This window comes from Pantherophis guttatus, chromosome 14 (assembly GCF_059756535.1).
Source record: "Pantherophis guttatus breed Tessera chromosome 14, ASM5975653v1, whole genome shotgun sequence".
Classification (NCBI taxonomy): domain Eukaryota; kingdom Metazoa; phylum Chordata; class Lepidosauria; order Squamata; family Colubridae; genus Pantherophis; species Pantherophis guttatus.
The window spans coordinates 1,721,148-1,782,095 of NC_142076.1; the positions used below are offsets into that span (position 1 = coordinate 1,721,148).

The 60,948-nt window shown below is 51.1% G+C and overlaps 2 protein-coding genes across 2 annotated transcripts; one reads left to right on the forward strand and one right to left on the reverse strand.

Moving 5' to 3' along the window:
* Positions 1–7,200: 7,200 nt before the first annotated feature.
* On the reverse strand, positions 7,201–41,821 carry USP31 (ubiquitin specific peptidase 31). The gene is made up of 16 exons (XM_087878791.1): positions 41,168–41,821; positions 22,098–22,238; positions 21,695–21,783; positions 21,065–21,157; positions 20,749–20,884; positions 19,856–20,000; positions 19,437–19,617; positions 17,505–17,616; positions 16,361–16,455; positions 16,018–16,095; positions 15,410–15,539; positions 14,896–15,015; positions 14,556–14,781; positions 14,100–14,258; positions 13,097–13,249; positions 7,201–12,896 (listed from the first exon to the last, which is right to left on the reverse strand). Exons 1-16 carry the CDS (start codon positions 41,804–41,806, stop codon positions 11,401–11,403), a joined length of 3,993 nt encoding a protein of 1,330 aa, XP_087734917.1. The 5' UTR covers positions 41,807–41,821; the 3' UTR covers positions 7,201–11,400.
* A 7,133-nt stretch (positions 41,822–48,954) lies between these two features.
* On the forward strand, positions 48,955–59,199 carry SCNN1G (sodium channel epithelial 1 subunit gamma). Its single transcript, XM_034420633.3, has 13 exons — positions 48,955–49,121; positions 49,559–49,899; positions 50,008–50,311; positions 50,570–50,763; positions 51,235–51,338; positions 55,295–55,458; positions 55,717–55,815; positions 56,193–56,310; positions 56,724–56,802; positions 57,081–57,138; positions 57,534–57,595; positions 57,738–57,813; positions 58,144–59,199. Exons 2-13 carry the CDS (start codon positions 49,583–49,585, stop codon positions 58,525–58,527), a joined length of 1,959 nt encoding a protein of 652 aa, XP_034276524.2. The 5' UTR covers positions 48,955–49,121; positions 49,559–49,582; the 3' UTR covers positions 58,528–59,199.
* The last annotated feature ends 1,749 nt before the right edge of the window (positions 59,200–60,948 follow it).

Genomic DNA, 60,948 nt, shown 5'->3' on the forward strand with positions numbered 1-60,948 from the left:
TTTAAAAACAGATTAAAATTTACATATTTAAAAAGGGAAGAGATTAGGCCAAGCCCGCCTGATGGAATAAAAAGGTCTTCACAGCGCGGCGGAAGGTGCGCAGATCCGGGATCCTCCGTATCTCTGGGGGGAGCCCATTCCAGATGGTAGGTGCCCCCACAGAGAAGGCTCCCCCCCTAGGGGCCGCCAGTCGACACTGTTTGGCTGACGGCACCCGGAGGAGTCCCTCTCTATGAGAGCGTACTGGCCGGTGGGAGGCTATTGGTGGTAGTAGGCAGTCCCGTAGATAACCAGGTCCTAAGCCATGGAGCGCTTTAAAGGTGGTAACCAAAACCTTGAAGCGCACCCGGAAGACCACCGGGAGCCAGTGCAGCTCGCGCAGGAGAGGTGTCACATGGGAGCGCCATGACGCTCCCATTACCAGCCGCGCGGCCGCACTCTGCGCCAGTTGGAGCCTCCGGGTGCTCCTCAAGGGGAGCCCCATGTAGAGAGCATTACAATAGTCCAGGCGGGAGGTGACGAGGGCATGAGTGACCGTGCGTAACGAGTCCCGATCCAGAAAGGGACGCAACTGGCGAATCAGGCGAACCTGATGAAAAATCCTCCCGGTCACGGCCGTCAAGTGCTCTTCTAAAGACAGCCGTGAATAGACCAATTCCAAATGCTTATGGCGGAACAAGTTGCAACAAGTTTACAATACGCGAAGCATAATACATTTTGCAATGCTAATAAACCGGGCAGATGGTTGGCTTACACATTGAGGAAAAAACAAAGTATACGGACTATTGATAGTATTGATATTGGAGGGAAAGAAATCTTTCAACAAAAACTAATTAAAGAAGCTTTTGTGGATTATTATACTAAACTATATGCTAAAGATGAGGTGCAGAATGGACTTATAGAAAAATATTTAAAGGATAAGAGAGTTACAAAAATTACTGATCAACAAAAGGAAAGAATGAATTATCCTATAACAGAGGAGGAGATAACAGCAGCAATTAAACAGCTAAAAACAGCCAAAGCTCCTGGCACGGATGGTTTGACTGCAGTGTATTACAAAACTTTACAAGCTGAAATGGTGGGACAACTTAGAGATTTATTTTGTAATATTCAACAAGGGGGTAAAATACCCCCATCCTGGACAACTGCTTATATATCTTTGATACCAAAAGAACAAGTTGGTCCTAAAAAACCAGAGAACTATAGACCAATATCTCTTTTGAACACAGACTATAAAATTTACGCGAAGGTATTAGCCAACAGGTTGATGCCAGTAATTCAAAAGGTGATTCATGAGGACCAAGCGGGATTTATTGAGGGTAGATACATGAAGGACAATGTAAGGCAAGTAATAGACTTATTGGAATATCTTGATAAGAATAAACAGATTTCTGCAGTGCTGGTCTTTTTGGATGCGGAGAAGGCCTTTGATAGAGTGGATTGGAATTTTCTACTAAAGACTTTAAAAAAGATGGGCTTTGGGGACCAGTTTACACAGGCAATTTCAGCAATTTATCAAGAGCAAAAAGCACAGATTATTATTAATGGAAGTTTGACGACAGAGTTTAAAATTGAAAAAGGAACAAGACAGGGATGTCCGTTGTCCCCACTTTTATTTATTTTAACATTGGAAGTCTTGCTAAATACAATACGGGACTCAAAAATTTTGAAAGGCATAATGATAAGGCAAGAGGATTATAGAGTAAAGGCATTTGCAGATGATCTGGTGGTTACCCTATCACAACCAATGGAATCAATAATCTTGATGAACGACATTATACAAGACTATGGTAGAGTTTCAGGTTTCAGAGTGAACTCAAAAAAGACTAAAATGATAGTCAAAAATATGACACAAGATCGTAAACATGAGTTTGAAAGGAGGGCAGGTTTTGAAATTGTACCTAAGGTAAAATATCTTGGAGTTCAGGTTGCAGAATCAAACATGAAATTGTTTCAAAATAACTATGAGGTGTTGTGGCGAGAGGTTCAGAAAGACATGGGGACTTGGAAAAAGCTGCAACTGTCTTTACTTGGAAGAATAGCAGCAGTTAAGATGAACATTTTGCCAAGATTTCTGTTTTTGTTTCAAATGATTCCGGTGCTTAAAAGTGATAAACAACTGAAAGTTTGGCAAACTGGACTTAATAAGTTTGTCTGGAACGAGAAAAAGCCGAGAGTGAAATTGAAAATTATGCAAGATGTTCCAGAAAGAGGAGGCCTTAAACTTCCAAACCTACAGTTATACTATGATGCAGCAGCTTTAACTTTAACAAGTGATTGGTTTGGAAGTAAAAAGGCTGGAATATTGAATGCAGAAAGTTTTGATCTTGAATTTGGATGGCATGCTTACCTACTTTATGATGACAAAGTTGATAAAGTATTTAAAAGTCATATACTTAGAGACTCTTTGATGAGAGTTTGGAAGAAGCACCGACTCAAATGGGATTATAAAATACCGCTATGGCTGGATCTTGGTCATACCTTGTGGAATACAAATATAATGTCACTCGGGGGGTTTTTATACAAAGAGGTTCTTTTTACAGATGCGGGCAGATGGCAGTTGAAGACATTGCAGACACTGTTGGACGAAGGGATTAATTTAACCTGGTTACAATATAATCAATTACAATTGAGATGGAAAGAGGACCAAAAAACTGGTATTATGTTGCATGAGGAAGAATTGGTTAGACATATAAGAGAGAAAGGTCCAATGCATATTAAAAGGCTTTACAATGTTTTGCTAGAAAGGGATTCAGAAACGGAATTAGTTAAAGATTGTATGATTAAGTGGGCACAAAATTTTGAAGAACCAGTGATGTTGGAAACATGGGAAAAAATTTGGGTTCAGAATGTTAAATTTACACAGTCGCAGAATTTGAGGGAAAATTTTTATAAAATGTTTTATAGATGGCATCTAGATCCTAAAAAGCTGTCATGTATGTACCCTAATGTTCAGCCAAAATGTTGGAGATGTGAATGTTTGGATGCTACGTATTATCATGTTTGGTGGACCTGTAGGAAAGTTAAGGCTTTTTGGATAAAAATATGGTGGGTCATGCAGAATGTTTTGAAGAAAAAAATTCAATTTTCTCCACAATTGTTTTTATTGGGCATAGTTAAGGGTTTTACACGGGATGAAACAAAATTAATATTGTATATGATAACAGCAGCAAGATTGTTGATAGGTAAATATTGGAAGAATGAAGCTTTGCCTACTATCGAGGAATGGACTTCGAAGATGGCTAGTTTTGCAGAGATGGCGAAGATTTCAGCATATTTAAAAGATTGTTCACAAGAGATTTATGAATGGGAATGGAAAAGGTGGATAGAATATGTTCAGAACAAATACCAAATTAGAAAGTATCAAATAGCTTTTATTTGAAAACAATGTATTAGAAATATTTTAATATAAAGAGACAAAGAGGGAAAATTATGTAGGGGGAGGGATGGGTTCAGGTATATATATCAGTGTTATTAGTTATGAGTACATAATAGGGAAGTCTGGGGGGGGAGGGTTAGGGAGGGTTAGGGAGGACGGGAAGTTTGGGGAGGGAGGTGGGGGGGTGAAAAAAAGGGGTGAAAATGTAATTGTAAAACTTTTGCAATAAAAAAAAAAAAAATAAATAAAGACAGCCGTGAATCCAGGAGGACGCCCAAGTTGCGAGCCCTCTCCGTGGGGGCCAATGATTCGCCCCCAATAGTCAGTGATGGCATCAACTGACTATATCGGGACGTCGGAAACCACAGCCACTCGGTCTTGGATGGGTTGAGCCTGAGCCTGTTCCTCCCCATCCAGATCCGTACGGCCTCCAGGCACCGGGACATCACTTCAAGGGCATCGTTGGGGTGATCCGGGGTGGAGATGTACAGCTGGGTGTCGTCAGCGTACTGATGGTACTCCACCCCGAAACCACGGATGAACTCGCCCAGCGGCTTCACATAAATGTTGAACAGGAGAGGCGAGAGGACCGACCCTTGCGGCACCCCACATATGAGGGGCCTCGGGTTTGACCTCTGTCCCCCTGTCAACACAGACTGCGACCGGTCAGAGAGAAAGGAGGAGAACCACCGCAACACAGTGCCTCCCACCCCTAACTCTTCCAACCGGTGCAGCACGATACCATGGTCGATGGTATCAAAAGCCGCTAAGAGATCTAACAGGACCAGGACAGAGGAGCACCCCCTGTCCCGAGCCCTCCAGAGATCATCAACCAACGTGACCAATGCCGTTTCCGTGCTGTACCCGGGCCTGAAGCCCGACTGGAACGGATCCAGATATGTCGTTTCATCTAGGTGCTGGGGGAGCTGTTGCGCAACCACACTCTCAACAACCTTTGCCACAAAACGAAGGTTGGAGACCGGACGATAATTTACCAACATTGCCGGGTCCAGGGAAGGCTTCTTGAGGAGAGGCCTCACCACCGCCTCTTTCAAGGCGGCAGGAAAGACACCCTCACCCAACGAAGCATTTATAATCCCCTGGAACCAGCCTCGTGTCACCTCCCGAGAAGCCAGCACTAACCAGGAGGGACACGGGTCCAATAAACAAGTGGTCGCGTTCAGTCTACCCAGAATCCTGTCCACGTCCTGAGGGGTCACAGGATCAAACTCATCCCAGATAACATTCTCAAGACCTGCCCCCGTCCCTCCCCCTGAGACTACCCAGTCGGAGTCCAGATCTTCCCGAATCTGAGTGATTTTGTCATACAGATACTGAACAAACCAGTTAAAACCAATTAGAAATTAAAACCGAAAGGATGGGATCAAGCCAGCCCGGCTAGATGAAATAGATGTGTTTTCAGGGCCCGACGAAAAATCCGGAGGTCTGGTATCGTGCGTATCTCTGGGAGTAGGTCGTTTCAGAGGGCAGGTGCCGCCACAGAGAAGGCTCTCCCCTTGGGGGTCTCCAGCTGACATTGTCTGGCCAACGGCACCCTGAGGAGGCCCTCTCTGTTCGAGCGAAGTAGCCGGTGGGAGGCTATTGGCGGCAGAAGGCGGTCTCATAGATACCCCGGCCCTAACCCATGGAGCGCTTTAAAAGTGGTCACCAACACCTTGAAGCGCACCCGGAAAACCACCGGAAGCCAGTGCAGCTCGCGCAGGAGAGGTGTCACATGGGAGCGCCCCATCGCTCCCATAATCCCCCGCGCGGCTGCATTCTGGACCAACTGGAGTCTCCGGGTGCACCCCAAGGGGAGCCCCATGTAGAGAGCATTGCAGTAGTCCAGGCGGGAAGTGACGAGTGCCTGAGTGACTGTACGTAGGGAGTCCCGATCCAGAAAGGGACGCAACTGGCGTATCAGGCGAACCTGAGAAAAGCCCCCCCGGCCACGGCCGTCATATGCTCTTCTAAAGACAGCCGTGCATCCAGGAGGACGCCCAAGTTGCGAGCCCTTTCTGTGGGGGCCAATAATTCACCCCCAATAACCAGCGATGGCACCAACTGGCTGTATCGGGACGCCAGATACTATGGTCGATGGTATCAAAAGCCGCTGAGAGCCGTTGTGTTTGACCTCTTAGGGCCGTGAGTGTGTGGCTGGGTGGGCATAGCCAGGGTGGGCGTGGCCATCCTGGAGGCCGAAAACAGGCTGCAGAGCGGTGCATGCAAACCCCCCGTGTCCTGTTTTGGCTAGCAGAGGCCCCGTGGGCCGGTCCTTTGATATTTCCAGGCCGTGGGCCAGATTTAAGCACTCTGTGTGTCCCATGGACCTTAAGTTTGACACCCCTGCTCTAGATAGTGTTAGCTTTATCTGTATAATATTCAATACATTATTAAAATGGTAAGCAAACCCTGGTACTTCCCCATGGAAGGAAGGAAGGCATTCTACTGAGAGATGGACAATAAAATGTGGAAGAAAACTCACTCCTAGAAGCAAGAAACCACCCTTAGAAATTCCAAGAAAAAAAACTCTTGTATTCCATACACACTTGTTGCAATATAAAAGAAAGGAAAATCCTGTGCACTACGTTAGTCTATTTTAATACCAAGAGGTTAAAAAAAAAAAAAAGCATGTGTGTGTGCGTGTGGTTTTACAATCATGGAAATTGTCACAGGAAATTAGTGCTTCTACAGGCACAATCTTGGCTCGGAGCTTGAAGGCAGGATCTTCCCCGGAATTCTGGAACCTGCTTATGCAGCAGAAACTTAAAAAGAGCCGACGACCGCAAAGAGCATTGGAGAAACTCCACCAGAGGCGGAAGCTCCTGCGTGCCCAGAGCGGTTGCTGTGCCCAAACCAAAGTATCCATGCTCCCCCTGCAGAAACCAGCAGGCTTTGAAAGGTGGGAGGAATATTGAGTTGAGTGGGAAGCTGGAGATGGCAGGGAAGGGGGGAAAGTGCTGAGAAGATGGGGGACAGGCCCGCAGAGGAAGAGGAGAAAAGGCAACCAATTCTTGCCCAACCTGCTTCTGAAATCCTGCCTGAATCTCTCCAGATTTTGTTTTGGCTGAAAGGCACTCTGGGCTTTGCTTCTTCAAGTGACTCAGCAGAACTTGGTGATTGGACAGCCACTTGTCTGAAATGGTAGGGTCTCGTGCTTGAGCAGGGGGCTGGACTAGAAGACCTCCAAGGTCCCTTCCCGCTCTATTATTCTGTTAAGTTCTGTTAACTGCGCTGGTTGCAGGTTCTCTGCCCTGAGCAATCTCCTGAGAGCAAAGGCAGGAGGACACAGCAGAGAGAGAGAGCACTTCTCATCTTTTTAGACATGGCAGAATATTTTAGGAAAGACTCCACAATCCATTTCTCCAGGGGAATTCTGGGAAATCTGACATTCTGCTCATTATCATCAGCTACCTTGCTTGAAAAGAAGCGCTACAGTGGAGAGAAATCATCACCCTTTACCCTGAGGGTCTCAGGGACTTGGGGGCAACCCAGGAGAAACCAGGTTTGATCCTGGAGGGAATCAAGCCTCAGGCACGGATGTCCCAGGGCTGCACTGGGTGGGGAGATGGATTGAACTGGGCCCCCGTCGCTCCCAGCCAGATGTTCTGCAGTTTGGCGATTTTGAACTAGGGAGTTGAAAAACTGCATCCGAAGGAAACAGTGGTAAATCATTTTCATATTATTGCTAAAAACAAGACCCAGATGTATCTGTGCCATGACCAAATTCTAGCTCCACTTGAGGGAGATTTTGCCATTATCTTTTAATGGGGTGGGAGAGAGGTTTGAAGTTTGAAGAAAAACGCTTTCCCTCATGCAAGTCCTTGTACACTGTAAATTTATTGAACTATTATTACACTTTTCACTGTTAATCATCCAATCCCTTGTATCCAAACTCTTCTTCAGGAAAGGAAATTATTTTCAAAACATAAAAATATAAATTCTGCATATTAAAAGTGCATACAAATAAATAAAAGGCATTGACACACTCTCATGCACTTGCTCTGAAATAAGTTAAAACCCCTTCTGGGAAGGAGACACAGCCTCCCCCCCAGCGGATTGTAGAGATTTAAAAAAAAGATGGAAACTCTGATCACGTATCAAAGTTGGCAGCGGGGAAGGGGAGGAAAGCATGCAGCTCCTCACACGCAACTCGGGTTGCCACAGTTGACTCGTCGGGTTGAGCATCTAGTTTTAGCCAAAGGTGAGCAGGGGCTCCGCGGCACTGGATTCCCTGGCTGCCCCTTCCGGAGACGGCGGAATCCAAGGCGAGCAGGCCGGCTGAGCTCAGAAACGCTTCCAGGCCCTCAGGAATTTCCACAACTTCCACGTGTGGCAAACTCCGTTCTCCTCTTTAAGTCTCTCAGGTTTGGCTCTCGGGTCAGCGTGTTTTTTCCCCCCAGTGAAGAAAAACCTTCACGTCAACTCACCAAAGATTAAAACTAAATCTTAGTTGCTTGTGTGGCTATGTTGGACCCATCAGCAGATTAATTGGGAAATGAGCAAAAAAAGATTTTCCCACAAATGTAATTCCAGCTGGAATTTCCAAGCGCAAATGCCTTCTGACCCCCTGAGGGGGTTTCCGGAATGGCTAAGCAGAAGGCACTGAACAAGTCAGACCAGGCCTGTCCTGGGCAGCGGGGCCCAATGGGCCTGCCTTGGGCCATTTCTGGGGCCCTTCCTAAGCGACTCTGCAGGCCGTAGCCCAACAGCCAGCTCCCCCTGGCCAGGAGGAAGCTCTGCCTTCCTGGGCCGTGGGGAGGTGGCTGGCATTCCCAGTCCAGGACCTGCCAGGAGCTGACAATGTTCATGAAGCCACGTGACGAAAAGTGGGTCAGGAGGGCTCTGGGGTAAAAGCTGCATAGGTTCTCTTGCTTAGAAAGACAAACATAGCTGACAATAAGAAAAACTGCCTGCCTTCTTTGAAGTACTTCACAGCTAAGTTTTATGTCCACAGAAGTCAACCAAGGATCACAGACAGGAAGCTTTGGGGGTCTACCAAAGTAAGGAGCAAAGGCCGTGGGCTCCTCAGACACATCCAGTGCAGCTCGGACAAAGACCCCCATCCTGAATTCTTGCAACACAGCCCAGGATGCCTGAGCTGCAGCCTCCAGACGGCACTCCACCATCCTGAGGTGAGATGGCCCACAGCGAGGGATGCTGGGAGCTGCAACTTAGAAACATCAGAAGGGAAATGGGGAGCCTATCCTTGCCATAGTGTGTTCTACTGTAGCTTGCGAGAGCTGTTTGCATACTTAATATGGGCATGCATAGGGAACAGCTGAGCAGTACCATGCAAATTGAGCTTCAATAGTAAGGGAAAAGTAACTGGCCGTGCTCAGCATTCCAGATGTGATTGACAAGCACAAAACTGTCTGCAGAATCAAGTCACTCCTGGAGTGTGGAGGTTCTCTGTCCTTTTCTGAGCTGAGCCTCATCTGTGTGTAAAGACACTGACTTAAAGCAAGGGCTGCAAAGTTAGTTGCAAAGGCTTCGTGTGACGTACAAGTAATGTGACGTGTTCAAGATGTAACCTCTTCTGAACAGAACAAGGTACAAATTAACACCAACCTAATCAGAAAAAAGAAAAGAAAGAAAAAAGAAGAAGGAGGAGAAGGAGGAGGAGGAGGAGGAGGAGGAGGAGGAGGAGGAGGAGGAGGAGGAGGAGGAGAAGAAGAAGAAGAAGAAGAAGAAGAAGAAGAAGAAGAAGAAGAAGAAGAAGAAGAAGAAGAAGAAGAAGAAGAAGAAGAAGAAGAAGAAGAAGAAGAAGAAGAAGAAGAAGAAGAAGAAGAAGAAGAAGAAGAAGGCCTTCTGGGATGAGGAATCGGACTCTTCTGTACTGGAAGGATGATCACACAAGGAAGGAATACGCCCGTGGAGGATGAAGGCAGTTCTCATCCTCTTTGAAGGATGCCAGAATTAGTTACTACCACTCCCCACCCCCACCCTACCCAACCCCAAGAACTCAAGAAGCTTTCTAGATAGGATATTCCGGCGTCACACAATCAACACAAGACCTTGATCTTAGGCCAACTTGTTCAGATGCCCCATGATGACAACATTGGCAATGGAGGACCTCAGGGACAAATGGGCCTGTCTCTCACTGAAAGGAGGTCCATGGGACAAGGGAGAACCAAGAGGGAGCCCCCACCATAAAAGACTCCCCCACAGAGAGCTTTAGAAGGCTGCTCCAAGCAAGCTGGTCGTACTCCACAAAAAAGGAAGTCTGAATACGCTTCAAGGGTCAGGTGGACTCCTACACCCACCGGCTCTCCTCCTCCTTGCTGCATGAACTGCTGCTACAGCAAATACACACACGCATGCACGCACGCACACACACACCTGTTGTGCCTCACGTAGACAAGAGACCAGCCTGCAACTTTTTGCCCCCACCCAGGAGCCAGCTGCTCTTCTCCAAACTGAAGCATTGAACTTCATCCTCATTTCAACAGAAGCACATTTCTCCAACCGGTGCTTCCCGAATATGACAGGACCGTGACTTCCAAAAGGCCACAGCATGGGGGCTAGGAATTCTGGGAATTTGATCCCAATGTTTTTGGATGGAGCTAGTTGAAAAAGATTGTTCCAAAGAGTAGAAGCTTCCTGGAGGTTCCTTTAAACATGTGAAGGGAGCTCCCTCTTGCTTTCCAAGGGGGAGCAGCAACTGACTGGCTCCTTAACACTCTTGCTCACAGAGACGGAGCCCAAGGCTGAGGAGGGAACAAAAGCCTCCTCCAAGAGCTGCCAGGGCAAAGGCTGAGCCCCCTGCAGAGCAGCCAAAGAGGAGCTTAGAGAGTCAACCACAGAGGGAGGGGCTCAGTTCATCTGGGGGAACCTGCAAAGCAGAAGCAGCAAGAAAACCGCAGCTCCTGCTGCTACTCTGCACGGGGGGGGGGGGGGGGGAGGATCCTGCCATCCAGAATATGAGAGGATCTAAGGCATCCTTCCTTTCTGCACGTCCGTACCCAGCCAGCAGACACGGAGGATGGTTGGGAATAGCTGAGCAAGAAAGAACACGGCGGGTGTCAGAAGTCCAGAGCACCCAGGACTGCCAGGGAAACATGACGGAAAACGTGGGGAGGAAGACACAGTCCTGGTTCCAGGGAGAGCTGGGGCAAGACGGGGGTCCTGGGCTGAAAGCCACCCCCAGGAGAAGAAGCAAGAACAGAAGCAGCCTGGTCCAGTTGGGCCCCCCAAAGCAGAGCGCCCCTCCCGCCAGAAGCCCTGAAGGGGCTGGAGTTGGGCCACACTTCCAGGGGCAGCAGAAAGCTGCCTTCCCGGCCACCTTCACAGCCCCCTCCTCTTGGACTGTCCTCCTCCTGCCCACCCACAGCTCCCCTTCCCTCCCTCCTTCCCTCCCTTGCTCAGAAGGGCAGGAAGGGACAAAGGAGGCGCTGGGCAGGACAGGCCATAAAAACAGCAACATACACCCCAACAGAAACCTTTCAGAATGAAGAGAATGTGAAAAGAGAGAGAGAGAGAGAGAGAGACAGAGAGAGAGAGAGAGAGAGACAGAGAGAGAGAGAGAGAGAGAGAGAGAGAGAGAGACAGAGACAGAGAGAGAGAGAGAGAGAGAGAGAGAAGGCACCTTTCTCAGAGTCTTCGGTTCCTCCTAGTTCTGGCTGAGCATTTACCTGAGAAATAATGTAAGCGCTGAGATATTGCCCTTGGGGAAGCTTGCAACATGGGGAGACAAGGAGGGAGAAGCAGGACCAGGGGGCTGCTTGTGCCCCGGGCTCCCTCCGACGGCCTTCTCAGCTCACAGAGCTGGGCCACCACCTGCCCTGGCCGGCCTCTGGAGAGCACGCCTGGCAAGACCTCCCGGCTGGCAGTCGTGCACTCCAGGAGGGCTCCAGGCTGGTGGGGGGTCCCTGGGCAACCCTGCAAGGAAGTGCCCACGGCAACTTGGCACGAGGACAGAACCGGGAGGGGCCTGAGCAGCGAGGTTCCCCCATCCATGGAAAACGAGGAGGGGGCCCCCCTCCAGGGCAGCTGAGGAGCAGCAGTCGAATAGCAGCGGATCACGGGGACACGGATGTGCGGGCGGAGGAGGAAACCCCCGGGGGCAGCCTGGGAAGAGCCTTGTTGATGGCCGGCCTGCCCCCTCCGGGGGACTTGGGGCTGCCCTCCGGCTGGGAAGACTGCGATTTGCAAGCGGTCAACAGGGAGCGTTTGCCGGGCATGAGGGGGTCTTTGGCAGCCATGCTGGCATTGGGGAGCGTTGCCTTCTCCGGAGGCTTCTCCTCCGAGAGGGTCTTCCCCGCAGCCTTGCAGGAGCCGCCCCCCACCTTTTTGGCCAGCAGGCTGGTCTTGCCCAGATCGGCTGACCGGCGGGTCTCCTTCTGGCGGAGGGCGGACTTGAAGAAGGACAAGCCTTTCTCCTCTGACTTGCTGTCCCTCTTCAGGCTGGACCGGGGCCCAGGGCCAGGCGAGCGCAGGCTGGCCAGGGAGGTGCTGCGCACGTGCTTGCTCTCAGGGGTCCTGCCCTCCCCACGTGCCTGGCCTAGCCGGGGAGAGTTTGTGCGCGGGCTAGCAGCCCCACTCGTCTTCTCCGAGCCCATGCTCAGCTTGGAGCCCTCCCTGCTGAGGCCGCGCTCTGAAGTCCTGCTCTTGCCCGATGAGGGGTGTCCCCGCGCAGAGCCCCCGGAGGAGCTCCTTCTGGCCGCCGCGGAGGAAGATGGCGAGGAAACCGGCCGGTGCTTCGGCTGGGTGGAGGTGGCAGAGGTGGCCTCAGGGCCCTTCACGCCAGCCTCTTTCTTGCCCGGCCTGGTTGCAGGAGAACCGGGGCGCCCACTGGCCCTGCTTGAGTCCAGCTTGCTCCGGGAACGGGACGCCTTCGGCAAGGCTTTGGAGGGAGGGGGGGATGCGACCGACCGGTGAGATGTCAGGGAATCCTGGCTGGACAAGACTGCCCGCTCTGAGTTCAAGCTGCTGCCAGGCCCAAGGCTGTCTTGGGAGGGAGGGGCTTGGAGGGGGCTGCCACCATCCGGCTTGGCCGGCCATCCAAAGTTCTGACCATCCTTGACCGGAGAGCTTTCCACAGAGTCGCTCTGGTCAACAAAGGCGATCTGGTTGTTGTTGTCAAAGGGGCCCAGAGGGGAGCTGTTTCTGTCCACCTGCAGCCCTGTCTTGCCAGAGGCTTTCCACGCTGGGGCATCTTCTCTGAAGACCCCTTCCATGACTGCCAGGGGGGCCCTGCCGAGTGTCCGAGAGTCCTGCTGGCCACGGTGGCTGCCTCCCGCTGCCCTGGTCTCCAGGGGGCTGCCGGAGAGACTCCGCCGGCTGCCAAAGCAGGAGGTGGCCACGCGGTCATCGGCCGACTCTCCAATTCTCTCCAGAGTGCCAGAGGAGCCGTGGACAGGAGAAGCCGAGTTGGAGCGCATCTGCAGCTTGGCGGAGAGGGACCACGATGGGCGGATCCCGTTTTCATTGGTGGCCAAAGGACTGGTCACTGAGGATCTGGAAGACAAGTTCTGGCGCTGGACGCTCCTCACGAAGGGCCGGGTCGAAAACCCTCCTGCGAGGCACAAAGACAGAGTCACCACATCGCCTTGGCCTCCCCCACGCAGGAGCCAGGTGCCTCCTCGTCCTCCTGGACCCCTCCGGCCAGCATGGTTCCCTCGCTGAGGGCTGAGCAGCAGGGGCAAAAGCCTCGCATCCCAGTGCTGGGAAGGAAGCCAGTCCCCAAGACCCCCCTCCACCCTCCCGTGTACGCACCGTCATCCTCACTCCGCTCCCCCATCAGCTCCACCGACTCCGAGAGGGAAGCTAAGGAGGTGCGCCTGGAGGAGGCCGCTGAGGTCACGCTGGGCGGTTTGCTGCCCGGCAACCGACTCACCCAGTGCTCACACAAGGAGGAGCTGGTGGAACCTGCCAGAAGGAAAGGCCAGCCAGTTAGGCAGGGGACAACTCGAGGGCCACCTTGCTTTGGGGTCAGTGCAGGGTCCTAACCAGGGGTAGGTTCTAAAAATTTTTACTACCAGTTCTGTGGACGTGGCATATTTTGTGGGTGTGGCTTGGTGGGGGGTGAAATGTGACTGGGTGGGCATGGCCAACTTTTTTTTTTTTACTTTTAAAAGCATTTTTTTTTACAACCTTAAGAGGTTGTAGAAAAAAATGCTTTTAGAAGCGTCTGATGATCAGGCAACTCAGCTGGGATCGCCAGAGGCTTTTAAAGGCATTTTTTTCCCTACAACCTCTTCGGCCGAAGAGGTTGCAGAAAAAAAATGCTTTTAAAAGCCTCTGACGATCCCAGCTGAGCCACGCAATCATCAGAGGCTTTTTTTTCTTTACTTTTAAAAGCATTTTTTTGGTCGAAGAGGTTGTAGAAAAAATGCTTTTAAAAGTAAAAAAGAAAAAAAGCCTCTGAAGAGGTGGGTGGGGTAAGCGAGTGGCAACCAGGCAAGGGACCAGTTCGGGGGTGTGGCCAGCCAATGTTATTACCGGTTCTCCAAACTACTACAAATTTTTACTACCGGTTCTTGTGAACTGGTGCAAACCAGGAGCAACCCACCTAACGGGTCCTAACGGGGCCGCTGACTCAAGCAGCCGATGACCAGCTCTTCTTGCAGGGCCCCCTCTGAGCCACTTGGCTGGCTGGGAAGGGAGGGTCAGGCAGCAGAGCAAAGGGCCGAGGCCTTGCTGAGAACCAGAAGGAAGGCTTCTGACCATCTGACCCGCAACGGAGGCCAGGACGAGCGGCGGCAGCTCCTGCTCTTACCTGCCACGGAACTGTTGGCTGACCAGGCGGGAATGGCCGTCCGCCTCTGGTAGAAGAGGATGTAGGCAGTGGGCTTGCACACCTCGTTCTCGGCCAGCTGCTGGACCTCACTGTCATCAAAGCAGTACCAGAGGCCATCTACGGAGTTCTTGCAGTAAGCTGCAGGAGAGGGCTGCATCAGGGACAGCCAGGCTCCAAAAGGCAACGTGGCCTGCCACAGACCCCCAAACCAGGGGGGAGTAAAGGAGCCGAGGAGCACCCAGCTTTGGAAACGTCCCCGTCCCACCCCCCACCCCCCCACCCCCCCGTGGGAGGGCCCTTGAAAGGCTCTGCTGGGAATCAAAGGGATCGGAGCACTGATCTAGCTGGTGGGGTGTGTGTGTGGTTGGGGAGGGGGGAGAGGCCCTCCCAGGGGAAGACACCCATGAGGCCAAAGGGCTGCAGCAGCTCAGTCACCTGTGTAATGCCCCCCCTGCATGGTGCCATGGTGGTTGCACACCGCATACAGGTCGTAGATGAAGTCCTCTGGGTCTCTGCCCAAGCCGTAGGGGCGCCTCCAGGGGGACCAGTGGGAGGGCAGGCTCCAGCTGCTCTGGCTTCGTTTGACCACGTGAGGGGTCATGTCAAGGCCAGTCAGGGGAAACCGGACCATGTTCTGGAGCTTCATGCGCCGATCTCCTTCCTGGTGAAAAGGGAGAAGGGGAGGCATCACCAGCCAGCCCTGCACGAGGCAGACCTGGGGGAAGCCCCCCGATTGGCCCTGGTTATAGAGGAGGCCCGAGGAAGCCCCCCTCACCTGTCGGAAGCGCTTCAAGTGAATGATCAGCACATCAGGCAGCGTCCAGAGGCTCAGGCTGATGCTTCCTTGCTGCAGCTGCTTGCAGTGGGGGCAGCGCCAGGCATCGTCGGGAGCCAGCTAGAAGCGTGGGGGGAGGCGGTCAGAGGCGCAGCAGGAGCCCTTCCCTGGCCCTTCCTCCAAGCAAGGCAGAGTGAGCGAAGCACAGCCGTGGCCAGTTAGGAGGCAGAGAGCGGCCCCAGCCCCTTCCTGCAACCCTGCCGTGTTTCTCCCAGCCCTTCGGAGGAGAGGGGGGGGGCTTTGGAGTAAGAAGCAGGCCGTCCTCCTCCCAGCCAGCCCCTCCTACTTTATCCAGGCTGCAAAGCGCAGATTATTTCCCGTAGCAATTCAGATAAAGCTGAGAAGGGGGTAGGACTACATAAGAAAGCTTTGGGGGGCAGGCACCGTGCTCGGAGAGAGCTGCGTCCTTCCCTTCAGCGAGGGAGGGGGGCAAATAACCCGCGAGGCCACTGACCTGCTCCTCTTTGGTGTAGAGCTGGAAACACTGGGCTAAGGTGCAGGACTGCGGCTGCTGGTGCAGCGCCCTCTGCTGGCGGACACTCTCGGCGTCAGGGATGTACTCCTCCTCAGTGTTGATGAACAAGCTGCAACACGCAGGAGGAAAGGGGGGGATTTTGTCTCCCGTTTGTTTCGATGGCCGCCCAGCTGCAAAGAGCAACACTCCGGGCAGCAGAGAGAAAGGAGATCAGCCCATGCCAGCCAGGCAGCCCGAAAGAATTCAATGGCAATCAGAGCGGGAACGGACAATTCTCTCCAATGGGCGGCTCGGCCCGAGGATTGGGGCCAATGGTGTATTGGGTAGATTGGTCCAAAGGGCAGGGGCCACCACCAAAAAGGCCCACCTCTTGGGCTCAGGGACTCCTCTGAGCCTCATCTGGAAGGCTGGCTGATGGAAGGCATCATCTGGAAGGCTGGCTCCCAGACATGCCACCCGCCTCACTGTCCCTCCCAGCAGCCGCTTTGGGGAGCAGGGGAAGCCCTGCAGAGCAGTACTGATCTGGGCCCCTTGATCAGAGTCTGCATTAACACACACACCCCAAAAAAAGCCCTGCCCTTCCTTACTAGTCCTTTGTCTCCTTGTCCCATTCGACCACCAACTTCACGTGGGGGGTTCCACCTGTCCCACAAGACTTCAAGGTTCTGCAAAGGGAACAGAATCTAAGGGAGGAGCCCCCCACACCCGCCAGGATCAGCCCCTTCCATGGGTGCCACCCTCACGGAACCAGAGGGAGGAGGGCAGGGGCCCTTTGGAGAAGCAGCTGGGCTCTATGCTGTTGCCGCTCCTCCAAAGACGGGGGATGGGGAAGCCCTCGGCAGCCCCCCTTTTGCAGCCACGAGAGCCACGTTCTGCATGGCTCCCTGTGGAGAAGGAGCAGCTCCTTGGCAAGAGCTCCGTCCTGCTCACCGTTCCACCATCAGGTGGCAGAGAGGCCGCTCCTCCTGAGGTAAGAGGTACGTGATGCCCACAGCACTGACCACTCGCAAGCTGAATGGACACACCTGCGTGGAAGGGGAGGAGAGGGCGGGCTTCTCAGAGGACAAGCAGAGACAGAGTGGTCAACCCTGGGCACACGCCCCAAAGTTAAATGGCCAGAATATTGAATCTAGAGGCCCTCCAAAAAAATGCAGGTAGTTCTCAACTTACCACCAGTTAAAGGTAGCACAGAACCTCCCAAAACAACTCACAACCCAGTTTCAAACTTCCAATGACTTTTCAGTGTTTTCAATGAGGGGACACACATCCCGCAGTCACATGACCGCATTTTGGGCACTTGCAACCGGCCCAAATTTATGGCCGTCTGCAACATTCTGCAGTCATATGACACGCTTTACAAGGTTTTTGCCAGAAAGCGGCATTTACTTCGAGGTCCCAGCAAAAATTGCCAGGCTCAATTGCAGTGGCAAGTGGAGGATCACCTGCACACACCTTCCAATCTTTTGCAATTTCACTGTGTAATAAAAGCTTCTTTTCTTTAGGGGCCTCAACATGACTTGTAAGCATTGAGCAAGAAGGACAGAAATCTTAAGCCTCCCCACCGTTGTGCCTTCAAACAATGTCTTACATAATCTCCACCCAACATTTTGTGGATTTTTCCTTCTTTTGCATTTTGATTGGAACAATTTATCATGATTGTTGCTGAGGGAGGGAGGGAGGGAGGGAGGGAGGGAGGGAGGAAGGAAGGAAGGAAGGAAGGGAGGGAGGGAGGGAGGGAGGGAGGGAGGGAGGGAGGGAGGAAGGAAGGAAGGAAGGAAGGAAGGAAGGAAGGAAGGAAGGAAGGAGATTGGAATGAGAAGGGAGGGAGGGAGGGAGGGAGGGAGGGAGGGAGGAAGGAAGGAAGGAAGGAAGGAAGGAAGGAAGGAAGGAAGGAAGGAAGGAAGGAGATTGGAATGAGAAGGGAGGGAGGGAGGGAGGGAGGGAGGGAGGGAGGGAGGGAGGAAGGTGTTTTAGTAATGCCAACTAAAACTGTAAACAATCATGTTGCATTTAGTCAGTGACCACGAGACCAGCTTGCTCAAGGCCCAAGGGCCAAAGGGAGGTTGCCCCATACCTGAATGCACGCTGAGGGGCGCAGAAAATACTGCATCTTCTCCAAGATCTCCTTCTGCAGAAGGTCCCAAGGGATGGTCTTCTCCAAATGCAGCACAAAGGGCTGGCCAAACCTGAGAAAGGAGCAGAACAAAGACCTGGTTGTAGAGTCCCAAGGCGCAATCCGGGGATCTTCCTGGACTCCTGGTTCCTGCCAGAAGAGGAGGGGCAGCCATGGCCTGGAGGGCCTTCGCACACTTTCAGGTTGTGCGCCAATTGTACCTAATTCCTGGACCGGAGGCTCTGCTCACGGTCACCCATGCCCTTGGGACCTTCTGACTGGATTGCTGCAACCCGTCGGGCACTTGAATTTTGATCACGTGACCATGGAGATGCGGCAATGGTTGTTAAGTGTGAAAAATGGTCAGAAGTCATTTTCACTGCCATAGTAAATTCAAATTGTCAGTAAACGAAGGGTTGTAAGTCGAGGACTACTGTGTAATATTTCTTGGTTGCCATTTTTATTTTTATTTTTTTGCGTTGTTTTAACTGTTTAATTGTTTTTATGATTGTTCACAACCCAGAGTCACTGATTGAGATGAAAGGCTATTCCAACTGAATGAATGAATGAATGAATTTTTACAAAGCATGTTTAACAGTGGAAAGTTGTGGCCCCACCCCAGAAGCAAAGCCTAAGGCCCTGGCCACAGACCTCCAGCCGCCCCCCCCCCCAGATGAAATGGGCCTGCCCCCTCCCACCCCAGTCCGTGCCAGAACAACTGGTTGGCACCAAAAGGCACAGAAGCTGCTTGGCTTTAAATCATGAGAGTCATAAAGTGGGTCATCACATGACCACCCCCACCCCACCCCACCCCTAATTTTATGACCTTTTTGCAGGGGTTGTTAAACAAACCTGTTGATCTCTATGGGGCATTTTTTGTCAGAAACCAGAAGTAAATGCCAATTTCTGGAAAAAGTATTGTAAATCACAATCACATGGCTTGATGGACGGCACAAAGAGCCATAAATTTGGGCCAGTTGCCAAAATGCAGTCATGTGACCGCAGAGGGGACCCAGACATCAGAACTCTGAAACCAGGTCAGGTCCATCGTAACTATGAATGGTTGCTAAGCAACCATGGTTAGTCAAGGACTACCTGTCCATCCCGGCTCAACTCTTCTGAGTCTGGGCTGGTGTGGCAATGCACCTTTTAAAACCTGACATACAACTCCCTGACATACAAAGAACCTAACATACAACTCCCTCCGTGGCCCAGCTTCTATTAACGCAACACACCACCCATCAACTTTCTGACGGCTTCGTCCACTGCGGCTGAACCCTCTCAGCCCCATCTGGGCACAAAGGCCTTTCTGTCCTCCTCCAGGGAATCCGATCTGCCCCACATGCCAAAATCAGGACTCTGCCCCTCGTGATGAGGACTGGCCCCACCAATGAGCATTTTCAGCACAATTATAACAAGATATTCACTGTTAATGCCATCACCATCTCCCAAAGATTCTGGAGAGTTTATAAATAGCTAAAAACATTTCAAAAAGAAAGAAACCACAAAGCAAAAACGAATAAAGATGCTAGGAATGATAAAGTCAGATGAGAAAAAACAAAAAGGAGAAAAGAGGGGGGGGAGTCGCCAAAGGCCTTCAGGCCCCTTTGAAACACCAGCAGAGTGTGCGTGTGAGAGGGGGGGGGAGGGTATCAATCAAATCTCATGGGTGGGACTTCATTCCAGAGGACAGGTGCTGCAAAAGAGAAGCCGCACTTCCGGAGTCCCAGCAGGTGGCACTTCTTTAATCGAAGGGACCCGGCATGTGCCAATCCTGCCGGAGAGGACTGGCTGGGCAGAGACTGTCAGCGACCAGGCCCTGTTCCACCTTCAACAGGTTCAGGCCAAGGTAAAGAAGAGAGTGCCAGGTGAGAGCCAGGCCCCCAGGCTTACCTCTTTCCCTGCTGTCCACTGCAGGCTCTGTTACACACCAAGATGACCAGCTTATCACTCAGGGCAGCCGCCGCCATTGTCCGGGCACTGCCGCTCTCCAGCCTTGCCTGGGCATAAATGGGCGACTTGGCATGGTCAAGGCTGTATTTCAAGTGGTTCAGATTGCTGTTGGCGTGGATTCCTGGAAGACAGCAAGGAGAGTTTCAGCAGAGATGCCCAGAGTGGAAGGCCCAGCTCTATTTCCCAAATCTGGACTGGGCAGAAAAAGCTTAAGTGATAGGATGGAAGGCCAAGACAAACAGAAGTCCAGAGAGCCAAGGCCCAACCACAGGCCAAAGCAGGGCCTCCACCCAGCCCTCCCAACCATCGAAGGGCTTGCCCAGAGGGCCCAGTCCCACACATCCCACAAGTCAACATACCTCTCTGGCTCAGGATCCCTTCTGGCCAGAAGATCTCCGGGGTCTCAAAGGCAAAGATACAGTCGCTCTCTTGCACCGTGTCCAGGTCATCCACGTCAGAGAAAGAGCGATGGAAGCCATCGTAATACATCTCCGTGAGCACAATCTGCAGAAGCCCAGAGGACAGCCATGTCTCTCTTGCAACGTGGCCCAGACGAGCAGCCCAGGGCAAAGGAGTGCAGCAGGGCCTCAGGCTCGCCTCCTCCAGCACCTCCCTTCTTCTAACTAGAGGCACCAAGACTCAGCACTTCGGTTAGATCGGCCTGACCAAATGCCGAGTTAGTCCAGCCTCTCACAGAAGACCAAAAGCCACACGGCCTTGTGCACTACTGCGCCCCCCGTTTTGGAGATGGCTGTGGGGCCTCTTCTAAGAATCTATCTGGTGGCACAGTAGTTAAAATGCAGCATTGCAAGCTGACTCTGCCCACAGCCAGCAGTTCGATCCTGACCGGTTCAAGGTTGATTCAGCCTTCCATCCTTCGAGGCTGGTAAAATGAGCCAAATTGTCATTTGGATCAAATAATGCTTCTTCATTGTAAACTGCCCAGGGTGGTATACAAGTGTATTGTTATTGCTATTGTCTCAAACCATAATTAAGCCAACATTGTTGGTGGTCATGGACTATCTTGGATGGAAGGCATCATGAACAGGGCCACCTAATTTCCATTCCTTTCTAGGGAGACCCAGCAGCATCTCCTGGAAAGCGCTCAGAGCTGGCTTCCCCCTCCTGAGCAGATGGAAAGGGAACAGAGGCAGCCCTGAGCATCTGCTCGCCCATGGGAAGCTCAACAGACAGGGGAGAGCAATCCAGTTGGGAGGGAGAACCATCCAAATAGCCCCCCCCCCCCGCTTACCTGTTTGGCAGGTATTTTGGTTTCTCTGGCCACCGCTTCCCTCAGCTGGGCCACTGTTCCGGACAAAGGCACGGCCACTCCAATGCGCATGCAGTGGGAGCACTTCCCTCGATAGACCACGGTAACATAGAGCGGGCTGCAAAGAGCCAAAGAGGCTGCTGAGAGGGCCTCTCCGGCACCAGAAGGGGTCCATCCCTCAGACCACCCAGAGCGGGGAGGGAAAGACCAGCTTTCTCCCCTCAGTCCCCCAGAGCTTCTCATGCCCGGCTTCGGCATTGTTTTACTAACCGCCGGTTGAGGTGAACTAATCTCCTACCGTGTATGAGGCAGCGGGATCGGCAAAGAAATGCAGAGGAAAGGATCGAAAGTGTTGCTCTGCTTCTGGCAATGAGGACATGTCAAGGATGACCTGGAACAGAGAAGCCCCCTTTCTGACCCCATGCAGTAAAGCCAGAGAGGGGATTGGGGGAGCCCCGCTGGCGAGAATCCCTCCCACCCTCCCATCATTACCCGTGGCCAACAGTTCAATTAACCTCTGACAGTGGAAGGGAAGTAAATACCAAACCAAAAGAATAAGGAGATCAAATCATTAAAAAGCGCAAAGAAGACGGTCCAAGCCGGCATTTGTACTGGTATTTCCACACGGAAGCCTCCTTTTCTACACAGGAGAATCCCATCCTGCTAAATGCCTGAGAGGCAGAGCCAGGACAGCCGCCCTTCAGCTTCCGGTGGTGGGAATTGAGAGGATGCTCAGGAAACCAAGCCCCCACCCCCCACCCTGTCTCAGAGCTCGAGTGGCCTTCCAGCTTGCAAGTCCCAGGGCAGGCAGGCTGAACCAAGGACAGGCCAGACCAGGAACGGCCCTACTGGCTGGCTCTGAGGAACTCCACCAATGGTCTTTCTTCAGGGTGAAACCAGGTGAGCAGAAAGCAGGAGGGCACCTTACCTGTACTGAGCTTGAAAGAGTTCCTGAACAAAAGTGCTGTTGACTGGCAAGAGGCTTCCCTCAATCAGGGAATCTTCTTCTAACGGTGGCTGAAACAAAAGGGATTCAGGAAGGCCGGTCAGCCTGGGATTCAGTAGCGTGAGCCCCAAGGACAACCTGAAAGCCAAGACTCTGAAAGTCCACAAGAGTCACACTGGGGAACCGAAAACACTGGGAAGGTCTGCCTCCCAGTATACTTTTGCATGCAGGCCTCTTGTGATCCCAGCAGGAAACCCAGCAAGGAACGGAAACCACACAACTACCCAAGACAACCCAGTAAGTTCAGCCCAATGGAGCAATTCATCTTCTGGCCTCCCTTCGTTCTCCCCACGGGGCTCCTTTGTGCCAAAGCAGAGGGTGTCACCTTCACAGCTGCTCTCCCATCACTGTTCTTCACTAAATTGTGGAGATCTTCATGGACTCGGTCCAGAAGCCAGAGCAGGAACTCCTGTGCGTCGTGTTGTGAGCTCCCTCGGAACTGCAAGGCGTTCTTGGAAACGATGCTCTGTGGCGAAAGAGCACAGAAGTTGAGGGAGCCCCACCCTGGGGACACAGCCCCCCCACCCCACTTTCAGGATGCTTCCCATCGGATAGGCGAAACCAGACCCCCTCCAGACCACCAGGAACCATCAGGTGGTATTCCTGGCAAAGGTATCATTCCAACACCCTGTGCCCCCTCCTTCAGGCCAACCCACCAGCCCTGAGTTGAAACACTGGGGGCCGCCATGAGACTGGGATGGGGGAGAGCAGGTGTGGATTTTGGGGAGGGCTCTGATCCATCTATATGGATCCCTAAACCTTCAAATGACCCCCCCACACCCTCTGATGACTTTCAGGGTTGATGAAACAGCTCCCAATATCTAGGACACTGTTAGACTTGGAAACACCAGGAGAGACTGATGGTTGCCTAACTGTTCAATCTGTTTCCATCGATTTGTTTTATGGATTATTGTAAGTGACCAGAAGTCCTTGTGAAGTCAGGGTCAAGGCAACAAACACCCCTTTCCTCCTGCAATTAGTACAAGCCAAAGCAGCAGCCCTCCTGCAGAACCTGCCCCACTGGCCCCCGAATGCCTTTCCGGGAAGCCCCTTGGTCCTTCCTACCACCAAGGACAGCAACAGGCAGATGTGCTCCAGGGTGGAAGAGTGACCGTAACCCTAACGCAAACCAGGGCTGAGTCCAGACTCTTCCGAGGGCTAGAGGAAGCAGGACAAATCACAGTTTCCCCTTGCAGACTTTAGAGCTGCTGCCCACCTGCCCCGCCAGCACCGAGTGGCCAAGGCTGCTGGACAGCAACCCCAGCCAGCCAAGGAAGCCAGACTGGGGGATCTTCATCAAAACAACAGCAATGGTCTCCTATAGAGGAGGCCTCTTTTAGTAGAAAGCTCTGGCACAACTGAACCGTTATGGAAATGGAGGGGCTCCCACCTGCAGTGCCCCCCAGGAAGGGGCAGGGAACAGGAAATAAACAGTTCAAAGTCTGGGGGGGGGGGGTGAAGCCAAAGGAGCTTGGGGTGATTGGCTGCTAAAATCCCACTTAAGGCAGGGAGACCCACAGCTGCAAAAGCAGGGCCCCTCCAGGCACCCGCAGAGCAGGGAAAGAGCAGAGGATGCAGAGGATGCAGGCAAGGGGGAAGCCCCCCCTCATCTCTGCCCTGACCCTGATCCCCATCAGGTTGCTACCAATCTATCCCCCAAAACATACCAGTAGAGGGACTGTCCGGAAGTCCCTATTCTTGTACTGGGCTGCCTGCATAGGGCCGTGGTGGTGCAGTGGTCAGAATGCAGCATTGCAGGCAGACCCTTCCCACAGCCAACAGCTCAATTCTGACTGACTCAAGGTTAACTCAGCCTTCCACCCTTCCAAGGTCGATAAAATAAGGACCCAGACTCCTTGGGGAGAATGTGCTGACATTTGTAAACCACCCAGAGATCACTATAAAGCTCGATGGAGCTCACCAAGCTGAGCGTCTTCCCAGGTTTAGCAAAGAGCAGCTCCTGGAGGAGAAGAAAGGACAGAGCCTGGGGGCGGAGTCAAAAGTGGATTCAGCCTAGAGCCATGATGGCGAACCTATGGCACACGTGCCACAGGTGGCACACGGAGCCATATCGGTGGGCACGCTAGCCATTGCCCTAGTTCAGCTCCGGCACGCATGTGCACGCCAGCCAGCTGATTTTCGGGCCTTCCGTGCTCACCAGAAATTGGGAAACAGGCTGTTTCCAGCCTCTGGAGGGCCTCCAGGGGAGGGGAGGCCCATTTTTCGCTCTCCCTAGGCTCCAGAGGCTTTCTAGGTCCAACCGGAAGTCAGCAATCAGTCTGTTTCCGGCCTCCTGAGGGCCTCCAGGGGGGGGGAGGCCGTTTTCGCCCTCCCTAGGCTCCAATAAAGCCTCTGGAGCCTGGGGAGGGCAAAAAATGGGCCTACCGGGCCCACTGGGCCATCACGTGCCAAAAGCAGGGGGAGCTCAGTGGGGTCGCATGGGCATGCACAGGGGGGCGGGACGCATTGAATTATGGGTGTGGGAACACACACGTGTGACACCCCCACACTCCCCCCACTTTTGGCACGTGACAGCAAAAAGGTTAGCCATCACTGGCTGGAGCAGCCCCTTCTGAATTCTCTTGCACCAAGAGAGCGCTAACCATTAGCTGAGTAGTTTCTTGTACGTAGGCATGTTGAGTAATAAATCAGTTTAATTGGAACTTTATGTTTGGTCCTGATCTTTCGAGCCTGGCAGCTCACCTGTGCCAATGGACAAAAGAGGAGGAAATGCGCAAACACACTGAACCATTGAGAGGTGGGGCAGGGCAGGGCAGGGCAGGGCAGGGATGGGCTTTGAAACCAGCTTGATGCCAATGCCAACTAAGCCCCTCCCTTCTCTCACCACCAACATGCAGCCCCAGGGATCTGCATCCAGGGCAGAAATGCTCCCCGCCCCCCATTGTCTGTTTCATTACTATTATAACTTATTTATAATGCATTTGCACTCAGAGAGAATGGCATATTCATTAATTATGAATCTGTGGCGTGAATCCTTTCTAGCGCTATGAAGCATTTGCAGCATTCCAGTAAGATGGGTGCATTTTAAAGGAAAAAACTGGGAGTGTTTCCTCTCTGCTCCTGCCTGGCGAGGAAAGGGTCCCTGCTCCACTGGGAGGGCCAACATTTCCGGCCATTTTCAAGAATGGGGCAGATCCGAGAGGAAGAAAATGATTAAATACATGCTCAGCAACAGGAAAGGGCAGCGAAACAGAGGCGAGAGAAACTGAAACAGAGGAAAATTTCTATTCCTAAATTATTAAATTTATTAAATTGAAGTATGGGTAGTCCTCAACATAAGGCAGTAATGGAATCTGCCCATTTTGACAATGGTCATAAAACAGGAAGTCATATGATTCTAGGATATTTTGGGTGCAATCATTAAGTGAACCAGTGGTTTATTATGGACATAGTTTTGCTGAAAACCGCAAAACCATTGTAAAATGTTGTCATGTGATTGCCGGATGCTGAAAACTGACAAAAATGCGGTTGTGTTGCCAAGCACCTGAAGTTCAGTCTGCCGACTGTCGGAATTTCAAATCCAAGTCATACATTCCCTTTTTCAGGTCAGTCGTAACTTCAAACTAAGTGACCAGTCGTAAGTTAAGGACTACCTGTAAAATCTTATGAGGCTGCTTCCCTTACTCTTTTCCCAAATGCAAACTGATGCTGGGGTGCCTGACTGCGCAGGGCCCAGAGTTGATCCTGGCTTGCTCAATGGCTGGAGGGCCTCTGACTGATTGCCTTCACCCAGGCCCAAAATCACCCACTGCCACCCACTCCTTCTCCAAGCCTGCCAGCCCATCAGGCGAGGGTGCTCAGCTGAGTGTGTGTGTGTCATCCAAGCACCATAATCAGTGGCAAGAGACGATGGATGTCAGGGCACTGAACTCCAGTGTCAGCTCAGCTATGGGAAGAGAGGTGGGGGCCAGCTGCCTCCTCCCACGGACCACCATGGAGGGTCCCTTGACTGGTCACTCCTCTTCCTCTGCTCTTGACCCACATCTGTGCTGTGAAAACTTAGGTCACAGAGCAGAAACACACAAAACTCCCCAGGAAGCAAAGCTCAAATTGCAATTTAGGATGAAGTTTTCATCAGACAAAACAGCAAACAAAGCCAAGATGGGGGAGGGGCAGGGTGGGGGGAGGAGTCTGCAAACAGGTGGCTGATGATGAAGGCGGAAGATCTGCATGCAGCCCAGGAAGATCTGCACAACGCATAAACTGCCCCTCCCGGTACAAGCAGGCAAAGGGAATAAGCTACAGGCATCTGGGGAGGCCCCCTGCTTTGCACCCTGCACAGCAAGCAGAGAAGGGGGCTAGCATCCAACAGCCCGCTCCCAGGATGCCTTGGACAGATGAGCTCTCCTGGGGGAGCAGCCCGCAATGGTGCAAACAGCCCCCCCTTCCCAAAGGAGGGGCTACAGACAGGACTATTTTAAATTAAGCTCTCCTGGACGTTGCCTTTAAATCTACATGACGGGCTGATCTGGAGCTTTTGAAAAGCAGAACATAGAACATCTCAGACTTGGAAGGGACTTTGGAGGTCTTCTAGTCCAACCCCCTGCTCAGGCAGGAGACCCTATTCCATTTCAGGCAAATGGCTGTCCAGTCTTTTCTTAAAAGCCTCCAGTGATGGAGCCCCCACAACTTCTGGAGGCAAGCCCCCATTCCACTGGTTCATTGATCTCCCTGTCAGGAAAATTTTCCTTAGTTCTAAGTTGGAGTTAGAAGAACCTGGAATTGGATTCTCAGCTCTGTCTCCACCTTTAGACCAGGCACGCAAGTTGTTTGAAAACAAAAGGAACTTAGATCAGTTTTTAAGATACACAACCCTGGAGCCATCCGAAGGAGGGGAACCTTTGCCAGCTGGCAGGCAGGAGACTCACCTGCTTCCCTGGGGAAGAGAGGCCCAGCCTCTCAGCCAGGAGGAGCCCAAGGAGCAACAGATGAACGTGGCTCATTTGCTCTGCGCTTGGGTGAACACGCTCAGTGCCGTGAAGTGGAGCCATGCGCTTGTGTGCCCCGTGTGTGAACTCAGCCCAGGAGCACATCCATGCAACGTGTAAGCTAGCATGATCAGGACAAATGTGACAGGCAAATTGGTTGCTAGGTCAAACTGTAGTGAAAGAGGAGCCCCACAGCAGCCATGCTTTCTCTTGCAAACCAAGCAGCAGATTTACGAGGTGCTAAATGTCCCTTTTGACTCCCCAGAAATCAGCAGAAGAGTGAAAGAGGGCAAGGGGCCTTTGGCCAGAGGCCTTTCTTTCCCCACTTTGGTGAGGTACCACCTGCTGATCTAAGGGAACTGGCCACCATCAAATGTCAGCTGGTGGCCATCAAAGGGGCCACTCCCAGGGGGGAATTAGGGAAGGAGACAGAGGAGCTGCCCAGCTGCTTATTCATTTCCCCAGCTTTTCACTACTGCACCCCCCCCCTCTCCCCAGGGAAATGGCATTTTCCCCTCGCTTCAACTGTTGCAGCAGGGTGAGGAGACGGCACTGAGAGGCAGGAAAATGCAAGTGAGGAAAAGCCAAATAGGGCATCTTGTGCTTTCTGAGAACAGATTTCTGGTGTTTTAAACAAGGCTCCCAACACGCAACCCAGTGCAGGGCCCGGCTACCACCTCCTTAAGCAGCCCTAGCAGGCAACACCAGCAACAGAGAGACTCCTCTGGAGCCATCAAAGCTGCCACCAAAGGCCTTGAGGCCAACTTGGCATGGAAACATCTGGCAGAGGCCACATTGCCTGGCGTCGGCCATTTCCTCTGCCAGAGTCCCTCTTGCACAGCAAGCTCCTTGCCACAACACTGTGCCTTGCCCATTGCCTCAGCCAACGCAGCCCCATCTGCTCAGGGCCCCCAGGGCTTCTGGTGGAGAGGCTGCGCTGCTCACCCAGGCCCCAAACGTGGCTCTTTCCTGCTGCCAGGCCTCCCATGAAACTAGAGGGACACTGATGAGAAGTGAAGCAAAGTGGAGACGTGAAGCACTGCCCACCCCAAGCATCGGAAATGCCCCCCCCCAAATAATCCACTCCCCCATTCAGAAAAGCATTACTAGAGAATCCGAAGTGACTTCCCTCCCTTCTGGTGAATCTGCCTGAAGAAACAGTGGCAGAAGAGCGAGACACAAACAGCACCCAACACCGAGCTCACAGTTGCCAACGAGGCCTCTCAGCACCCCAGGCCCCTCTCACCACACCACCCTCCCTTCGGCACCATCCACACGTGGCAGGAAAGCTGGGAGAACAAAGCCACGACTGCATACAGCCAGAAAGTCCATTGAAATCCTGAATCATCTTCAAAGAGCTACAAACGAATCCAGAGTTCGGATCTGATCTGAGACTTTGGGTGTACCATTCTCATGTGGCTTCCACAACCTCTAAAACTGTCCTGGGTTCACTTTCACTGCTCTAGAAGCACCCACAAAATGCTAGGTTGGTGCATCTTCAGTTCTCTCTTGTAATGTTGGAGCTGCTGGAGCCCCCTTGGAGGGGGCAGCTGACCCTCCACTACTTGCTTGGTTTTCAGTCTTTGTAAGAACAACAGGGCATCCTTCCTTCTGTTGCATCTGGTCCAGCGGGTCCATGGTGGATCCGGTCTTCCATACTGTGTGCTCTGTGTGTGTGTTTGTGTGTGTCCAGCTGTGGAGAGACTGTCCGTAGTACAGCTCCACTGTCACGGACAGAGGCACTTGGAAACGTCACAGGGAGAAAGTAAAACATTGGGAGTCAAAGCTTCTGCAAGGCTTTGGGTGGTCCCCTAAGCCCAGCTCAGAAAGCCTGAGGTTCCCCTGACCCAACCAAGGTGGGCTCCATCAGGGTGGCTGTAATAGGGCAAGGATGAACACATGCTGTCAACAAGGCAGCATGCTTCCTTTCTGAAAGAAAGGGCAGGAAGGCACATTTTTAAGTCCATTAAACCAGGGGTCTCCAACCTTGGCAACTTTAAGACTTGTGGACTTCAACTCCCAGAGTTCCTCAGCCGCAAAGCCAGCGGAGTTGAAATCCACAAGTCTTAACGTTGCCAAGGTTGGAGACCACTGCACTAGACTGAGATTGTCCGGGCCTTTTCTCCATGTGATGGTTGGAGAGAGGCCATGCACACCCTGCCAGATACAAAAAGATTTTCTAGGGACACAAAGACTGAAAAAGCTCCCACCCTCGATGAAGACAAGAGAGAGAAGGTCTAGCGGCGTCTACTCCAGGCTCCTGAAACCCTCCCACAGCAGCCTGCCTTCCTTCCGCAATGAGCTGTCGCATCAGGATAAATATAAGCCGCCTGCTTGTGAACCAGGCAGCACTTGATTTTCAAAGGAAGAAGCTGTTGAAATGCCAGCTTAAACAGGGTCAGAAACTGTTAAAACACCCAGAACCTCTTCTTAGCTTATGGAAACAAAAACACTCTTCTCAAGCGCTGAAGAGCTTTTCTTTAGCAAGTATTGATGATGCTCATAATGGCTGGCTCTGGCATAGAAAGGCCTTTCAGCCGGGGAGGGGAAGGGGGGGCAGATGAAGGATTAAGAGGATGGCAGGCATGGTCTCCCCCGACCTCATCCATCCTCCCCTCTCTCATGTTGATTTCCCAATTGAACCTTCTTCCAAGAGCTCCCAAGGAACCCTCATGGACTCATTGTGGGAGGAATGGCTGAAAGACCCCAGACCCAAAGCCACAGAAGGGAAATTCTACAAGGCCTTAAAATGAACAGGCACAGAAGGGGAGGCTAAGAAGATAGGTGCCATTCTGCTACTACTCAAAGCCACAGATTTAAGTTTAATGAGGAAAAAAAACCCCACAATATGCTGCTACCACCTTGGAGAGCAACATCACAGTGCCCCCCCCCCCACTTTAACAGCTATATAAGTAACCTCGGATTTGGGTGTTGGCACTTGGCACACAAACAGTATTGTCAGAACTTAAATGTTCTCAGGCCACAAAAGGGATGCATCCAAGGAATGTCCCACCAGAGCCAGATTGTCTTGACTAGTTCAGAGCATCACAGAATCTAAGAGTTGGGAGGGATTGTGGGAATCATCCATTTCAACCCTCTGCCCACTGCAAGAATCCCCTACCACACATATTATACGATGGACACATGGACACCAAGTCCATCCTTCCAGCCAAGAGAGCCCGCCACTTCCTCGGGCAGCCCTGGTGGTACAGTGGTTTGAATGCAAGATTGCAGGTTGACTCTGCTCACTGCCAGCAGTTCGATCCTGACCGGCTCAAGGTTGGCCCAGCCTTCCATCCTTCCCAGGTCAGTAAAATGAGGACCCAGATTGTTGAGGGGGAATATGCTGACTCTGTAAACCACTAAGAGAGGGCTGTAAAGCACTGCGGAATGATCCAGAAGTCTTATTGCTATTGTCAACATGGAACATTGGATTCTGGTTTTATGACCAACCAAATCCACCTCCTTGCAATTTAGACCCACCATTTCATGCCCCACCTTCCAAAGCACCTCTGAACAACTCTACATCTGTTTGGAAGCAGCTGTTGTGTCACCCCAAAATATTTTATTCTCCTGACTAAATATACCCAATCATTCCCCAACTGTTCCTCAGAGGTTTTTCTCCTTCCAGACCTCTTACCCGTTTGCTCCACTTTGTCAGGGTCCTTCCCAAGTTGCACAGCCCAGAGCTGAATTGTGTGTGTGAATTCTGATTAATGCAGGACGGAGAGGAACCAAGGCTTCTCTGAACTTGGCCATTAGATTTTTCTGTTGTTGCGGCCTAAGGTTTGGGGGGGTGGGGGGGTTGTTTTGTTTTGTTTTTTGCTTGTTTGTTTGTTTTGCAGCATCACCACCTTGGTTCGTGATTGGCCTGAATTCCTTTCTGCACCTACTGCCACCCATGTTGGGCTCCCCCCACCCCAGACTCTTGCCTTTGATCTCCCCTACCCAAAGGCAAGACCCCCATCTCTGTTGGAATTCACCTCACTGCTTTCTGCCCATCATTCAAGATCCCCCTGAAACTTGATTCCCTCCTCTGAGAGGTTCCTATTAGCTTCCCCAATCTTTGTATCATTTGCAAATGGTGGCCTTGCTACTTTCTCTGGCCAACTAAACTGATCCCCCTGTCATAAATGTTGATCAGGTCAGTTTGACATGGCTTAATTCTGCCAAGCCATGCCTTCCGCATTTAGCACGGCTAAATTTATTTATTTATTTACCAGATTTCTATACTGCACATCACACTTCCATGCCTCTGGGCAGTTTACCGGCAGAACAGTAAAATGACATAAAAGCAATAGTTAAAAACAAAGCTAAAAATCAGATTACTATATAGATAAAAAGGAAGAGCTGCAAAGTTAAAAAGGCCCAGGGAACGCCTTCAAACAAAGGCTCCCAGGCTGACGACTTAATGATCTGTTCCAGGTTCTGCCCCACATGGGCATCTGGGGTGCGAGTCTGCAATTACCCAAGTCAGCTGCTCTTCTGGGGGGCAGTGAAACAGCTTTCCTTCCGAAAAAGGGCCCTCCCGCCCTCCTTCTACCAGTATATCCAAAAAGGCCTGTTGTTACTTTTAGCTCTTCTTGCAAGCTACATTTATTTTCTATTTTAGCTTTCCTGACTTCCTTCTTCCAGCTCTTATGCCGATAGGCTTCCTTGGAGATTTTACCCATGTTCATTTCCTATGCCTTTTCAACTCTCAGCTCAGGGGAATGCTTGCTTCCTAACGTATTGTGGACCATACCCAAGTTGCACCCAGGCAACTTCCCTTCCTCTCCATCCCTCCCTGCACACTAAGATGCAACACCAGAGCCAGGGATTTGCAAAGTGGAATGGGGGATGGGGGAGAGGCAGAGACTTACAGTTACTGCTAAATCTTGTGCTGCCAAACACCTCCAGAAAAGAAAATGTCTTGAAATACCTAACACCACCACCTCCTCCTCCTCCTCCACTCTCTTTTTTTACAGTTTCTGAGTGTTGGTTTACATCTTATGACAGCAGCCAACACTCCCTGCCCTGCTGCTGAAGAGTGGCAAACTGACAGAAAGTCCTTCCCTCTCAAGGACGGGAAGAAAGCAGGTCAACATAGCTGAGAGATAAGGCCTTGGAGGCCTCCAAAGTCTAGGCTGTGTTACATTTCAATGAATTTTCAGTTTACAACAACTGAGAATGCAGCAATTGTACATTCCTCCACTTAAACTTTGTTTCACCAGCAGTAACTTCAAGATGGATTAAATTTCTGAAGTAGGAGCGATTTAGCTATTGGCTTGACCGGACAGAACAATTGTGTTCTTCTCTCAAACAGTTCCCTGAGAAGCTCCTTCTCTTCATGCTGCTTAAGGCCTCTTCCAAAGCCAATGAAGGATCACACGCAGCCCCTTCCTAGAGAATCTGCTCAAACAAGGACCCGGTTAGAAGATCAGTTATCAGGCACTCTATGATGGACACTTAAACTACTTCTTCTTTTATCTAGCGTATTCCCGCAGATACAGGCTCTGCTTTTTGTATCATTGAACGCCACTTTGCATGGTCAACTGCATCTCCGGGGCGCAGGCCCGTGGCTTGCATGTCTTTGTTGATGGTGCCTTGCCATCTCTGTTTTAGACACCCACAAGGTCGCCGACCATTGACTTCTAGTTGGTAGGCTGTCTTGGCAACGGTGGAAGGTGCTGCTCTCTGGACGTGTCCATATCAGTGGAGCTGGCCTTCTCTCATCTCCTCTGTAATTGGTGCCACACAGATGGACACTAAACAATTTTCTAAAAAATCTTGCTCTCTTTTCTACAATAAGCCCCAAGGCTGTACAATTACACACAATACCATAGAGGCAGTTCAGATGAATTAAAAATAAAATTAACCAGACCGATGGGCATTATGCATGTTCAACTTGGTAGGGTTCCAGCCAAACAAGTCCTCTCACAGAGATGTGTCAAATGCATCTCTGGTGCTGGATGGATGCACAGAGTCTCTGCTGAGGATATCGGTGGTCACTAGACCAACCCCCTCTAGTGCCATTTAGGGCACAATGTCTAAATAACTCCAGAAATATCTTCTGGAATCAACTTTTCCAAGAAGGATCAGAGCCACTGCCCAAAATTAAGTTCCACTCCCTTTCCAGTCATTTCACAAAGATACCATGCCTGACTGATATCAACAGCTATTGAGAGGCCCAGTTCTCAGCTATCGGAGCAGAAAAACAAACTTGGGAGAAACCTTCATCTTCCCACTATCACGTTTCAGCCAGCCAATCGCCAGTTTCATACACCAGTTCAGCATTCCCACAGCATCATCTGACTTAAATGCAAAGTATTTGTGCCAGCCAAACATCTCAGGCGACGGGAGTCAGACTGTTCCAGAGAAGGCCGTTTCTCCGTGAGGCCTGTTGGTTGAGGATCCTTCCAGATCCAGTTTGGTCAATGGCACGCAAAGCCACCTGTCAGGAAGCATTTTTCATCAGATAATGTTGATGTCTTTCTTGTGGCTTCTCCTAGACACAGAAACTGAGATAAAGTTTTGTAAAGTTGTATACAACTTCTATAATTGGGCAATATTTTTATTAGCACCACTTTAAATTGTTTGTCATGAATGATCAAACCACATGCATGGTGTTTTTTTTTTACTTCTTCAGATGACACGTTACACAAAATCATGAAATATGGAGAAAGTGCCAGACTAAGCAATAGTGACATTTCCGTTTTCAGAGCAGGGATGACATCCAGTGACTTAATGCACCTTGAAGCTACCAACCTCATGGCTGAATTCCTGAGTTTTCTCGCTTCTTCCTCAGACCCTCCTTCCACTTCTGTAGTATCTTTAACTTATTTACATTTCCTGTTTCTAAACCACCCATCTCCCTTTGAGAGGAGTTCCTGCTGGATAGTTCTGGATAGCTCAAAATGATGCTTTGACTGGCCCTGGTAAATGTATTGAACGTGACTTATCTTCCTTCTTGTTGCAGCGTTTTCTCCTTTATTATCCTTTTGTGTTACAGCCACCGCTAAGTAATGAATGTTGGGAAGAAGAGACAGGATAGCACATACAGTTGGTTAACATAGGAGCATGATGATGTCTAATAAATAATTTTTAAAGGATTCATTTATTTCTATAAATCTCTATAGTCCACCAATACTAGCCTATCACAGCCTTAAAATTATTCTAAACCTATTTCCTCGATAAGGGCAGTTATTCCCAGGCCTCTCCTTTCGTTTGGGATTTCCCGAAATCCCTCTCCCCGCTGACCTGGCAAGATGAATCCAATACAGGTAGTCCTCGACTTACAATGGTTTGCTTAGTGACTGTTAGAAGTTACAACAGCACTGAAAAATGACCATTTTTCACACTTATGACCGTTGCAGTCCCTCGTGGTCACATGACTTACATTTGGACGCTTGACAACTGATTCACATTTATGACGGCTGCAGTGTCTCTTGGGGGTCACATGATCACCTTTTGCAACCTTCTGAGAAGCAAAGTCAACCAGGAAGTCAGATTCACTTAGCAATCATGTTTAACAACTGCAGTGATTGACTTGACAAATGTGGCAAGAAAAGTTGTAAAATTGGGCAAAACTGACTTAACAAATTTCTCACTTAGCAACACAAATTCTGTGCTCAATTGTGGTCGTAACTCAAGGACTACCTGTATTGTCACCGTCTGATTGGCCAGCCCATTACTCCGTTTTCCCAGTTTCTCAGTTTTTGCCGTAATGGCTGCAACTCCTTCTATTATAAATACTGGGAAGTATAACCCAATATCTGGAGAAGGGCCCCAGGCTGAGGAAGATGGTGCGCTTATTTTATCTAACTCCACAAGCTACAGTGGATCTGAAGATTTTGCCACCACCTCGGCCTCTCCAACCTCCACTCAGTTTGTTGCCCTTTAATCCTCCCATCACCCTCAGCCCACAGGAAGCTACAGTACAGCATTCCTCATTTGGCTCAGACCTACAACAATGCTGATCCACCACTTCAGATGTGGAAGCTATAAAAGGGAGGGGGAGGAGGAAGAGGAGGAGGAGGAGATTGATGATGATGATGATGAGGGACCCCTGCTTGGAGATAGGTGAGGGGGAAAGGGAAGAGTGCCTCGATTCTTGTTTGCTTTGCTGGTCTCCCCATAGAGGAATTATGTTCAGATGGATCTATGCAGAACAAGTTAGAAAGGGGGCACCCAAGAGAAGAGAAGATGATGGTGTCCCTGGCTACCACAAATGGAATGGGGAGGGGTTCAGAGTTAATAGAGGACAGAAATGAGTGACGTTCAGTTGGATATCAGTCGTTCATGGGAACTGCCTGCCTCAGTTTCTCTGCTGGAGGCGCTGACACATCTCAGGGAGGGGGCAATGACAGATCCCACCCTGCAGAGAGTTGTTTTTTCAGTGAGTTTTGAGCTTGACAGAACAGCTCAATAGACCAGGGAATCCCATTTTCCCCAACTGTTCCACGTAATTCTTCTTTTCGGTTCTTGGGAAACAGGGCGAACCTTGGGAAGGATGCTGCATACAAACATCAAGGGAAGCTGGTGTGCTGGTGTGAGAAAAGAGGAATAGGGAAGAATAACACCTGTCTGTGTGGAGAGCCAATTTCCACACATTTTTTATTGTGGAATAAAAACAGTATGGGATTTTTTTCATGGATGGAAGCAAGCAATAAATATGAACTGTGGCAGCAACTAAGACCCCGTGCTGTACAAATGGCACCAAATCGTGAGCTCATTTAATGCCCAACATCTCCGTATTCTAATCCGCCCAAATTTCTTGCGTTCCCAACTGCTGACTCAAAACCTCCATTCAAAGAGAATAGGAAAATACGTCCTAAGAGAAATTAAATCTTTTGTAATAGAGATTAAACAGATTAAAATTAAAATTTTAGAGATTAAAATTAAACTTGGGTAGTTCACATCTGTATAAAGGATTTTCCATGCAAGAACCTTGTGGAAGTTACAAACCAGAACAGAATTTTTAAAAGGAGGAAACATCTCTTGTTTCCTAGGTCCCTTTAATCCTGAGGAAGCTGCAGAACCTCTTCAGGGAGAGAGGAGGGATCCCTGAAGGGCAGGAACTGGATCTCTTCTGTGGCCAAAAGTTTAGCAAGAACAAGGCAACCAAAACAGATGACAAACAGGCTGAGGTCTCCAAAACCCAGCCAGACCCTTTTCAAACATGTCTTGGATTTTGGCAATACCAGAAGAATCCGGTGTCAACTGATGGGGAAGGTATTGGTTAGCTTTGCAACCCTGCTAACTTAACTTTACTAGTGGCAAAGGGAACTATGAATTAGAACTGGAGAACGCATCTGCCTTGGGATGAAAGAAACCAGCTGTTCATTAGGACTTCTGCAAGCATTATAAGGTTAGTCTATAACACAGGTAGTCCTCCACTTACGTCCACAACTGAGCTCAAAATTTCTGTTACTAAGCAAGGCAAAGGTTAAGTGAGTTTTGTCCTATTTTACGACTTTTCTTGCCAAAGTTGTTAAGTGAATCACCTGCAATTGTTAAATTAGTAACATGGTGATTAAGTCAATCTGGCTTCACCATTGACTTTGCTTGGCAAAAGGTCGCAAAAGTGGATCACATGACCCCAGGATGCTGCAACTGTCATATATATGAGACAGTTGCCAAGCATCTGAATCTTGATCATGTGGCCATGGGGATGTTGTAGCAGTTGTAAGTATGAAAAATAGTTGTAAGTCACTTTTTTCAGTGCCATTATAACTTCGAATGTTCACTAAATGAACTGTTGTAAATCGAGGACTACCTGTATGGGAAGAAAGACTGGATGTAGAGTAAAACTGCTTCCTAGTCATGAGTCTCAGAATTTTATTATTTATCTCAACAGATGTATATAGCAAATACATAGCAAATAGGTCAGAGGTGTCAAACTCACGGCCTGCAGGGTAGATGCATCATATGCTGGTCATGCCCACCTCCGGTTTAATGAAGGGGGAAAAAGTTGCGATACATCACATGACGTGTCGTGAGTTTGACACCCCTGAAATAGGTGACTCTGTGTGGCCAACAACAGAATCAGCCAACCTACCAAAAATACAAAATACAGAATAAACAGGCAAGATAACCAGCACCACTAACTTCAGAACCCCAAACTGGCACTTCGATTCCCACACCCAGTAACACAAGCACACTTCAGGGCCTTGTGAAAAGCCGACTGGGACAGGGCCAAACTGACATCTGGGGGAGGGTGCCCCACAGGGCAGGCGCAGAGGGGAGACCTTTGCCCTGAATTGGTGGGCTCCATAGCAGGCGCCTCCTGCCAGATCTGAAGGGAAGGACACACAGTCAGGGAGACGGAACCCCACAAATCATCTGCCCCTGCCACAAGGGCTTTATAGGGGTCCACTAACACCTTGCATTTAACCAGGAAGCACACTGGCAAACAACGGAGCTCACAAAGCAAATGTGTAACAAGCAGAGCTCGAGAACCACCCGTGTCATTGCATATTGTACCAGTTGCTCTTCAAGGTCAGCCCTACATTACAGTAGTTCATCTGGAAGGTGACTACGGTGTCGGTGGCCATGAGCAGAGCCCCTTGGACCAGGGAAGGGTGCAGAGGGGACACAATATGATGCTCTGCAAAGGTTCTTCTAGTCACAATAGCTACCTGTGCAACCACATCCAGAGCAAGAGATGGAACCAGCAAGCCCTCAACCCAAAGCAGCTCGTTCTTGGCAGGGGTTTCAGCGTATTCTTTCCCCTACAGACTCCAGACACTCAGACAGAACCTCCATGGCATCACTCAGCTAGCCAGTGACAGAAAGTTGAGGATCATCAGAAAGTTGTTGACAGCTCACCCCATGTCTTTGGATGACCTTGCCCAGCACCCACAGGTCGAAGGCAGGTTGGGGTTGAATACCTTAAGTCAAGGAAACTCCAGTGCCCACCAAGCCAGTCCAGGAGTCAGCCTGGGAGGTTGTTACACAGCACGGAGGCTGGGACAATAAAATCAATTGGGATTGTTGATTCCTAACGCCCAGCCTATAAATACTTTCTTACAACCAGTTGACCACAAAATAGTGCCTCCAAATGTCCCCCAAGCTACATCCTGCCCATCCTGGGACATCGATGCCACATTCAAAAGATTTCTGCCCAAGTCTCCCGAAGGCCTGGTAAGGGATACCAGCCAAACCCATCCAATCTGAAGGATCCCCAAATTCATTGCCCAACTACTCTACCCACAGACTCTCACAACACCCTAAAAAACGTAGCCCACTCAACCACAGCCACACTCAGCATCCAATGAAACAAAAAGAAGTGATCAGCCACTAACTGAATCAATGTAAACTGTGCAAAGAAACTGTTGCAAAGATAAATCATTTTCAATTATACTGTTAAAGATGACCCCAAGAGTCTTTTATGAAGCAAGCAAAATAGTTCTGAATCCCTGCATAATACTAGTACCTGCTTTTAACAGAATAAAAGAATAACAGTTGGAAGGGACCTTGGAGGTCTTCTAGTCCAGCCCCCTGCTCAAGCAGGAAACCTTGTACCATTTCAGACAACTGGCTGTCCAGTCTCTTCTTAAAAACTTCCAGTGATGAACCACCCACAACCTTTTCACTGATGAATTGTTCTCAGTGTCAGGAAATTTATCCTTAATTCTAGGTTGGACCTCTCTTTGATAAGCTTCCATCTGTTACTTTTTGTCCTGCCCTCAAGTACTTTAGATCTCCTCTTCTGTGTGTCAGCCCCCCCAAGTATTGAAGACTGTTATCTTGTCACTCCCAGTACTTGTCTTCATTGGGCTAGACATACCCAGTTCCTGCAACCGTTCGTCATAAAGTTTAGTCATCCCCTAATCATGTTTGTTGCTTTTCACTGCAACGTTGGTATTGTGGTGACCAAAACTGGAGATATTGTTCCAAATGTGGTCTTACCAGTGCAGTACAAAGCAGCACTAACACTTCACCTGATCTTGATGCTATCCATCTGTAGATACAGCCCAGGACTGCATTGGCCTTTATGGCAGCTGTAGCACACTACTGGCTCACATTTAACTGACTGTTCACTAGGACTCCTAGATCCCTCTCGCAGTTGCTATTGTTGAGCCAGGTCCCACCTATTATATATGCATTTGGTTTTTCTCATCGATGTAAACCTTGCTTTTCTCACCACTGAATTTAATGCTGTTGTATAGGGCCCAGTGTTCACGTCTGCCAAGATCCTTCTGGATCTTGGGTCTACCTTCCAAGGTGTTAGCATTTCCCCCCTTTTGATACGAAAGGCCTCCAGCTGAATGCCACAACAGCCCGCTCTCTTGCTCTGTTCCGTGGGCTTAAGGGAAGGAGGACTATGCCGACCATTCGGACAGATGGCTCCGAGAGATAGAGTGGGTAGCCACCCTTACGTCCTCACACAGCAGAAGCTCTGACAGTGTCATCCCACAGCAACAGTCTCTCTTTGGGACTATTTTTGAAGATCAGGCAGGAGCTGCAATGGGACCAAGAAAAACCACTACTCACAGGGAGACCCATAATGGTAGAGCTCCACTATTTCACCGTTGATGCATGGATGCCCAAACCCCATTCAGAGTGGCGCTGGGCTGTGCCAGGGGTGGCTTGACCACACAGAACTCTCTCCATCCTGTCCAGCCTTCTAACAGGCCAATTGCATCAGGCATTCCAAGGGCTGGAAGGCAGCCTCTCCCCATCTTGGCCCTTACAGAGAGAGATCCCAACAGCAGATCTGCCCCTCCTCATGTCGTTGCCATAAGAAACCCATTGTGTGACCAATTATTGTGTGAAACCCATTATATGGAGGTTTGCAGACCTGCATTCACGTTCATTCCCATCTGCACAGTCCATAATGCTCACTCAGTGCACAGCTTGGCTCACTCAATGGCCAGCCTTCACCCAACCACAACTAGAACCACTCAACAGAGCTGACAAGTAATCCGGGAACTAAATGACAAGTGTACTAGGAAGCCCAGACCATTTTAACAGATTAACAGAGTTGGAAGGGACCTTGTAGGTCATCTAGTCCAACCCCCCCCCCCGCCCAAGCAGGAGACCCTTCACCATTTCTGACAAATGGCAGTCCAGTCTCTTCTTGAAAGCTTCCAGTGATGAAGTTCCCACAACTTCCAAAGGCAACTTCTGTTCCTTTGGTTGATTGTTCTGTCAGAAAATTCCTCCTTATTACAGCATTCAGACATGGTTACACCCCTCTGTCAGGCAAGCTGGCCTGTTTCCACCTCTCCTCTGTTTGTACAACAGCCAGATGTGCTCTTATCTTGTTTTTCACTGGCTGCTGCCTGAAAACTCTCTTGGCAGCCAGGCAGACACCTGCAATGCCATGCCATTTCCCAAGCTTCAAACCTCACAGGACCACTGAGGTCTCTTGGGAGCCTGCCTGATACCAGCAGCATCACAATAAACAGAAGCCTAATCCTTTTCTACATGTATTGTGACATCTCACCATGCTCCAAAGGGGCAGAATTTGTGGCACAATATCATGGCACCACTTTTGTCAGTTCATTACACAAAAGACTGCCAAATCTTGTGAGATTTCAGAATGCATATAGAAATCTCAGAGGAAAAGCCCAAAACCTGGTAAAAATTGAAGACTGCAGATGTGAAATTGACTGATGTCTCTCAAAAACGTACTAATGCAGGAGCTGTCAGGAAGCTTTTTCTAAAGTTTTCTCAGAATCTGCAGCTTAAATCCCATTTTCTGTATCCTGCACTCAAAACAGAGGGATGGGTGGCTCCCCTTGTTTGAGCAGCCATTATTGGATTATTTTGCCTGGGATGCCTGCCCCGAGCAAGGGGTCGAACACAGGGACCAGACAGCCTCTCTCAAAACTAGGATTTTATTAAAAGGCACCCAGAAGAGTCTCCGGTAGCACATCTATCTTCTCCTGCTGCGGCCTAGCAGCCTGGCATATTTTGGCACAGGGGCAGCCTTAGAAAAAGTCAGGGCACCAGAACAAGATGGGACCCCTTTCAGCTGATGGTGGACATCCACCAAAGAAACCACAAGAACTGCAGACAAATCCCCTCAAAAGGGAAGCAGATGGAAGGAAGGCACAGAGGGAGAGCCCGAGACACATGGACCAATTCAGCCATCAAGGGGCACAGGGAGATAAACAACCCTTGGATGCTATTCAGAAGAGACAATCCAAAAGCTCAAAGGGCAACAGAAAGCCCAGAACCCCTCCTTGCCAGTTATCAACCCCCAGAGAAGCAGGGATTAACCCCAGACAAAGACACCAGCCCAAGGAAGGATGTGCCAAGGAGAAAACAACCCCGACGGGGCAAAAGGCTGCATATCAACGGCACCGAGTCCGGCAACGGAGCGTTTCCAGCAACCCGCGCAGCTCAGGCAGCGCCCAGGCGCTTCTAGGGCGCCACAACCACAGGCGGCCTTTCCTCCGCGGCGGCTGGGGAGGGCCGGAGCCGCTCTCCGCACTGCGGGGCCGGGCGGGCTCACCTTGAACTCGCGGCTGTGCTGCGGCGTGTACTGGAGGGTCCAGAGGGCGCGCACCAGCTGCGCCAGCTGCTCCGTCACCTCCCCGGCGCGGGGCTCGGGCTCTGGCTCGGGCGGCGGGGGCGGGGCGGGCCCGCGGAACTGCTCCAGCGCCAGGAACTCGGCCAGCGGCTCCGTGTTGCTCAGGCACTGCAGCACGGCGTTCATGAAGCACGTGTTCCCGTGGTTGCGCAGCCCCGACACGCCGGGCACCAGCGCCGCGACGGCCGGGGGGCAGCAGGGCGCGCCGGGGGTCGCCGCCGACGGGGGCCCCGCCTGCTCGGGCCGCTCCTCCTCCCGCCGCGCTGCCGGGGGCGGCTGCTGCTGCTGCTGCTGCTCGGGGGGGGCCGGCGGGGCGGGGGGGGCGGGGGCGGCGGGGGTCCCGTGCTCGCCGCCCAGGTGCGAGAGCGTGGAGAGCGTCCGCAGCACGCGGCTCACCAGCCCGCCCAGCGAGGAGCCCCCCGCGCCGCGCCCGCGGAAGAGCAGCCGCTTCCCCAGCGACCGCTTCTCCTTCTCCTTGCCCGCCGCCGCCGCCGGCCCCGCGCCCGCCGCCCCGGACGCCGGCAGCCCCGGGACCGGCGCGCCGCTCACCCGGCCCGCCATGGCGCCTCTCCCGGCGGGCGGAGGGGGGGGGGCAGCGCCGCAACCGGGCCGGCGGGTCAGGCGGCGGAGGGCTCCGGCGGCGGCAGGGGCGGGGCGGGGCGGGGCGCGCACGGCGGGGCGTCACGCACGAAGCCGGCCGCGCCATCTCGGGGCCGGGCGCCGCGCTCTCTCTCTGCCGGGGCGGGCCGCCATCTTGGAGTCGGGCAGGCCTTAAAGGGCCCGCGCGGCCCCATCCCTATGGCCGAGCCTGGGTCCTCCCACAGCCCCTCCCCCCCGCTCTCCTGTAAGGGTGGGGGGAGTGCGCGGAGGGGCTTTTGGGCCCAGGAACCCCCCCCCACCCTCGAGACTCGGGAAGGAGCCACAGGCCGCCTCCGCCGCAGCCAGCAGGAAGGCCGGGGGGCCGGGTACCCTCCTTGGGTGGGTCCCCCGATCCGAATCCCCCCCACACACACACGCCAGGCACGGATCCGCCTTGAGCTGCTCCCCCCCGGCTGCCCCCCAGAATCCCCCCATCCTGGCTGCCTGGAGAGCTGGAGAGCCGGGCTGCCCATGTGAAGAAGCCCCGCGAGGGTTTCGAGGCAGACCGACTCAGGCACCGCTGGGGCTTCTGGAAAGGTGTTTGTTGCTGGGAGGGGGAGTAAAGTTTGAAAAAACGTCGTTTGTTGACAAAAAGACCCCCCAGTGGTGGAGGACAACCGGTCTGGAGGGTCATTCGGCTACTTGAGGAGGGCTGGCCCTTCACTTCTCAAGGCTGAACGTTTAAGGTTCCCTCCATCTCCTTTCTAATCTCTGGTTTTCTTGGTTGCCCTTTCCTGGACCTGCTCCAGATGATCTAAATGCCTCCCTTTGGTGCCCAGAGCCTGGGCTGCAGGGCAGCTCTTACCTTCCGTGGTCTGGACACTCAGCTTCTGCTGGGCACTTTAACATTCCGTTGGCCTCTCCTGCACAGTTACTGTAGGGTCTCCGGCTTGAGTGGGAGGGTTGGACTAGATGACCTATAAGGTCCCTTCCAACTCAGTTAATCTGTTACTTACTTATTTAAATGTATATGCCACCCATCTCATTCTATAAAGCAAACATGGCTGACTCACTCAGTTTGCAAACCAGAGAGCTCTGATTTAATACCATTTCTTAGAAGGAAACTTAAAATACCAGTGAGTACCCCACTTTCAAATGATACATTACATACACATACCTACGCACACAATTTAGGATGCTCTTTGTATGCAGCAGGCTGGAACTTGGACTCTTTTTGAAGAAAGGGCAGGCTGCAGCTGCTCACTGTTTTGGTTATTGTCATTCCGATCAGTATAAGAAGTTATTCTCACACTGTCTTTTCAATCGATTCTAAACTGATTTCCATCTGCCAAGACCCTTTGCAAAGATGGAAATAACTTTTATGCCTCCCTAGTGGCTAATAAGCCCATCTACTCAAGGCCTTAGATAGGCCCATGAACCAATCATTAGGATTGACCACCTGCAATCTACAAGGAAATGAATATTTTTGTCTGGCTTATTCACCAAAACTACAGTAGGAGTGAAGGCCTTACCACTTTTGATATATCTTTCATTCCCTCTCTTATAAGCCATTGTTTTGCCACTGGCCTTATCTGGCTGAGATCTGAGGAACACATCCTTTCTTGTATTAATTATGCCCCTGAACAAATCAACCCTCCCTCTCTTGTTGCTAAACTACTTCCAAAAATCATCCCTTGTTCAAACATGTCTTTGCCCGTCGGAGCTGATTAATTCCTCCTTTTTCTTTTGTTGACATCCTCCGTTCAGGGCTTCAAAACCTACTGCAAATTACACTAGTATTAAAGTAACCACCATTCAGTCTTCAACAAAGGACACGTTTCACTTTTCCCATTAGAGTTTTTTTTTTAAACGGTTTAAAAGCAGCTTGCAAGTCAACACATACATGAATGCAGTATTCAGTCATTTAAAGAAGAATTGCCATGACATGAATCTCAATTCAAAACTCTTATCATTCCTGAGTTGTTGGGTTTTTTTAATATTCCTGAAGACAGTCCAGAATCTGTTCAAATAATTTTACTTTTGAGTTTTTACGCATACTCATATTATAGCTACTTTTTTCTCAGAGATTGCTCCTCAACTCTCTTACTGAAATGGTTGCATTATTTTCTTCCACCATAGAGGCGATTGAAATGGGAACAGTCTGGATGTGTCTCAAGTGGGCATGCCAGCCTCGCTACCCTTCTCCATCCTAGTTCTTGGGATTCTCGACAATCCACTTTGTGCTTCTATCATTGTAGCCTGCAGCCTTCTGGATGAACCACCTGGTTCGAGAGTTGCAAGAAATCACAGTGTTTCTCGCAACTTTGCATACCTTCTTCCGTCTAGGTTATAGCAATAGCAATAGCACTTAGACTTATATACCACTTCACAGTGCTTTACAGCCCTCTCTAAGTGGTTTACAGAGTCAGCCTGTCACTCCCAACAGTTTGGGTCTTCATTTTACCCAGCTCGGAAGGATGGAAGGCTGAGTCAACCTTGAGCCAGTGAGATTCGAACTGCCGGATTGCAGGCAGCTGGCAGTCAGCAGAAGCAGCCTGCAGTACTGTATTCTAACCACTGAGCCACTACAGCCCATTATGAGGAAAACACAAAGGCAAAAAATACATGATGCTTCTTTGGATTCCAGAGGAGTTGGTGCCATTGGTTGTGCATCTCCACTTGTGCAATCAATCACTGCTAGAATAGAATACATTTCCCTCTTTTTCTAGTTACTTTTCAAAAAGGTTCAATCCGGTCTGCTGGTTCGCGAAGGAGTGCCCCAAGTGTCCAAATTTTGATCATATGACTACAGGGAGGCTCCAGTGGTCATAAGTGAAAAACGGTCATGTCACTTTTTCAGTGCTTTTGTAAATTTGAATGATTGCCAAATGAACTGTTGTTAGGTTGAAGATTACCTGTAGTGCTTTTTCGTTTTGTTCACTTGGCAAATCTTGACATCTTTGGCAATAACTCTTCACATCTTACAGAGGCATCTGCAAAGTGCGTGTCACACATGAAAACAGACAAAATTCTTTTTACCAAAACTTGCAAATACCCCTGACATTTTAAGAAATTCCTGGACAAATCTCTGCCTTAATATTCAATATTATATAATGCATTATTTAATTTACACAACAAGCTGTATAGTTTTCTATGTTTATTAAATATGATTCATTCGTTCCATCATTTTTCTTTTAGATGTTTATCAGTTTAATGTATATTTTTTCCAGTGAAGTTCTCTTGGTTTCTACTGCCTCAGACTTTTTTTCTGTTATAATTTCTCTGATATTTCCCAGAGAGAAATCCTTTTTTATTCCGCTTTTAAATACAGATGTCGCATTCTGCCCAGCGGTTCAAATTCAGAAAAGGTTTTTTTTTTAATCCTCTATCCTCAGGTGAAGTTTATTGACCTCTATCATTGCCAACTGTATGTTTTTATGGTTCTAAAATGAATAGAATAGAATGAATGAGCTGGAAGGGACCTCAGAGGTCTTCTAGTCCAGCTCCCTGTTCAAGCAGGAGATCCCATACTATTTCAGATAAGTGACTGTCTAGACTCTTCTTGACAGGATCCAGTTACCAGTAAATTTTTTGTGTTCTGCCCACTTCCATGGAGGCTGAAGTAACTGGGTGCCAAATATTGACTTTCTTTAATCCGTGTTTTAAATCTTTCCCTGAAGAAATCAGATCACATTTGAAAACAGCCTCTTTGAATCTGTCTCAGCAATCGGATCAGTCCTCAGACAGTCCCCACAGCATCTCCCTCCATCAGAGGGAGTTGCAGTTTCATGCATCTTCTATCTTGAGCTCCTCCAGTCTCCAGCATTTCTCTCACGGTTTCTGGATTTATGACTCACACCTGCCCTTCCCCTCATGTTGCTCTTGTTTCTCTTCTGCTTGAAGCCTTCGACCATTTGCATTCTCGAGCCAGCTCTGGGCTTCCCTTGTGGTCTTCCTTCTTCCATGCCTGGCACCTTCTCCTCTGGCTATGTGGACCTTTCTCAGGACACCTTCTGGCCAGGAGGTCCTTCTGGAGCTGCCCATCTCATGCTCTGAGGCTCCTTATGACCTTCAGCCCTCTTACTCACAGTACAGACCATATCTGGCCTTTTATTCACTTTCACTCCTTTTCAAAATGTTTAACATGACCATCGCTACCCAGAGCCCTTCCTTGAAGGAGATGGGCAGTCTGGAAACATGATAAATACATACATGCATACATACTTTATTTTTCAGCTGTTAAAAATTTCCCCACTCAATTTTTATAATAGGAGTATACCATATAATTTACCCCTGAATAAGCAGTCTTCCTTGAAGCATTTTGATTGCACCATTAGTAAATAAAGCAATAATAATAGATATAGAATAGAATAGAATATATAAATAGCTCTACTTTTTCTATTACTTTCTATTGTATCTTTAGTGAATTGTCTATTTTTCTTTCTGCTTGCGTCCCATTGAATCAGCAGCTTAACTTTGACCTTCAAGGTTTCTTACAGCCCCCAACAAGTTGATTGTTTCCTCCCAAGAACAAGCTGCGAGGCTCTTGGGTCAGGGGGCAGCCGCCATGGAAGCCCACCAGGTGCTGATGGCAAGAAAAGACACACCAGGAAGGGAAGGAGAGAAAAAGGGGAGAAGCAGCCTCATTCTCAGGGCTCTCCCCACACACACAGGCTGCTGATGCCCAACAATTATATCTGCTGGGACGGCCGGTCCCTGCAGGAAACGCTTGGGCCCCGTGGATCAGGCAACACTCTGCCTTGGCCAGGCACACAAGATTTTCAGGTTTCAGTGGCTTTAGGGAGGAAGGCCACCATTGTTATAAATTCATTCATAAATGCCAATGCAGAACAAAGCTTTTTTTATTGGGCTGTGAGAAACACCCTTAACGGTGTTTCAAACCTGATTTAACTTTTTGAAGAGTGTTCCCTCGAAGGAAGGCTCCTTTGTGGAGTCTTTGGTGCTCCCTGAGTGTGGATGTTTTCTTGCAGACATTTCATTACCTGATTAGGTAACATCTTCAGTACTAGAAGGGAATGAGGTTTGTTTTCTGTTCAGCTTGCCCTGCCAGTGTTGGTGTGGGTGTGGCTTTCTCCTTGGTAATTCCTTGATTAGGCTGTTGTTTATTGTTCAATTGTTTCTCTGGTGTTAATCCCTGCTTATCTGGGTGTTGGCTGCTAGAGAGGATATGTTCTGGTCTTTTTATTTCCTTTTTCAGGTTGTTTATCGCCTCTTGAATGGTGTGTCAATATTGTTTATATCTGGGTGCCTCTTAATGGCTGATTTGTCTGAGTGTGAAGCTTCCAGGAATTCCCTAGCATTTTGGATTTAGCTTGGTCTAGAATGCTCACAGTTTCCCTGTTAAAACTAGAGTTTAACCTGTCCATGTGTTATGAAATTTAGTGTTCTGACTGCTACGCAGTGCTCTGCTACTCTTCTGCTAACAGTGGCTGTTATAGTCCTTACTGCATGTTGTAGATGACTACCGTTTCTTCTTCATGGGCTATTGTGTCATTTGGTTTATTTAAGATGTTTTGAAGGGCTTCAGCAGGCTTGCGTGCTATAGTGACACTGTGTGATGTTGTGCTGGGTTGGCTGAGATATTTTTGATGTATGACAGTGTTATCCTTTTCATAGCTTGTGTTGGTTGTGCTGTAGCAGTTTGAGTAGTTGGACCTCTTGGCCACACGGTCTGTGGTCTGGCACAGGACATCACTGTGGACAAAAGGACTGAGTTTCACCTAGAGCAATCCTGGAGAAACATTCTTCCTTTCCTTGGTATGCTTGATCTCTACAAAATACACATTTCAACCTCCAACACAGGCACGGGATGGTGGAAGGAAGCACAGAGCACCTGCTTCTAAGTGGCACCCTCTGCTGTTAGGAGTCTCTGAATAAACTGGATCAGGCCCAAAGGCAGAGTTTGCTTGGTTTGGTACATAAAATTGGGGTCCTTTTGATAGCAGGAGAAACTGATTTAGTGTAAGGATCGCCTCTCCTTCCAGCTTAAGAAAGTACGAACTCTTGAAACGTAGTTGTTCAAAAGGATTCTTTTATTAAGCAGAAGTGAAAACCATCCAGTTAAAGCACAATCTGAATGCCCTTAGGCAAAGCAGTAGGATTAAAGTGGTAGAGACCCCTCCCTTTAGGTCAGAATGCGGATTTCAGCCAATACACAAGTGTGAAGATGTTTTCTTTACTATTTCCTTTGAGAACCCGAACACACATGCATTCCCACCACTTCCCTTTAAAGTGAGACAACCCACATGGCTATCATATAAATATTCCTGCAGGTAAAGGGAATCTCAGGCTTCCTTGGCGCCAGGATATAGGTTGTAAAATATCTAATGACACAGGCCATCCAAGTCCCCCCTTCCTTCACTTGAATGGCAGTATCACTTTTAGGGATCTGACATTTAGTCCTCGGTCACCTGCTGACTGAAGGATGGCAATTAAGTCCACATACTGTATTCCTTGAAACCCTTGTCTATTTAAGAGGAGTGCCAAAAGACCACCCTGGGCTGGATTTGCAGAATCTCGGAATTGTGCAAGGGAGCCCATGGATCTTTCAGTCCAAGCCTCTGTCATGGGCAGGAAAGCCATCCGGCGGAGGTGGTTGCCCAACATCTTAAAATCTTACAGGGATGGAGAGCCCATAACCTCCATAGGTAGGCCATCCCATTGTCATTCAGACCTCATCATCAAGAACATTTACGTTTAGATGAAAGTTAGGTCGCTGCAATTTATGCCCATTATTATGGTCTGGAAAGGGTCACCTGGCCACCGAGATCATGTCTCTCCAGGTGCCAAGTGCCTTCTTCAGAGGGAAAATCCCACTCTCTTCTGTCCATGCCCAGCCAGCCCTCTTGGCAGCTTCCTGGGGCCCCACTCAGCTGGGCTTCTTGCCAAAGTCCCTGCCCCCCCTTCACCTGGAGGTCATCTTGGACCTCTCAGCCACGTCTCCCGTTCCTTCGTCTCCCGGGCTTGGCCTGACCGCCACTTTTGTGTCCCCGCGCCAACTCCAGGCTCGGGCCAAGCTTGGCACAGAACTCCGATCCAATAGGCCTTTCCTGCCGCCCCAAAGCCTCGTCGGGCACAGCTCGGGCGCCCGGCCGGCTGCTGCGCCACCCGCCGCCGACAGGGGCCGCCTCAGGACCGCCGGTGCCCGGGAGGCAGCCTGGCCCACGGGGCAGTCACCCGGCAGGGCGGGGGCGCCGCCCGAGTCGGGAGAGGCGGGGCTCGGCAGCGGCGGCCACAGCGCTGAGAACTCCGGCGGTTCGGGCACGGCGTCTGGCAGGTGAGACGCGGGGCCGGCGGAGCCCCTCCTGTCGCCGTCGACGCGCGGCTGTGGTGCTGGGTGGGGGGAGAGGCTCGTTCCGGCCGTTCGCCTTGGGCTCGCTCCTCGCTTCTCGTTTAGCTGGCCGACCCTGGACGGAAGGCTGGGAGAGCTGCGCGACGGAGACCCCCCCCCCCCCACGGCCAGCGTCCAAAACCCTAATCCCTCCCGGCCCTGCCTCCCGTCCCCCCCCCGCTTCCTTTCAGCCCAAAGCCCCTGAGCTGTGACTTTGGAAAGGTTTCCCTGCCCCCGGAGCCCCCCCTCTCCTGAAGCTGCTTGGGAAGGCCAGCAGAGGCCCTGGGAGGGATCGGAGCCGGCCCCATAGACACATATTGGCTGAAGCCATCGGAGGGGAAGAGTCTCCTCCAGATAGTTTTCTCTTCCTCTGTTGCCCTCAGGACAGCCCCCCCCCCCCAGGCAACATGGCTCCTGCGGAGAAGATCAAGGCCAAGATCAAGAAGACGCTGCCAGTGACGGGCCCCCAGGCCCCCACCCTGAAGGAACTGATGCACTGGTACTGCATGAACACCAACACCCACGGCTGCCGGCGCATCGTGGTCTCCCGGGGACGTCTACGCCGCGTCCTCTGGATCATCCTGACCCTGACGGCAGTGGGGCTGATCCTGTGGTACTGTGCCCAGTTGGTCATCAACTACTACACAGCCTCTGTCTCCGTCACAGTGCAGTTCCAGAAGCTGCGCTTCCCAGCCGTCACCATCTGCAATATCAACCCTTACAAGTAGGTGCTGACGGTTGGCAGGAATCTGCAGCAGGGGACAGAGAAGACCAACTGGGGGTGAAGGGGGGGGCGGGACCAAAACTTTCCTCAGCTCCTTCTTTTGTGCAGATACAGTGCCATAAAAGAGCACCTCTCAGAACTGGACAGGGAGACCATGTCAGTCCTGGAGTCCTTGTATAACTTCTCGGGAGCAGGAAGCAAGCCACGGGAACGCCGTGATGCGGACAGGCAGCACTCCGAAAAGAGCAAGTTTCTCAGGAAGTTTCCCCTGATGTATCTGGACAGCCTCCACGCCAAGCCCACCGTCAATGTCTCCGCTGGATACAAGCGGCGGATGAGTGCCAGAATCATCTCAGGCAGCTCCAGCATAGTCAACGTTAGAAGCCCCCGGGACGTTGTGGGCTTCCAGCTGGTGAGTGCTTCTTCCAGGAAAGCTGGGGTCTTTCCAGGGGTGTCTTTCTAGGATTGGAATTAGGGGCACGGCTTGTGGCAAGGGGGAGGCCCACCCCTTGGCTCTGGCATGAGCCATGCTCCCACAGAGGGCCAAGAGGGAGAGGGAGGAGGCCTCCCATGCACAAAGTGGTGATTCCGACAGCTCAGCTTTGAAAAGTTTTCCAAAGTGCGGTGATTCGGCCTGCATTGCTTCTCCAGCCTGTTGCATTTCTTGCAGTGTGACACCAGCAACAAGAGCGACTGCACTGTGTATACCTTCAGCTCAGGCGTCAATGCCATCCAGGAGTGGTACAAGCTGCACTACATGAATATCATGGCTCAGATCGATGCGGAGGAGAAGGAGAGGATGAGCTACTCAGCAGAGGAGCTGATGCTGAGCTGCTTGTTTGACGGGGACTCCTGTGATGCCAGGTTGGCTCTGGGCAAAGGGAAGGCAAGAGCGGGCACCTGGGCAGCTCCTGGTTCACCCGAGAGAGAGAGAGAGAGGGGGGAGGGCATGCTGGTCTCTGGCCAGCTCAGAGGGAAGGACCAACTCACACAAGGGCTACATTGGCACTGCCAGTTTAGCCTGCAGGCTGAACTCGGTTTCAGGATCTGCACTGAGCAGGCACCAGATTCACTCCACCAACTAAGTGGCAGAAAAACTCTGTCCAGACTTGGCCCGTGTTTGTAACTGACCCAGTTAAGCTCTCTGCCTTTCAGCCTCAGCTCCCCATTTGGAAAATAAGGAAATAAGAAGGAGAGCAACCCCGTCACAAAGTCAAATTCCTGTTCTTATCCATCCAGGCAGTAGAAACATAACGTTTCTCACACCTGTTTTTAGTTTGGGGAAGTGTGTGCATAATACTCTTAATAAAATGTTTCCTATATGGCCTCTCTCAGGAACTTCACTTCCTTCCACCATCCTCTCCACGGAAATTGCTACACCTTCAACAGTGGGCAAGAGGGGAAGATCCTGACCACGTCCACAGGAGGCAGCGAGAACGGTGAGAGCCGCGGGGGCTGCGGAGAGATTGGTGCTGGGCAAAAGAGAAGAGAGCAAGCTGGGCTCTTTGGCAGCCACTGGCGTCTTTTCTGACTTGCTTATCTGTGGTTTCATTTCGGTGTGGCTCGTGTCCTGCTTGCTTCTGTCCTTCTCGTGGACCCTCCGTCTTTCGGCCTGGAGTGGCCTTCTGTGAACTCCAAGGCTCTGCCCACCGTTTCTTTTCACCTGGCCTTTTCAAGAGGAGTCGAGGTTCTGCTTTTGCAATGTGGCCTCCCCTGCCCTGTAAAGCCAGCCTCTCTGTCCAGGACAGGTCAGGAAACCGTTGAGTTCCTGCTTCCCAGACTCCTGCCAAAAAGACACCCCAAGCAGACCACCAGCCCCCCAGGGGCAACGGAAAGCTGAATTTGCTCAGAATAAGCAGAAGGGAACTTCCCTAGAAGAAGGGATAATCAGCTCCTCAGAAGCAGGAAGTTGGGTAGCCCCTCTGATAACAGGACCGCTTGGGCTCCCTCTTGGAGCCATCACCGGTTGACACCCCACCCACCCCTGATGTTTCACCAAGCAAAGTTTAGCCTTTAGAGCAACTGTGGCTTCTTTGGTGCTGGACGCCAGCCATCTTAACAGGGGACCAAAATCTCTCCTCCCCCAGAGGCATGAGATTTTTTGCACATCGGGACTGGGACTGCTCTTGTTCCGGTACCCTGTTTTCCCCAAAATAAGACATCCCCTGATAATAAACCCAATCGGGCTTTTGAGCGCATGGCAATGAGGCCAAGCGCTTATTTCAGGGTTCAAAAAAAATATAAGACAGGGTCTTATTTTGGGGGTATTCTTTCCACACCAGGCTGTCATCTCCTTGAATGGGTTGCCCAGCTGGCCAAGGCTGCATCCATCCAAGGCCCAAGGCTTCCTGGGGACCTTCATTTGCCTGGCTGGTGACCATCTTGGCAACCTGGTCTTAGCCGTGTTAATCATGTCTCACCATTATCATGGCCACAGCCAGGGGTGAAATGCTCCTGGATCAGACCGGATCGCCTGGTCCAGTAGCGATTTTAGCCGTTGGTTCGGCAGTCTGGTAGCGATGGCGGAGCAAAGCTCCGCTCACTCACCCGGGCGTCAGTACTTCCTGGTTTTAACCAGGAAGTAATGTGTTTTTTACCTCCTCCTGCACATGCGCAGAAGGACTGCGTGCACATGTGACATGCGTGGCGCGTGCGCTTCCGAACTGGTAAGGAAGGTAAGTAGATTTCACCCCTGACCACAGCTAATTAACCTAATCCCTGATTCTTGATACCTAATACTCGCTATTCATTTGGTATTGTTGTTCATACAAACCCCTTTAACAGCCACCCTTCTGAAGGAGGATGCTGGGAAACAGAGACTTGTGGTCCATTTGCTATCTCGAGTGGCCCTTGAGACTTCTTGGGATTTCTGGTCCTTTACACCCACATCCTGCTCTGCTGCTGCCTCCTGTAGTTACCTGGCCTATTTTTCATCTGGCATCTTTCATTCTAAGCTGCATCCTGCTTCCACCTCTGGGCCATCCGAGGCACTGTGCAGATGCTCCATTTAGTTTATGAAACTTCCAGGCGCATCTCCAGTCTCTGATGCTTGGGGTGCCCAGCAGCCAGCAGTTCCTATGAGACTGCCAGGAGCTCTTTCTGCTTCTTCTGCTAGGGTCCTTTTCTTTAGGAAGTCTTAAGTCCTTCAACTCCTACTCCTCCTCTTCCTCATCTCTTCCATTTGATCTCCTGATGTCAACAATGGCGAGCAAAGTCCAGGGTCTCCTGCAGGGTCTTCACTACCCTGACCCCCAAATGAGTGAGTGGAGACTGGAGATACAAAACCTTGAAAAACCTTGAAATGATTTCTTAAGATTTCAGAGTTGATTTATTAGATAGGGATTCCTCCCATATACATCTATGAATTAAAGTGAACAGCAACATCTTTGCTATGCGGGGTGGTAACTAGCCATGTTTCTGTAGCCTCTTACTCCTTTTTTGTTGTTGGAGACAGAATAGAATAGAATAGAATAGAATAGAATAGAATAGAATAGAATAGAATAGAATAGAATAGAATAGAATAGAATAGAATAGAATTCTTTATTGGCCAAGTGTGATTGGACACACAAGGAATTTGTCTTGGTGCATATGCTCTCGGTGTACATAAAAGAAAAAAAAATACATTCATCAGGAATTATAAGATACAGCACTTAATGATAGTCATAGGGAAACAGTCAATATAAATCGTAAGGATACCAGCAACAAGGTTACAGTCATACAGTCATAAGTGGGAGGAGACGGGTGATAGGAATGATGAGAAGATTAATAGTAATGCAGACTTAGTAACTAGTTTGACAGTGTTGAGGGAATTATTTGTTTAGCAGAGTGATGGCGTTCAGGAAAAAACCATTCTTGTGTCTAGTTGTTCTGGTGTGCAGTGCTCTATAGCGTCGTTTTGAGGGTAGGAGTAGAAACAGTTTAATGTCCAGGATGTGAGGGGTCTGTAAATATTTTCACAGCCCTCTTTTTGACTCGTGCAGTATACAGGTCCTCAATGGAAGGCAGGTTAATAGTAATTGTTTTTTCTGCAGTTCTAATTATCCTCTGAAGTCTGTGTCTGTCTTGTTGGGTTACAGAACCAAACCAGACAGTTATGGAGGTGCAGATGACAGACTCAATAATTCCTCTGTAGAACTGGATCAGCAGCTCCTTGGGCAGTTTGAGCTTTCTGAGTTGACGCAGAAGGAACATTCTTTGTTGTGCTTTTTTGATGACGTTTTTGATGTTGGGTATCCATTTTAGGTCGTGAGATATGGTAGAACCTAGAAATTTGAAGGTCTCTACTGTTGATATTGTGTTGTCTAGTATCGTAAGAGGTGGTAGTATGGGAGGGTTTCTCCTAAAATCCACCACCATTTCTACGGTTTTGAGTGTGTTCAGTTCCAGATTGTTCCGGTCGCACCACAAGGCTAGTTGTTCAACCTCTCGTCTATCCGGATTCATCATTGTCTCAAATGAGACCGATCACTGTTGTGTCATCTGCAAACTTCAGTAGTTTAACAGATGAATCATTTGAAATGCAGTCATTGGTATAGAGAGAGAAGAGAAGTGGAGAGAGCACACAGCCTTCTTTTCCGCCTGGGATCAGGAGGTTGTGAGTTCGATCCTAGGTAGAGGCAGATGTAGGGTCTCCTGCTTGGGCAGGGGGTTGGACTCGATGACCTGCAAGGTCCCTTCCAACTCTGTTAATCTGTTAAATCCAATTCTTTGCGCAGAAGTTCTTCCCTGATCTGATCTACAGCAGCTCAGAGTCCGTGGCTGCTCCCATCAGTGGAAGGGCTTGTTCAGGGAAGCCCAATTGGTGGGAGGAAAAGCTGTGGATATTTGCTCAATGAGAAGAAGGGAAACACAGTCATTGACTGCCAAGCCTGAACTTCTCCTTTCCTTGAAGGCTCTCGTTTAGGAATTCCTCAGCATGTGGCAGAATATTGTTTCTGATCAGGAGATGCACATTGTGGCCTTGTCTTGTTTTGAGATAAAACCAGTGTCCCTTTCTCTGGAAAGGGTTTGTTGCCACTCGCCCCACCCCTTGTAGAGGAGTTATTCGCAGCATGAGTATCACAGTTAGGGCACCAGGCTAGAAACCAGGAGAGGGTGAGTTTTTCCCCTAGCTTTCTGCAGCTGGGTCATCTTGGGCCAGCCACTTTCTCTCAGCCCCAGGCAGGAGGAAATAACTTCTGAAAAACCTGGCCAAGAAAACTGCAGGGACTTGTCCAGGCAGCCCCTGAGAATCAGACAGGATTGAACAGAAGAGGGGGAAAAACTCCCAGCACACATTTACACAGAAGAGTGATATTACCACTGACCTAGAAGCATGTTCCCAACCTGCCTCCCCCTCTTTGCTCCTGCTCATTCTACCTGCAGGGCCTTAGGTTGCTCCTATTACTCTGCCCAGGGCTGCAGGTGATCCTGTACATAGAAGAAGCCGACTACAACCCCTTCCTGGTGACCTCCACGGGCGCCAAGATTGTGATCCATGATCAGGACGAATACCCCTTCATTGAAGACATTGGCACTGAGATAGAGACGGCCACGGCCACCTCCATCGGGATGCACTTTGTGAGTGACACCGACTCGGGGTCTCTGGCCCAGGAAGCAGGACAGACTCCCCCAGTTGGGAGGCTCTTTGGGAAATGGGGCTTTCGAATATTCTTTGCCCTGCTCGGCTTAAAGCTGCATCTCCTGGGCAGGTGAGAAAGAGGCCCCTTGCAGCAGTGGAACACTTGGTGGAAGGGTGTTCCCCTGGTGGTCCCAAGCCCCCTCCCCTGGGTTCTTTCAAGCATCTCCCCAACAGAGCTCTTCTTTGTCCTGCTGCAGACCACGTCCCACCGTCTCAGCCGGCCATACAGCAACTGCACGGAGGACGGAGCTGATGTTCCTGTGCAAAACCTCTACAACAAAAGCTACTCATTGCAGGTGAGTCCATCTTGACCAACTCTGGCCGTGGCCTTCCCTGCAGCTGCCCTTGAAGTGGGACCCGTCAGAGCTATCCCCACCCAGCAAGTGCCCTGGGCCATCCCTTCCCAGCGGTTCAGCAAACTGAGGCTGCCTCCTTTGGGCATCAGCCCAGCCCAGGGGCAACTGTGACCTGCTTCAGCGGCTACCAGGCACATTGACCCTCCAAGCAGCAAATCAGGCTGTGCCTTGAGCCCCTGTGGGCCCTCCCTCCCTCCCACCCTCCCACCCACCCACAGCTGCTAGGGATTACGAGGAAGAAGACCGTGGTGCTCATCTCACCAGATTTCACCAGTGCTTGATTTCTCCCCTCCCGCCCTGCCCCCTCCCCCATGCAGATCTGCCTGCATTCCTGCTTCCAGAATTCAATGGTGAAAACCTGTGGATGTGCTCAGTACGCTCAGCCTCTGCCTGCCGGAGCCGAATTCTGCAACTATAAAAAATACCCCAATTGGAGTAAGTCTCCCTGGGAGGTTAGAGGTGGACTGTGGGCATCTGGCTTTAGAGCAGAGTTCTCAGCCTCGGCCACTTTAAGGCGCATGGACTTCAACTTCCAGAATTCCCCAGCTGAAGCCCACCTCTCTTAAAGCGGCTGAGGTGGCGAAAGGCTGCTTTAGGGTCTCCTGAGGTCCCTTGAAAGTGGCAGCCAAGCTCTTCCCGTTTCCTGGGGCTACCTCTGGTCTGCCCAACGCCACTTCTCCTTCCCTGCCGAAGCTTTGAAAAGGCGGCTCTGAGATACCCCTGCCCTATCAGAGGCGAGTCTCTTCCTGCCCTTTCTCAGGCTGCCCCTCAAGATGCTTTCTCCTCCAGGGCCCAGGTGAAGCTTTGGCTCCCTCCCTCTCTCCCCCCTCCTTCCTGTTCCCCTGCAGTGTACTGCTACTATAAAGTGCACGAACAGTTTGTGAAAGAGAAGCTGGGCTGCCAGCAAATCTGCAGAGAAGCTTGCAAGTAAGTCCTTGCTGGAAGCCCTCCATTCAGGCCCAGTGGAGCCCCCACGGTTATGTCCACACAGGGCCTGTTCCAGCCCTAGAAATTCCCCATCGCGTCAGGTTGGGAATAATTAGAGTCACTTCTGGCACTGCTCGGAGCACTTTAAACACCTGTGCTTTTAAGCACTGAACCAGGTGGATGCGCTCAGCAGGGAGTGTGTAAAAACGGGGGAGGGGGCTGGAAGGCATCTGGAGCCCCCTTGCTTCCAGCTCCTCAGCCGCTGCCTCTCTCCGCAGATTGAAAGAGTGGACTCTCACCACCAGCCTGGCCCAGTGGCCGTCCAGCGTGTCCGAGGCAAGTCCCTGCTCGGCTGAGGGATGTTCGCCAGGCGCCACCCTTCCACCCTCAGTGGCAGCTCCAGAGGCATTTGGCGCCCCCAGCCCAGTTGGCTTCTAACTGGACCAAGTGGGTGCGGGAAAGAGGAGGTTGTGCCAGAAGCACAGAGGGCACCATCTTGCCAGCCTCCTCCTTCAGAGGGGAAGCAACCAGTGGAAATCGGGTTGGGGCCTGCTGGGACAGACGGTTCCATTGCCCACCCCAGGCTGGGAGTGACCATTCTGAGGAGGCCAACCCAGGAGGGGGCACACGCACTGCCTCTGGGATGTTGAGAGGAGCCAAGTCTGGGGGTGGGAGAACCATGCAAACACATCCCACTAACCTTCCTTCTCCCGCTTCCTCCCCCTTGGCAGGAGTGGATGCTTCGCGTTCTCTCTTGGGACAAAGGCCTAAATGGCCACAAGAAGTTAAACAAGTAAGTTTCCCCACTGCCTCTTTACCTGTCAGAACCTGCTGGCCCTCAGGCCATTCCTGCAGCTGGGCTCCTCGTTGGCTGTCCCTCTTACTGCTCCCCAGTCCTCACTTCTTCCCTCTGTCCCTGCCTTCTTCCTTCCCAGGACAGACCTGGCAAATCTAGTGGTGTTCTACAAAGATCTGAATGAAAGGTTCATCACCGAAAACCCAGCCAACAATGTAAGTTCTCCCTTTTGACTAAGTTCCAGGCTGCTCTGCTTTGTGGGACCCAATTCCCTCCAGAACCTGGATCCCTTGCTGGCTGGATGCCCAGAACCCACCCTCCCGGCTGGCCCTTCTTGAGAGAGGCAGAGCAGGGCATCCAATCCATCTGCCCTCCCTGCCCTCCAAGCAACAGGCATCTCCCAGCTGTGGCAGTGGGACCGAGGGCCTTGGCACCACCTGGATCTGGCTCAGGAGTTAGGGGCAAGTCTGTCCGCTCTTTTCAGCCAGGATCTGGGCGGTCACCCTCTGGTGACCATGGGAGTCACACTTGCATCCCTCCCCCAGATTGTCCTGCTCCTGTCCAACTTCGGGGGCCAGCTGGGGCTGTGGATGAGCTGCTCGGTGGTCTGTGTCATTGAGATTGTGGAGGTCTTCTTCCTGGACACGTTCTGCATTGTCCTGCGCTACCAGTGGCAGAAGGCCAAGCGGTGGTGGAGGGGCCACTCAAGCGCCCAGGACCAAGAAGAGGCCGATGCCCACCCCCCAACCAGCCCAGAGCAAGGATATCACAACGCAGCCTGCGCCCAGGATGACGATGACCCCCCCACCTTCAACACAGCCATGCGGCTGTCCCCACCCCAAACGCCCCCACCCAACTACAACACTCTGCAACACATCAGCCCCTTTTCGGAGCAGCTGGAGGACACCCTGGAGGTCAGGGCCCAGTGAGGCCAGCGGTCTCCACAGAAAGCCCCAGGACGTGGGGTGGTGCTGGAGGGTGGAAGCCGCACGTCAGCATCACAGCGATTCCCTGTACAAGAGACTCCATCGGGTGCATGCTCCCCCTTCATCACTGCCCTTGTGGGGAGGCCTGCTGTTACCACGTCTGAGGATGGCAGATGGGACACTCGGGCAAAGTGGCACCCATTCCGTGGCCTTGAACTGGACAGGAGCTGCCTTCTCTCTCAGTTGGGCAGCCCCACTGGTGGCCAAACTGCTCCATCCTGGAGACCAGGGAGTGATCCAGGAGAGCTCCAGGCACCTCTGGGGGGCAGCCAAGCTGTAAGCATCTAAGACTGGGGGGGGGGGGCGGAGGCCACTTCCTGAGGTGGGGAGAAGTTGCTGACCTTAAGGCCTCTGCCTGACCGACTATATTTCGGCTAGTCCTGGAAACCTGCACAGGCCAGCTGTAGTCAGAAGGTGAAATCCCCTGCCCCTCCCTGGAAGGCACCTCCTGCAGCAGCCCCCAAGCCCTACGACTGTCGGGAAGATGCGGAGCGCAATCCAGAGGGACTTGAGGGGCCGATTCCTGCGCAGCCGACACCCCTCATGTGCCTCAACAGCTGCCACGGCAGAGGAGGGCAGCCGAGGCTGAAGGCTAATAAATTTGTCTTTGACGGAGCAGTGCGTGTGGCTCTCTGATCCTTCTACAGAGAATTGGAGGGAGGCGGGGGGGGGAAGGATTTCACCACCCCCTCCTGATCCAGCAGGGTCCTCCTTTCTGTCAGAGCTGCTTTGGTGTTCAGCCTTCCCAAGGGGGGGGGTGTCCCAGGGAAATGTGCACCTCACCCCAAGAACAATTTGGGGGGGGTGATGCTTTGGGTCACTTTTATGGCTATGGAGACAAGCAACAATGTCCAGGCTGGGAGGGAGGGGCCATGCAAGTGGGGAGGCTGCCCCCTGGCCTCAGCAGTTCCATGGTCACCTGCTTTACTGGACCACAGGAGCCCCTTGTGTGGACCAGCCATTTCTGTCCCCACTCCCCCACCCCAGCATCGAAAGCAGATGCTTCAGGGTGCTCAGTGCTTCCCTTCCTGTCAAAAGGGCTGAACCTCACATGAGGATTCGCTTCTCCCACACAGACCCACAGCAGCCCCCTTGGCAAACCACAAAGACTCAGAAGGACAACGTTGCAATGTTGTAATTCCACAGAAACCACAATGATGCATTTACATCAGGACATTTGATGGAAGCTCAGAGGTCATGGCCATTGCAAGATCCACCATTGCACTATCTCTCTCTCTCTCTCTCTCTCTCTCTCTCTCTCTCTGACACACACACACACACACACACACACACACGGCCCCTGCAGATGCCCCTCCCCCTCCCCCAGATCTCTCAGAAAGATCCATCAGCTCTGAAAGATGCACCCACTGCCGGTATCTTCTTCAAGGCTTCCACGTAAATCCTGCTCAGGCTGCCAATGGATTCAGAATCCAGCTCAATGCCTTCTGGATCAAGTTGGCAAGGAGTGAGATCCTTCCTCCTGGTCCTTGGTCTCTTGTGTTGATCATTTTCTGTTCAATGCACCAGACCATCACACAGTCAAGAGCTGCTAAGCTTTCCGAAACAGAAATGAGCCAAACTTTGATGGCAACAAAGTTTGTGTTGTGCCCACTTGATGGCATTTGTCATGGACTGGGGAGGTGAATTCCTGAGAGAGGCATAAAAAGCCATGGCTGCCCATCTTGAAGTAATTATGCCCAAACTTCACCAGTGAAAGTTGTGCCCAAGCCAGAAAGAGCAGTTTCCTCTCCCAAGGCTAGCTTCCCCTTGCCAAGTGCTGAGGAGGGTCTGGTGGGCCTGGACACTCCCCAGCTGCCAGCAGCCACTTGTGGCAAAAGCTCATGGGAAGCAGCCTCAGGGACTCCCCCATCCAGGGGGAGGGGCTCCCCTTTTTTGCTGCCAGCCAAACATTGAGGGACTCATCCCTGCTGCAAAGCAAAGAAGCCCTGCCTGGGCAAAAGAGCCCAAGCTCCACGGAGCGCCCACCTCGCCACATTTTCCCACCAAATCTCTACTTCGAGAAAGGCAGCCCTTGGCACTCACTGACCCCTTCATTGCTGCCCCCCTTAATCAAGTCTCTTCTGTAAATCAAAGGGAGGTGCCCGCAGAACAGATCCCCCAGGTGCCAGGTCCAGGCCCTTATGGGCCGGGCAAGGCACCACCCAGCCCTTGGGACATCTAAAGGCTGGCAGCACCAGTGCCTTCTAGTAAATAGTATTTCAGGTTGCGATATCCGTTTGGTCCTTCCTGGTGTTTCTGGCTGTTTTGTCTCCTTAATTTCCAGCCATCCCAGGGGTTGAAGGGCAGAGCTCTGCACCCAGAGTTGTGCTGGTGTGGGGGAGGTGAGGCATGAAGGTGTGGGGT

What these genes read in the sequence shown, in the direction of transcription:
- USP31 (XM_087878791.1), bottom strand. Translation starts at nt 41,806, where the DNA reads ATGGCGGGCCGGGTGAGCGGCGCGCCGGTCCCGGGGCTGCCGGCGTCC. An exon ending in GACAAGGAGACAAAGGACTA is followed by an intron (nt 15,540 to 16,017) that starts GTAAGGAAGGGC and finishes TGCGTGTTGCAG; the next exon opens with CTTGTTCATCAACACTGAGG. An exon ending in GGAGCGGAGTGAGGATGACG is followed by an intron (nt 12,897 to 13,096) that starts GTGCGTACACGG and finishes TGTGCCTCGCAG; the next exon opens with GAGGGTTTTCGACCCGGCCC.
- SCNN1G (XM_034420633.3), top strand. Translation starts at nt 49,583, where the DNA reads ATGGCTCCTGCGGAGAAGATCAAGGCCAAGATCAAGAAGACGCTGCCA. An exon ending in CCTCCATCGGGATGCACTTT is followed by an intron (nt 55,459 to 55,716) that starts GTGAGTGACACC and finishes GTCCTGCTGCAG; the next exon opens with ACCACGTCCCACCGTCTCAG. An exon ending in GGCCACAAGAAGTTAAACAA is followed by an intron (nt 57,596 to 57,737) that starts GTAAGTTTCCCC and finishes CTTCCTTCCCAG; the next exon opens with GACAGACCTGGCAAATCTAG.